Source organism: Xenopus tropicalis, chromosome 6 (genome assembly GCF_000004195.4).
Source record: "Xenopus tropicalis strain Nigerian chromosome 6, UCB_Xtro_10.0, whole genome shotgun sequence".
NCBI classification, from domain to species: Eukaryota; Metazoa; Chordata; class Amphibia; order Anura; family Pipidae; genus Xenopus; species Xenopus tropicalis.
The window spans coordinates 108,066,507-108,138,595 of record NC_030682.2 but is presented as its reverse complement, the minus strand read 5'-3'; the positions used below and the strand labels follow the sequence as shown (position 1 = coordinate 108,138,595).

The 72,089-nt window shown below is 40.7% G+C and overlaps 3 protein-coding genes across 7 annotated transcripts in view; 2 read left to right on the top strand and 1 right to left on the bottom strand.

Annotated features, from left to right (window-relative positions):
* The window catches only part of clul1 (clusterin like 1), a 20,112-nt gene extending 5,642 nt beyond the window's left edge, over nucleotides 1-14,470 (top strand). The window contains exons 3-7 of the mRNA XM_018095045.2: nucleotides 501-671; nucleotides 1,482-1,884; nucleotides 7,848-7,973; nucleotides 10,901-11,115; nucleotides 13,248-14,470. Coding sequence (XP_017950534.2) covers nucleotides 501-671; nucleotides 1,482-1,884; nucleotides 7,848-7,973; nucleotides 10,901-11,115; nucleotides 13,248-13,424 — 1,092 coding nt within the window. The 3' untranslated portion in view covers nucleotides 13,425-14,470. The remainder of the gene's footprint in view (nucleotides 1-500; nucleotides 672-1,481; nucleotides 1,885-7,847; nucleotides 7,974-10,900; nucleotides 11,116-13,247) is intronic.
* Nucleotides 14,471-18,495: 4,025 nt separating this feature from the next.
* Nucleotides 18,496-26,456, top strand: tyms (thymidylate synthetase). The gene is made up of 8 exons (NM_001079384.1): nucleotides 18,496-18,601; nucleotides 18,749-18,893; nucleotides 21,089-21,162; nucleotides 21,773-21,947; nucleotides 22,450-22,551; nucleotides 24,251-24,426; nucleotides 25,191-25,262; nucleotides 26,170-26,456. The coding sequence occupies exons 1-8, from the start codon at nucleotides 18,557-18,559 to the stop codon at nucleotides 26,305-26,307; spliced, it is 927 nt and encodes a 308-aa protein (NP_001072852.1). The 5' UTR covers nucleotides 18,496-18,556; the 3' UTR covers nucleotides 26,308-26,456.
* A 3,949-nt stretch (nucleotides 26,457-30,405) lies between these two features.
* enosf1 (enolase superfamily member 1) lies at nucleotides 30,406-57,146 on the bottom strand. 5 transcript variants are annotated; one of them, XM_031903190.1, is made up of 18 exons: nucleotides 56,808-57,146; nucleotides 56,551-56,718; nucleotides 54,428-54,536; nucleotides 52,356-52,471; nucleotides 48,446-48,532; nucleotides 47,872-47,898; nucleotides 45,704-45,776; nucleotides 45,569-45,607; nucleotides 44,200-44,282; nucleotides 39,009-39,043; nucleotides 37,057-37,144; nucleotides 36,312-36,446; nucleotides 35,863-35,904; nucleotides 35,055-35,087; nucleotides 34,407-34,536; nucleotides 31,594-31,693; nucleotides 31,062-31,143; nucleotides 30,406-30,738 (listed from the first exon to the last, which is right to left on the bottom strand). In XM_031903190.1, the coding sequence occupies exons 2-18, from the start codon at nucleotides 56,632-56,634 to the stop codon at nucleotides 30,631-30,633; spliced, it is 1,371 nt and encodes a 456-aa protein (XP_031759050.1). In that variant the 5' UTR covers nucleotides 56,635-56,718; nucleotides 56,808-57,146; the 3' UTR covers nucleotides 30,406-30,630.
* Between the last annotated feature and the right edge of the window lie 14,943 nt (nucleotides 57,147-72,089).

The following is a 72,089-nucleotide window of genomic DNA, read 5'->3' as shown; positions in this document are numbered from 1 at the left end:
TGAATGTCCTTTCTTTAGCACCTTTTTAATTGGTAATTTCTTATGCTTTTTGAAAAATATTTGCCGTCTTCTTTTGCCCCAGATGAGGTAAAGTACTAAAAGCTGCAAAGTTGCACCAGATTTAGTCATCAATATGTACTAATCAAAAGTTAGCTGTTAAACAGTGTCAGACTGGGCCAGTGGGACACCAGGAGAAAAACCCAGTGGGCCCCCCCGACCCAGACCCGATATCTGCCTGTCCTCCCCTTCTGCCCTCCCTCCCTCCCCCAATCTCAGCAGAAGAAAGGGGCTGGCCATGGGTGAGTGGGCGGGAATCAGGGGCCACAGAGGTGGCATGGGGGCCCCTGGTGTAGCAGCCCTAGTGGGCTTAGCACACCCCAGTCCAACCCTGTGGCCATTGCATGCTAAATGCTCACTGGTTCCCATAGATAAGCTGGCCTAGTACAAACTCACTCCTTGCTGGTTATCCTGGAATACCTGAATGTTTTCTTTGTTTACAGGAAGCCGTAAGGCTCTTCATGGAAATCAATGAAAGGATAAGTGAACGAGAAATGCCATGCAAGCAGCAGCTAACAGACAACTTGGAAGGATGTAAAACCTGCTTACAGCAGTCCTGCATTACTTTTTATATATCTAACTGTTCCCAAGAGATAAAGCCACTACCTGTAAAGGTGAGTAGGACTCCAGCAGATGTATCACTGTTTTCACTTAAGTCAGTATAAAGAAAGCAGCTTTTTGTAAAAGAGGAAAGCTCTGTGTAAAATCACAGGTATTTTGAAAGCTATGTAATAATGGTATACATTTCAGTGTTAATCTGGCATTACATTGCACAAGTTCTGCATGCTCTCATTTCACAGGCAGAGACTCCAACAGAGCTTATTGGTGAAAAAGTTCTACACTACTTTACAAAACAGAAATGTTGAATCTACATTACTGGCAGAAATCCTTACTCTATAGATCAGGACCCAAAATGGTGTCCCCATGTTGCTTTGTAGGAGCCCTCTTGACCCCATTAATACAATGCTATAATTAAAAAAGGTAGGGGTAAAACTATTGTTCAGACAAAACCCAAGAAACAAGGGTGAACCCGGATTAACATCAAATGTTGTTAAATGCTGTTAATATCTTAGAGCTGTGAAAGACGGGGAGATTAGTCACCACACAACAAATCTACCCGAAATGCCATCCCACCGGCTAGAATGTAAATAGACAATGCTAATCATTTCCTGATAATCGTGTGTTTTAGCAGAGGCAATTCTCAGTATTGTCTATGGCACAGTATGTTCTGGCATTTAGTAGCCATGACAAGTAGCCACAAGTAAGTAGCTCTGTGTGTCTTCACCCTAATTTGTGTACTGCCTAATAAATAATGATAAAATAGTCTTTTTCAGTGAATTTATTAAACAACTTTTTTATTGTTTCCTTTTTTCCATTAAACACCGGTGAAAAATCTCTTTAAAATGTGACTTCCATTAAGTCAGATGTTCCAAGACAGAGATGAAGAAGAAGATGACCTTTTGAAAAGCTATAATGAAGAAGAAGATCACCTTCCACAAGCAGAGAGTTCATTTCATCAGTTGCTGTCTGATATTAGGACTTTGTTCAATCAAGGTCTTGTGTTTTTCAGAAATATCCAACAGGAACTGGACCAGTCTTTTCAGAGGACTTTCATGTCCGGTGTAAATCTAGCAGATCCTGAAACTCACACTACTATGCCCAACAACCCTGTAATTATTGTTGATTCTGTACACTGGGATTTATCAACCTGGATTCAGTATTTGCTTGATTTTAGCAAGGCTATTATTCAAGGTATTGCCGATGCCTTCTACAGCATCTTCAATCACCTCCATCAAGACAGCAAACTGCTTGCATCACCAATGGAAGGTAAGGTATAGTTAACAGTGAAATCTGGGCATTCAAATGAGGGAGAAAGTGATCTAAAATACAAAATTGCAAAAGTATAATGCAATTCACACACACATGCGCACATACACACTAGTATGCTTGGTACCTGGGGTTTCCTGGATAAGGGGTCTTTCCATAATTTGGATATCCAAAAAAATATTTAAAAATTAAATAAACCCAATAGAGTTGTTTTATCTGTAATAAAGAGTAATTATATTTACATGTTTAAAAATGTTAATTATTTGATTAAAATGGAGTCTATGGGAGGTGGCCTTCCAGTAATTCAGAACTTTCTGGATAACGGATACCTATATATATTAATATGCATATAATACATGTTCCTCACTGGCCACTTCCTAGTGGTTGTAATAATGAACTCCACCATTAAGCAGCCCCAGTTTTCATTTTCATATAACTGCCCTTATTGGAAATCATGGGCACATTACAGAGGTCCGCATACAGTGTTTCAGGCTCCAGCTGGCCCTTTATCAAAACTTTGCTGATCAGACCACTGCGATGTGCCTTTAATTTCTAACAGGTAGTTTTAAGGAAAATAAAATTGGCGCTGTTCAACTGTGGAGCTAGTAAATATATTCCTAATTCTCTGTTCCACAAAGATCCATTCAGTTCAACACAGGAGAAAACAGTAACAACCAATCCCTCCCTTGGCAATCCATATAAAATATCAGGCCTGTTTGACTGCCCTATGAGTAAGGTGCATCATTTCAAACACAGTGGCTTGGTTGCCCATTGGGCTACTGCTACACTTCTCCACTCACAATTGTGATCAAAATCAGTTCATGACCATGCTTGTGCCAGTGCATAAAGTAAATACTAGAAGTATGCTTTAGGGCCGGGACAGACAGGGGAGAATAGTCACTCGTGACAAATCTCCCTTGTTGTGGGCGACTAATATGCCATCCCAGCGGCTAGAATGTAAATCGCCGGTGGGATGGCACGCGGCGACTAATCTCCCCATCTGCCATGGCCCTTAAGGCTAATGCCACACGAGGCGTAGGGTGGATATTTTCTAAAGTGGAAAAGCGCTTGCTGAAAATACCGCCCTATGCCTCCTACATGTGCCTGCACCAGAATGAATGGAATACGCTCGGGTGCAGGCACATGTAGCAGAAATACGCATAAAAACGTGAGACTTCCAAACTCTCGTGTTTTTATGCGTATTTTCGCTACATGTGCCTGCACCAAGCCTATACCATTCATTCGGGTGCAGGCACAAGTAGGAGGCGTAGGGCGGAGTTTTCGGCAATTGTTTTTCCGCTTGCCGAATGTTGTGTACCACTAGAGGGAGCTGCATGCCTAAATGTTAGCTCAGCTACAATGTGTTATCTAGCTTGGCTTCTGTTTGCTCTCTATGGTCAGATATACTTCCTACTTGAAATGTCTGTATATAGTTTGCCATGTTGGAGCTCTAATAAACAAGTTGTTTAAGCATTACCATTGAGTCCTGCACAACTCCACTGTGAACCCAACACTTTTTGTGGCGACGAGGATTAGAACTCTGCTGTCTGGACAGAGCAGCAGAATAGGAAAAGTGCAGAAAAGAGAACTCACAGGACAAACTTCAGATCCACTGCAGACATGGCCGCCCTAGGACACATGGAGGAATTTGATGTAAGTGACCCTTCTTCTTGGGACTCATATGCAGAGAGACTTTCTTACTTCCTAGAAGCAAACACTATAGCTAACCCTGAGCAAAAGAGGGCAGTGCTACTTACTGTCTGTGGGCCTAAAACATTTGCAGTCATCCGCTCACTCACTGCCCCGGCCTCTCCAAAAACAAAGTCTTATGAGGAGTTACTAGCAATGTTAAAGGCACATTTTTCTCCAACACCATCTGTCATTATACAGAGATTTCACTTCCACAAAAGAAACCAAAGAGCAGATGAAACAATTTCTACCTATATTGCAGAATTACGGCACATAGCAGAGCATTGCCAGTTTGGAGAGTTCCTAAATGATATGCTGAGAGATCAATTAGTCTGTGGTATTCAGAATGAGGCCTTGCAGCGCCGGCTTCTCGCTGAGCCTAACCTGACACTTGCAGCTGCGCAGGAGAAGGCCTTGGCTGCAGAAACTGCACTTCTACACACTAAGGCAATTCATCATACAGCAACCAGTGTGCATACCATATCCTCCAAACAGGGAGATGACAGTCAATTTCAAAACAACAAACCAAAAGACTATCTTGCAACAAATGCATCACCATTTACACCATGTATTGGATGTGGTGGTCAGCACAGACGCTCTGTATGCCCTTTTAAGAATGCTGTCTGTCATTACTGCAAAAAGAAAGGCCATGTAATACGTGTTTGCAAAGCAAGGGTTAATCAGGAAAAACAAAGCGATAATGCAAAGTTTTCACATAAAAATTTACCAACAAATAAAGGGGCAGCCACTGGAACAGAGGTCAACCAGCTGTATCATATTCAACATGTCAACAGTAAGAGCCCTGTAAACTCTGAAATTACTGCAAATGTTTTTATACATGGCTATCGGTGTGAAATGGAGATTGACTCAGGAGCCACATTTACCATAATAAGCTCTGAATTATTTGATAAACTGTTCCCTCACAATCCTCCCACATTATCAAAGCCAGGGTGCACACTCCGTGACTATAATGGACAGTCTGTTGAGCTTCTTGGAAGTTGTGATGTGAGTGTTCAGTACAACACATTCAGCGGAATGTTACCCCTGATTGTTGCCAAAGGTACTCAAAAAAGCCTTTTGGGAAGGAACTGGTTCTCTCCATTAAAAATCAGCATCCAAGGCATCCATGTTGTCACTGGGGTATCAGTAAAGAAAGTCATTGAGGAATTTCCACAAGTTTTTGCAAATGAACTAGGCACTTACAAGGGTCCACCTGTGTCACTTAGATTAGACCCTGCAATCTCACCCATACACATGAAAGCCAGATCTGTGCCATATGCTTTACGTCCAAAAATTGAAGCTGAACTTGAACGTCTCACAGCACAAGGGGTCTTTGAGCCAGTGACACACACACAATGGGCAACCCCAATTGTGCCAGTTCTTAAGCCTAATGGTGATGTGAGACTCTGTGGAGACTATAAATGCACAGTAAATAAAGCTCTTAATCAGCATCCATATCCTGTGCCTGCTGTGAATCAACTGTTATCCACACTAGCTGGTGGCAAGGTTTTTGCAAAACTTGATCTTGCCCAGGCATACCAACAGTTGTTGGTGGATGAAGCTTCTGCAGATGCCCAGACTATTATTACCCATCGGGGTGCATTCAGGGTAAAGCGCCTCCAGTTTGGAATTTCAACCGCACCAGGAATATTCCAGCACTTTATGGAAACCTTGCTATCCAGCATTCCTGGTGTTGTACCATATTTTGATGATGTTCTACTAATGGGGCCATCTGAAAGTATACTGGCTGACCGCCTTAGAGAAGTACTATCTCGTTTTGATTCATCAGGCATTCGTTTAAAAAAAGAAAAGTGTGAGATTGGAGCTACCAGTGTAAACTTCTTGGGGTACCGTATAGATGCTTCAGGCATTCGTCCTACAGAAAGTAAAGTGAAAGCTATCCATGATGCACCTGAACCAAAATCTAAACAAGAACTTCAAGCATTCCTTGGGTTGCTCAATTTCTATCACAGCTTCCTTGCTCACAAGGCAACAGTGGCAGAGCCTCTTCATCGCTTGCTTGACAAAGGGGTCCCATGGAATTGGACTCCTAAACATTCAGAGGCCTTCTGCAAAGTTAAACAGTTGCTGACATCTGATTCTCTTCTTGTCCATTATGATGAAGATCGGCCATTAATACTTACTACAGATGCATCTCCTTATGGTGTTGGCGCTGTTCTTAGCCACATTCTCCCAAATGGTAAAGAGGCACCAGTTGCTTATTACTCTAGGACAATGACATCAGCAGAGAGGAACTATGCACAAATTGATAAAGAAGCATTAGCTATCATAGCTGGTGTTAAGAAGTTTCATAATTACCTCTATGGACATACATTTGAAATCCACACTGATCATAAACCATTACTGGGTTTGCTCTCAAAAGATAGCCCTACTCCTAATGTTATGTCACCTCGAATGCTCAGATGGAGTATCATGCTAAGTGCTTATGATTACACTCTTCTTTATAAACCTGGAAAATCAATCTTAAATGCTGATGCTTTGAGTCGCTTGCCTTTACAGATCCCAGACTGCTCACTACCCCCTTTACTTGAAGTACTTATGCTTGAATCCCTCCCTGATTCTCCACTGGAAGCTACTGAGATTGCTCATATGACTGCAAAGGATCCAATCCTTTCTCGTGTTCTCAACTGGGTGTGGAGGGGATGGACAAATGAAAAGTTGTCTGAAGAGTTCAGACCATATTCAAACCGTCAACATGAACTATCTGCACATAAAGGGTGTTTATTATGGGGAAGCCGAGTAGTCATTCCTCAAAGAGGACGCAAATTTGTCCTAGATATGCTACATGCAGCCCACCCAGGAATCGTGCGCATGAAAGCTCTCGCAAGGAGTTATGTCTGGTGGCCCAGAATTGACACAGACATAGAGGAGACCGTACATCTGTGTGTCACTTGCCAGAACTCTCGTCACAGCCTCCCTGCAGCTCCAGTGTTTCCTTGGGAGATTACAAAAAAGCCTTGGTCTAGACTTCATATTGATTTTGCTGGACCATTCCAGGGGAAGAACTTTCTTGTAGTGGTAGACTCTTTCTCAAAATGGTTAGAGGTCATCCTAGTGTCATCTCAGACATCAGCTGTGACAATTTCAGCCCTGCGTCATCTGTTTGCAACACACGGAATACCAGATGTTATTGTATCAGACAATGGGACTGCTTTTACTTCTGAGGAGTTTAAGACCTTTACCAATAACAACTTAATAAGGGCAGTAACCATTGCTCCACGTCGACCTCAAGGAAATGGACAAGCTGAAAGAATGGTTCAAACTGCGAAGGATGCACTCAGAAGGATTACTAATGGGGACTGGTCAACAAGACTTGCACGATTCCTTATAGCTCAGCATGTTACCCCATGTCCTACCACAGGTGTCAGCCCTGCTGAGCTTCTGATGGGGCGGCGCCTTAAAACATGTCTTGATCGTCTTAATCCAGATCTAACTGATGATGTAGAAAGGAAACAGCAACAAAGCCTGGATTCAGCCCTATCCTCTAAGACTCTGCGTACATTTGCTTCTAATGATCCAGTGTATGCCAGGAATTATGGGGCTGGTCCAAAATGGGTCCCTGCAGTAATAACTGAAGTTACTGGACCTGTGTCATACAAGGTACATTGTGATGATGGGCAAGAGTGGCACCGTCATGTTGATCAGTTGCGGAGGCGTGTTCAGCCAAGTAACAGTACCTTAATGGAGAGCATGGGTTATCCCAAGGTGGTTCCTAGTGACTCTCTTCCAGATGAAGTGGCTACCTCATGCAGCCAAGGGACCAATGAAACCAGTATTCCACCAGAGAATGACTCTGCTCCTATAGAGAACTGTGATAACTCCTCCCAAGATGTCTCTTGTGGTCAGACTTCTGGTTATGAACGGCCACAACGCAACAGGGTGCCTCCAAAGTGGATGGACGATTACGTTAGCTAGGGGGGAGGAGTGTTGTGTACCACTAGAGGGAGCTGCATGCCTAAATGTTAGCTCAGCTACAATGTGTTATCTAGCTTGGCTTCTGTTTGCTCTCTATGGTCAGATATACTTCCTACTTGAAATGTCTGTATATAGTTTGCCATGTTGGAGCTCTAATAAACAAGTTGTTTAAGCATTACCATTGAGTCCTGCACAACTCCACTGTGAACCCAACACCGAAAAAATCAGCCCTACGCCGCGTCTGGCATTAGCCTTAGTTGGACCAAAAGCACTCTATATTATAGTGCAGTACTTTTATTCAGGCTTGGATTTATATTATGTAAGTATTTGTCTTACAGGGACTGCAAGTCATTTTCGAGACTCCTTGAAGCAAAACCAAATGGAATGCAGAGAACTCCACAACTCCTCAGGATGTTTGCAGTACCAAGGGAAATGTCAGCTGTGCTACGAGGCTTTTCTGAAAGGTACAGTGATGCGCAGAACACAGCTGTACAAGATGCACAAAGCCTATGTCAAAGGACTATTGTTCATTAGAGGATAAACTCACTTATTATGTAGTGATAACACAACTGAGAGTAATTTAAAATATAAGCAGGAATATGCACAGTCTGAAATAATGCTTTGCATAACCTTAAAGGGTTTCTGTCATGATTGTTATGGTGTACTTTTTTTTTCTAAATTACACTGTTTACATAGCAAATAATTGGGTTGGGTTGAAAACCCCAACATATGTTCTATGTTCTAAGTTTAGAAAAGTGGGTGGGGCCAACAGCCAATCAAATTTCACCTATAGACTTCATATGTTTAAATTTAAACTGCTGCCTTTCTTTAAATATTAAAACTAAGGTCCCCAAACTTTGCAAAGCTAGTCACCAGGTAACTCTCACACTATTTATGCCAGGGTTCCCAAACTTTGCACAGTCAGTCACTGGATGATTACATATTCAGGGTTAGAACAAGTGGGTGAAGCCACCAACAGCCAATCCATTTCCACCCATTAAATTTCATTGGTTTATATTTCATTATTTAAGTATTAATTCCAGGGTTGTTAAACTTTCCAGAGTTAGTCACTGGGTATTTGCTGTTCAAAGTTAGAAAAAAGTGGGCAGAGCCACCAACAGCCAATAACATTTCACCTATTAACTTTCAATGGTGAAGTGAAAAATGCTGTCAGTCTCACAATTTTTATGCCCCAAACTTTGCAAAGTTGGTCACTGGGGGACTGCAGTTAAAAAATAGGAAAAGTGGGTTGGGCCACCAACAGCCAATTAGATTTCATCCATTGAATTTTATTGGTTTAAATTTAAAATGCTGCCATTCTCACACTATTTATGCCAGGGTGCCCACTGTTTGGTACTGGGTGACTTCGACTCAAGGTTAGAAAAAGTGGGCACACCCACCAACCACAATTTACCTATTGACTTTTATTGGTTTAAATTTAAACTGCTGCCGTCCTTTAGCTATTAATCCTAAACTTTGCAGAGTTAGTCACTGGGTAACTGCAGTTCCAGGTTAGAAAAAGGGGGCGGAGCCCCAACCACCAATCAGATGTCACTCGTTGACTTTCAGTGGGGAAATTTAAATTGCTGCCATTCAGACACTATTAAAACCAGGGTCCCCAAACTTTGCACAGCGGTTTTTACTATATAACTGTGGTCCAATGTTAGAAAAAGGGGGCGGAGCCAACAACAGATCAGATTTCATTCAGTAACTTCACATTTTTCAACCCAACATGAAGTTTGTTCTCAAACTTCTCTTTCTAGTTCACTCTACCATGTAAAATTTTATTCTTGAACCAACAAATGTATTTTTTTTAGCTGTAATGTTGGTGTGTAAGCACCATCTCAGTGCATTGTGAGTCTGAGCTTTCAAAAGGAGCCAGCACTACACATTAGAATTGCTTTCAGGTAACCTATTGTTTCTCCTACTCCCATGTAACTGGAGGTGTCCCAAGCCAGTAGTGATGTGCGGGTCAAGCTCGACCAGAACCCACCCATGACCCGAAAATGTAGTGCGGAGGTCAGCCCGCCCCCCCCCCGCGTGTATAGGGCCGTCCCCCACATCTTTCTAAGTGCTATTCTGATATCTACTGGGAGCTGCTATCTTTCTACCTTCCCATTGGTCTGCTGATCGGCTGCTGGGAGGGGGTGGAAAGTTCTCCTAATCCTACAAACATGTGACCAGTAAATTCTACTTGCTGATTGGTTGCTATGGTTAAATGCTCCTGGGCAAATTTAGTGCCTTTTATTACATAACCCCCTATACAGTTTAAGGATAATTTGTGAAATCATAACATATAAATAACTTGTGGAGATTATTACAAACAAAAGGAAAAACAAAAGCAAAATCAGTACAGTCTAGAGGAATGGGCAGAGCCCAATCAACCAGCCACCGGCTTATTATACAATAGGACATTCTTTATTTGGGCAAAATGATCATCTATGTAGTCAGGGTTTTGTAGTCCTGGGATAAATGCAAGTCAGTAAAACCACTCCTGGGGAAATCCATCAGTTTGAGCTTAGTCATGGCGGTTTAGTTATGTAAATCGGTATATTTCCTGTCTTTTAAGTAGTCATTCTTTCATCGAAGGAGTGAGGCTAGATTTCCAGTATTGCCACTACAATGGTTGTTTGTATTGAGCTGTAGACATTAGTCAATTAGACAATAGTTGTATTATCTTGTCCCTGTATGACTTTATCTTGGGGCACTACCACCAGCATACCTATTGGGAGCTGTAGTCTAAATTTTCCATTTTAGGGTTGTATTTTTAAACCAATATTGGTCAGTAGAACCTTTTCCCAGGTCTCCATGATCAGCAACACTTTTAAAATGCACAAACTGCAACTGCACTGTTAAAATACATACCTTAACAGCAACATGTCCTTCCTCCTGCATTTGATTACGGTGTAATATCAAAAAATACCAAAAAGACTCAATAATGACCATTCTTATTTGTGAATTCTTTTGCATCTGTAATTAGGCTTTGGGTCATCATCTTTAGAGAAATAGGGGACACAGTGGGATAGTATTTTAATTCTTTTTTAAATTTCTGTTTTATTTGGTTACCTTTCAGTTGAACAGAACCATCACATCATGATGTGTGTCACACCGAGGGGCGAGAGTTTAGAGCTTAATACATAAAAACTTGTTGTATTAATTCCTATGGGATTTTTAGAAGCATATTTATCAAATGGTGAATGCTGACTCTCACTAATTGATAAATACGCTTCTAAAGATTCCATAGGAATTAATACAACATGGTGAGTTTATGTGTATTAAGCTCTAAACTCACATTCTGATAAATCTGCCCCAGTTACTTAGTAAAGTTTACAGATTTTTTTTTCCTTTTTACTGACTTTGTATTTATCCTTTTTATCTGTGACTAAACAAGACTGCCCTGATGTGCTACAGCTTTACTCTAAGTCTGAGGAAGTGTTTAAACTTGTGGGCATAGCAGAACAGCAATATCAGGACCTTACACACATTCTCCATCAGCATGCTGAAGACACCTCCACATTAATGAGTCTAATGAAAGAAAGCTTTGGATGGGTGGCTGAACACAACAATATGCCAATTGGAACACACAACATCTTCAGTATTGAGAAGGTAAAAACCACTATAATTACAGCTTTAACCTCTTTTGTGTGTGCAATGCTACTAGACTTTCAGCCTTGGTGGGATTGAGCAAATGTGTAAAAACCAACTGGGTATATAATGTATATTTTGCCCTCTCGGACCACATGCTTCACATTGCAAAATTAAAGGAACAGTAACACCAAAAAATGTATATATTTAAAAGAAATTAAACTATAATGTACTGCTGCCCTGCACTGGTAAAAGTTTTGTGTTTGCTTCAGAAACACTACTAGAGTTTATATAAACCCTGGTGTGTAGCCATGGGGGCAGCCATTCAAAAGAAGAAAAGGCACAGGTTATATAGCAGCTAACAGATAAACCCTGTAGAATACAATGGTGTCTTATCTGTTATCTGCTATGTAACCTGTTCCTTTTCTCCTTTTTTCCAGCTTGAATGGCTGCCCCCATGGATTCACAGCAGCTTATGTATATAAACTATAGTAGTGTTCCTGAAGCAAACACCCCAGTTTTACCAGTGCAGGGCCACAGTACATTATATTTCAATTACTTTAAAACACTTTCATTTTTTGGTGTTACTGTTCTTTTAAGAAGAAAATAAAGACAGCTCTCTCAGGATCTCTGTAAATTGCTTCTCTACAAATAATGTGCACTTTTTGCAGAGAGGCAATTTGATAAGATCCTGAGAGGTGTTTTTTATTTCTAAGAAAAGTAAATAAATAGAAGTTTATAGACCTTGATAGGGTTGTCTTTCTTTTCTCCTTTATTTTGTTATAGTTCACCTACATCCTCAAAATGTATTCTGGTTCTTGGAATCTCAATAGATAATTCTAAGTTGGTAAAAACTTTTCCCTTTTCCATGCTTCACATTGCTTCCTCCATTATATGCTCCTTTCCTTCCTCATTTTTCCCTTTTCCCTCCTATAGTGTCTTCATTTCTTCAGTTTCATTTCTCTTTTTTTTTTTTACTGATATTAACTTTTAACCTTTTATCATTCGTTCTCCCATCCTCCTATATAACCCAGATTTGTTTTTCCATTTGCCATATGCTGTCCCTGTTTTCTGACACTTCCATCTTGTTTCCTAATATTTACCCCCTACCAATTCTTCTCTCTGTCCATCACCCCAGATCACAACCTCTCCCTTGCTGTTTCTTTTACCGCCCCTTTGCTGCTTGAATTCCTCTCAGAGTCTTCCTGCTCCTTTTATCTGTCATCTGTTTCTTCTCACAGTCCTTCCAGCAGGTTGTAAGCCCTCATGGCCTTCAGCTTGTGATTATTCTTCTCCAGCCTGTCTTAAATTCCAAAGAACAGTTTTGTGTTACAGGTTTCCTCTACTTTGATTCACTTAAGTTGAGTTTGCCCAGCCCTGTGTTTATTTTTCTGTGTACCAGATGTTATGGATAGTATTCTGCTTGCAGGCTTCCACTAAAGTCGTGCAGTCAAAAGACATTCTGATATTATAGGACTCGGTAAAGTAGTATAGCCTGCATCTAAATCACAGGGAAAATAAATAATAATCACTGCCTCCAAGCTATCATATCCTGTTATCTTCACATTCTATTACAATGTTTACAAATGCATAAAACTTGCTTAATTGTGCCTGTGTAATGTGTATACACAGGCAATGTGTATACCTGTGTATACCATGTTTGGCGGGAACTCAATACAGTGATGTGATTACATGCGTGACCCATACACCACACTGTGACATTGTAACACCCACCAACATAATATAAGAAACAAATATTTTATGTATGTCGAAAAGGAAAAGAGGAATAAAAATGAAAAGAGGAATAAAAAAGAAAAGAGGAATAAAAAGGAAAAGAGAAAAAAAAATTAAATGAAGGAAAAAGAAAAAATAATAAATAGAAACTAAGAAATGATACCATAGAACATAATACAGAACGAGTGGTGATCAAGAATAACATCTATGCGGGTAAAAGGAATAAAGGAAACTTTTTAAGAGAGGTAGACCAAGAAACTCGACAGTACCTCTAAGTCAGTGTGTATATATATATATATATATATATATATATATATATATATATATATATATCTGTATATATACAATTTGCAGACTGTTTGTGATCTACATGAGAACTTTATGGGCTAATATGATACTATGTGACACTTATTTTCTAGGTGACTCCCAGTCCCAGCAATAATGAAGGTGCAGCAAATGAAACCATTGTAGAAGTGAGCATCCTGAAGACCACCACTTTAACAGTTAGAGTTCCTGCCAATATGGATTTAGAAAACCCTACAACGATACAGTACATAGCAGAGATAGCACTGCAACAATACAAAAACAATATTTGAATGTAAATATACTACAAATGTGCATTGCACCTGGGTTCAATATGGACACTGCATTAGCAACCTAAGCAATATACAGAATGAAAACTGGGAAATCATCTATGAACATCCTTACATTTGTCAACACCATATTTGATTATGCAGCGTTTAATACCTATATATGCAAAGCAGTAAAAACAGTAAAAAGAGGTAAAAACAACCCTTATGATTGAAATGTGATAATTAAAATCTGATTAGTGCACTTTTTATCAGCACATTGGTGCATTATTGGCAACAGATAAATTTGTAAACAAGGCTTTACATCATTTGAATGCTGAGAAAAATACAGCATGTTCAGTGCCCAGACTTAAAGGGGCAACATACCTCCTTGTTCAACATGAGTTAAATGAGTAGAGCTTGTGCTTTTTGCCTAATGTATTAATCATAAAAAATCTACGGGTTTTATTCTGCCTATCTGTGTCCTGGTAATGAAGAGGGAGAATTATTTTCCTGAAGACCCGATGAATATTCCCCGCAACCCTGTATCAAGCTTAAGAGACTTTGCAGAGAACAGCACTTACTTTATTGTTTTGCTTAATGTTTGTTGTAATTTATTAGGTGATTGAAATTGCTGTGTTTTATGCACATAAATATGATAAAATATTATGTCTTCCAATACTGTATATTGAAACGGAAACAAATACAAATATGACATCACTGTTAAGTGATTTCACAGTGGGGCTGTAGGACTGATTTATCACCACAAAACATTACATCGCCATATACAGCAGGCTATAGAGTTGTGATAATTTGTTGGTTGACACTGGTGCCTACTTTGGTATGAGGTACAAAATACTCTGATGCCTTCTGTATCTCCAGAGGTTAAGTACAAGACTCCCTTTATGTATGTGAACCCATATATAATTTTAATTGTGCATGTCATACACACTTGAATGGTGTAAATGCATGACTGTGTCATGCACATTATCTCTTTGCCTCCAATATCTGAAACACAATTTTGCTCCTGATTGCAGCAGTGCAATTAAACTAAAATTCTGGAAAAAAAAGTTTCATTCTGTGAATTGTCCTTTCTTTCATTTTCTAATATAAATAATCTTATCCGCGCTTATACTAATTAGTGCTCAATATAATATTTAACCAGTGACACCCCACCAATACAGTGAAAAAGTGACCTAACGTGAACAGCTGCCTTCCTCCAAACTAATCCTCTAGCAAGAAAAACTGTCTAAAAATAGAGTTGGCGCTCCCACAAAACAAATCACCGTGTTGTATAAATTAATTCAAATGATTTATTAGTGAATCATAATAAAAACAAATACACATGATTAATTCTAGCAATAAATAAAATACATCAATATACAGGGTGATCCACAACTCAGTAAAAGAGCTAAAATAAGTACATAGTAAAGAACCTAGTATTGCATAATATTTCACTTAGATTGATTTAAAGATTCAATATAAAGAGACATAGTAAATTCAACAATAGATTAAGTAGAGAAGGTGTATAAATACATAATAAAAGGATAAAAATTGCACAATGCCCTAACCAAAATACCTACAGCAGTATCTACTCAACAAATATTACACATATACTCAAACCTGTCCCTAAAGAAAACTAACTTCTCCAATAATACCCTAATCAAGGGAAGCTAATTAGGAAAAAAGGTTGGGCGTTTTAGTTCAGCACACAGCTTAAAACATGTGGAGTTACATTTAGCACAAGTGATTGTATAGCTGTGTATACTAATAGCACTTGAAATTTGGCGTGAGTAAGGTAAATGAAAAAAGTCCCCCAGTGCTGAGCGAACAAAAACCAGATCGTACCCCCTGTCCCGGCCGGGAACTTACTAATGGGTCACTGTTGTCGGAGAGACCCGCTCTCTCATGCGGCGCGACGGCGCTGAATGCCGAAAATGACGTCACCAATTGTGAGCCGAAGAGGGAGCTACGGATCCTCCTGAGTTACAAAATCCTCCGACGCGTTTCGCGCTCCTGCGCTTACTCATGGACTTCTTTCATTTTCCACTCTTTTCATTATGAGCCATTGTTTCTTTGTATAATATTTGCTTACACAGAAAGCAATTAAAATGCAACCCAGTAATGAGTAGGTTCTGATCTACCTCTTAATAACTAACATGGCCATTATAACATTCACAGTTAAAATGACTGAATAAGCAGTTATTAATTCCCTACCAGCATAATCCAGAAAAGCAAGAGTAATGCCCGTACAGCCTGCTCAAGTCATCTGTACCTGAGGGATATGATTCTGTCATTTGTGCTCTAGTGTGTGTGTCTGGTAAATTCTTAAATGACCCCGTCATACTCTGTACCACTAAGCCACTGAGCCTGGGATCAACAGGGCCCCAGTAATCCATCTATCCTAGAGAACCATCTAAACTCTAATTAGCATAGACTAATTAGGATTCGGATTCCATTTGGCCAGGACCGTGGATTTGGCCAAATCCAAACCCTGCCAAAAAAGGCCGAATCCTGGCCGAATACTGAACCGGTAGTTACACTACATCCCCTTGATATTTCCACATCCTATGTACCCCATGCTCTAAAGCCTATCTAGCTGGTATTGCCTGTTTCTACAGCCAAATAGGGGTTATATATATATATATATATATATAACCCCTAACTACTGTAGATGAATCTGACCCAGTGGCTGCAAGTACACACTGTAGGGGTCAGATTGGGGTTGATATTAATGAGAAATGTTCAAAATATATATACATAAAAAAATGTTTTCATGAGACACACCCTGTAAAAGTAATCACAACTTTATTGTGAACACATTGCACAAACTAGTCCGACATTTGGTCCTCAATAGGACCTGTCTCAAGGATAGCACAATGGTATCTTAACAAACTTAATAAACACACGAAAAAGAAGTGCTCATTTCTCAATAATACATCATTATGTGATTATCCAATCGTATATATGTGATTTTAAATGTGCTAGTACCCGACCTTTTTCACAAATCATTAGTGCATACACATAATCACTTTTTTCATAAAAGCCAATATTATATTCATAGATTTAAAATACGCGATTCAAATCCATTTGAATAAAATCTCTTACAAAAATAATTTAAAAACAATGCACTAAAACGATTATAAAAGTGTAATTTTTCAACTACTTCAGAATTCTTGAAATTCTTTTTAAAATTCTGAAGTACTGTCATAAATATATGTATCAAGATATGTATCGAGATATAGTTATAAATTATTATAGATTGGTTACATAATGCTTTTTCTTTTCTCTACAGGATGTTTAATGAATGGATATTTATAAGGACACTATATATAAGCTTTTATGGTACACAGGTGGCGCCTATTGGTGAGACTGAAAAATTACACTTTTATAATAGTTTTAGTGCATTGTTTTGTAAAAGATTTTATTTATTATTTATTGATTTGAATTGCATATTTTAAATTTACAGATACAATATTGGCTTTTATGAAAAAGTGATTATGTCTATGCACTAATAATTTGTGGAAAAGATCAGTTATTGGCACATTTAACATCACATACATCAGGACTGGATAATCACATAATGATTGAGGTATTATTGAGGATTGGGCACTTTTCTATTGTGTGTTTATTGTGTTTGTATTTAGGGCTCTGGCACACGGGGAGATTAGTCGCCTGCAACAAATCTCCCTTGTCACGGGCGACTAATCTCCCCGAGTTGCCATGACCCGCCATCCCACTGGCGAACATGTAAGTCGCCGGCGGGATGGCACACGCAGCGGCGCGATTTCGCGCAAATCGCCCCGCCGCGTCTGCCATCCCACCGGGGACTTACATTGTCGCCGATGGGATGGCAGGGGAAGGAGATTAGTCGCCCGCGAACAGGGAGTTTTGCCGCAGGCGACTAATCTCCCCTTGTGCCAGAGCCCTTAAAGTTTGTTAAGATACCATTGTGCTATCCTTGAGAAAGGTCCTATTGAGGACCAAACATCAGACAAGTTTGTGCAATGTGTCCACAATAAAGTTGTGATTACTTTTACCCTTGTTGCGGGCGACTAATCTCCCCGATATGCCATCCCACCGGCAAAAATGTAAATCACCGGTGGGATGGCATACACAGTGATGCAATCGCCAAAGCTGCCTCTCGAGGCAACCTCGGCGATTGTGGCAAGTCGCTGCGCCGCCTATGCCATCCCACCGGCAATTTACATTTTTGCAGGTGGGATGGCATTTGTCACGGGCGACTAATCTCCCTGTCTGTCACAGCCCTAAAATATTTTTTTTTCTTACAGTTTTTGGAGATTTAATTTGGCTGTGCACCCCGCTATCTATGAATATTTGCATCAGAGTGCGAGAGAGGTCTGAATGTGGACCGAAACGTTACGTTGGCTGTTCATGCTGTTTTAAACATACGTTTTGTTTTTTCACAAGAAATCTTGTGATGCTGGTCTTTTTTGTAGTATTGGGACCCCTTACTGGGCACCAGAGGCATGGTATGTAGCGGTGTGCCGCCTTTTGTGCATATATATGTATATATACAGTGTATATGGTTTGTTTTTCACTCCAGATGAAGGTTTCTGTGAGACCGAAACGTCGAGTAATAAACCTTTCTATTTTTGCATTTACATTTTGCTCAAATTCTGCATTTTTTTGTACTAGCACCCAGGTTTTGTTGCTGCAAATGGTGTGCACCCTATGGACTATTATGTATATATAAATATATATCTAATTTTGCAGGAATCGGCACTCACCAGTTCAAAGGGCAACGGCCGGGTGCTAACCCAAAAAAATGCATCCCCCTGTGGGGGACTGAAACGTTGAGGTCCATAATGTTCCTTTTTCATATTTTGTAATAAAATTTACCCTTTTTTCAAATAATTTAAATCCTGTGAGTGCTGACACTTCTTTGCTTTATTATGTATAGATATATATATAGTGCAGGGAAGGAGAAGAATATAATATGTATATATATGTGTGTGTGTATGTATTTAATTGAAGTGAACTCCCAAAAATACATTTTGATTGAAATGAAAAATTGCAGTCTAACATAGTTAAACGTCTCAGGTCATGTGACGTGCCCGTCCCTCTCAGAAAATCCCGCCAGAAAGCGCTAAGGACAGAGAGCTCCCAGGCTGCACCATTAGCACTCCCGAACTAACATGCCTGTCATTTCCGAGCCCGTCGCCTCCAGCTGCCCCGAGCAGGTACGTACAGTGCGCCCGGGAGCGAAATGCAGCGGGATAGGCCCATTTATATATATGCACTAGTGTTGCGCGGTATTTATATAGGTGCTACTAGTGTACTCAGCGGGAGAGGGCTGCTGCACTTGTGTAAATGTATTTACGGTTTAGGGGCCAGGGAAGGCGGAGAATCGGGACGAGCTGCAGTACTTGGATCAGATCAAGCATATCCTAGAGCGTGGGCACCGCAAGGAAGATCGCACTGGCACCGGGACCGTATCGGTATTCGGCATGCAAGCCCGCTACAGCCTGCGAGGTGAGACGCGTTCGCTATTTATTAGTTTCGGTACAGACAAATAGACATAACAGGAATTGTAGGAACAAAGGGGATAGCATTTCCTTGCTTACTTTACGCAGTCACAATAGATTATAATGTGCGCACTACTGCATTCGCTCTCCCTCTTTCTTCTAATTTCCCGCGCTTAGAGGAGCTGTGATTGGCTGGCCGGGGTCCCTTGTCATTGGTGCGCGCCAAATTGAGCCCTGCCCCCGGCACAGGATAGGCTAGTGGCGCAGGATAGGCTAGTGGCGCAGGATAGTGGCATAGCTGTCAGTGTTGTAGGCAGAGCGTTCGGATTCATAGGGATGCGGGTCATGTGACTGCATGCTCCTTACCTACTGCGACAGTTTTATAGGTATTCCCGGCAGCCCATTGTACTTAGTGGCCCTCCAACATGAGTGCGCTTCTTCTTCTCTGGATTGTGGCTGGGGCCCCTTGTGTACCTTGCTGATCTGTAGAGAACTCGCATAGCTGCTGTACATTTCATTGTTCTCGGCTGCTTAGTAACTTGCTGCATTTGAAATGCAGTTTTTTTTTAAGATCACAGAGGATCACATTTTGCCCGTTGAGGGGCCAGAAACACAGCTTGTATGGCACTTTATAATAAAGCTAGCTTTGTAGTGAATTAGCATTTTCAGCGCTTTCCTGTAGGGCTGTCATCAGAAATCATGCCCTGTACAACGCAATTATCAGGCCCTGTCGGAGCATAGTGGGAAAAACCAAAACACACGTTTGTGGCCAGGGGCCTTAATGGTCGCAGGTCCTCCATTAAAAAAGGAAACCAATTTAATATACATTTATTAAAAATCCATACTGTTTTTATAAAAAACAAAATCCTTTGCCTGTGATTGCCCCCTTCACTATGCTAGCTCTGATTACTGATCACACACATCTTTAGATAGCACTGTCTGCATTATTTGTAAACCATCATTGCTTCTCAAGCTCTGGAAAGCAGTCTGCAGGGTTGTTTCTAACCAAGGTTAGCCTTAGTGACGAGCAAAGGTACGAAACTACACCATGTGCTGGTGCCCTGCCATCCAGAAATCAGAGCAGCGCCATTTTTGTCATTAGCCAGCAGCTGCCTAAGGATTTGTGTGATGGATATGTTTTTTTTTTTTTATAACTGTATATAAGAAATAGTTTCCATTTTTAATGGAAAATTTGGGACACTTTGGTCTCTTCGTTTTGGACTTCAATACCCCTTTAAATAATGTGCTGCAATTTCCACTCTGTGATGGACAGAGTCTATTATAAATATCTGGCATAAAGCTCCCCTAAACTTTTTAAGCTCTATTGATATTAGAAACCATTGAATTTCCACTGAAAGGGAGGATTGAGTTTAACTATAACTCCCTTAATATCATTCAAAAGTCAGTGCTTTATCATATTTTTGTACAGGTTCATCCAAGAGAAGGGAAATATCTAAGGCTACATAGAGCATGTTTAGGGTGTATAGTGTAATAACAAACCCAAGTAATGTAACACTCATTACTTCAGGGGGGCCCTGCAGTGTTGCACTTACATGTTTAGCTGATCCCCCCTGCTGTCAGGGAGCTGCAGACATGGAAAAGGAGCTTGGGTGCCTAAATGTTCTGCCCCCTACACAGCTTTCCGCAGTGCTCATTTGTCACTGTAATCTAAGTCTCTGTAGAGCCGCACAGGGATTTGATGGGCAACGTTTGAACTTCCCCTCCTGGCAATCCACATGCAGGTTTACCTGGACTTCTGTGACAAATGGAAAGTTGTGTATGGGAAAGTCTATGCAGGCACCTGAACTCCCACATCCCCCTTAAAAGGCTGCAGCCCACAGACAGCGAGGGGACCCGTCTAATCAAGTAAGTGCAGCATGGCCAGGCCCTCCAAAGACCCAAAACCCTCTGGGCACAGTACAACTGGCCTCCTGTGACGCCCTAATGGCAGCCCTGACAGGAAGCACCTATGGCACGTAAGATCTTGCTCCTATTGCATGTAAGCTCTGTTAAACCTTAACTGGTGAGAGGAGAGCCACGTTGGATCCTTGCCCGTTTTGCCAAGCATTGTTATTTGTGGGGATCACTGATGGGAGGTGCAGTAGACACAGCAGCTAACTTTGCATAAGAATATAATAATAATAACTTTGCATATTGTTTAGTTGTGCTTATATATATCACCCCCCCCCCCCCCCCATCCAGATCAGTTTCCTTTGCTGACAACAAAACGTGTCTTCTGGAAAGGAGTGCTAGAAGAACTTTTGTGGTTTATTAAGGTATGTGGTTCAATGTTTCCTTTATAAATCATTAAAAAATGTCTAATCCAGCAGAACTGTAATCTTAGAACTATCTTATTGCTTTGGTTTTCGACACAAATGGCTGACTTTAAGGCCTAGTTTTGCTATCAGGAGCAAGTGGCACTGGGTCTTCAGCTGAGCCAGGAAGCACTGGGTTAGGGTTATGAAAGTCAAGTTGCCCCTTGGACATTACTATGTTACATTAATATGTGTTAAAATTAACTGCTTGGTTAGATATAAATGTTGATAAGTAATGGAACCAGTGTTTAAACTGCCGAATACTGCCCATTTAATAAAAAAATTCAACAGTCAGGGAAGAGCCTTAATATTGGAACATTTTATCAAATAAGAGACCTGTGTCTGTTCATCCGAATTTGAAACGCATTCTTCTCAGAAGTATCTAAATCTTTAATCCCTGATGCAGTGAGCATGGGGGGGGGGGGGTTATCAGTTTGATCAGATCTTTTCTAACCTTTTCAGAAAATGGAGTTTGATTTGATTTTGCTGAAATAGAAATATGCAAACTAGTTTTCTGCTTCAGTTCAATATTCTGGTTAGTGATTTAAATTTGAATGTATACTTCATGCAGGGATGTACCAACTCAAAAGAACTTTCTGCAAAAGGTGTAAAGATCTGGGATGCAAATGGCTCCCGGGAATTTTTGGACAAGCAAGGATTCTCAAACAGAGAGGAAGGAGATCTTGGACCAGTGTATGGCTTTCAGTGGAGGCACTTTGGTGCTGAATACAAAGACACTTATACAGGTGGGAGAAGAACTACTTTAAAATTGTTACTCTATCCCAGGGATCCCCCACCTTTTATACCCGTGAGCCACATTCAAATGCAAAAAGTGTTGGGAAACAACACAGGCATGGAAATATCTCCTGGGGGTGCAAATAAGAGCTATAATTGGCTATTTGTTAGCCCCCTCTGTGGACTGGCAGCCTATAGAAGGCTCTGTTTGGCTTTACACTGGTTTTTATGCAACCAAAACTTGCCTTCAAGCCAGAAATTAAAAAATGAGCACCTACATTGAGGCCACTGAATGTTGCTAATGAACCACTGGTTGGGGATCACTGCTTTATCCCTTATTCTTTAGCCTTGTGGGGAACAGAGTGACATTTTGTTTTGTTAAAGTACAGGAAAAGGTAAAGTCAGCGGGGGCAAGACATATGTTAGACATATGTTAAATTATTTTGAGACTTGCAATGATTTTTGATCTATCAAACAAAGATAAATTGAAATATTTTAACCCTCTGCCATCAGATTACTCAGGTCAAGGTGTTGACCAACTAAGGAATGTAATTGAAACAATCAAAAACAACCCAGATGACCGAAGAATTATAATGTGCAGCTGGAACCCTAAAGGTAGGAATATCCATTCCTGAATATGCAGGGTCATTGTAGAAGCTGCTGTGGTGACTGTCCTGGAAATGGGAGGGTTTGATTTATTTATTTAAAGAAAATAACTCGCATTTTAAGGGGCTTCAACATTTACCCAGCAAAAAGGCTTAATCATGAGGGGGGACTGCACAACCTTCATCCTGTCCCAGAGCCCTTGTGTCTACCCTAGTCTGGCTGATTTTTTTTCTCATTTAAAGAATATATACTATCTTATTATTTCCTAAAGGAGAAGGAAAGGCAAAGTCACTTGGGGGTGCCAATATGTTAGGCACCCCCAAGTGACTTGAATCGCATACCTTTTACCCCGGGCTGGTGCCCCTGTTAGGAGAGAACAGCACCAGCCCGGGGTACCTGGAGCTCTTCCTCCTTCCTGTATCGCTCGCTCGTGCGCATGCGCAGTAGAGTGAAAAGCCGAACTTTAACAGAGAAGTCGGCTTTTCACTCTACTGCGCATGCGCCTATTGTGTAGTCGCAGCGAAAGTAAGGAGGAAGTGCATCGCTCCAGGTACCCCAGGCTGGTGCTGTTTTCTCCTAACAGGGGTACCAGCCTGGGGTACGAGGTAAGCGATTAAAGTCACTTGGGGGTGCCTAACATTTTAGCACCCCCAAGTGACTTAGCCTTTCCTTCTCCTTTAAGGCCTACTAATGCACAGTTGTTCTAAACTATACTAAAGAGTTGCAGGGGAATGGTTTACCCAGTACTCTAAGGCTAGTACCATATGCGAGCAGTTTCACACTGAATTCTGCCTTGTGTTGCTGCACCCAGGCTGACGCATTGGCTCCGGGTGCAGCCACAACTATCAGATATTTCAAGCAGAGGGGCAGAATCCACCCCTTGTGCCTCTAGGCTGAAGAGAATTTGTTTGTTTTTTTTAACACTAATTCAGCTCTGTGCAGTTTTTAGAATTACAGAATTGTTTCTCATAGTCTGTCACATGAGCCTGGAGGGCATTCACTGGCCTAGTTGCTAAAATTCCAGCCAGGAATGGGGCCAGTATTACAAATTTATGAGCAAGTACATTCTTAGTTGTTCTGCCTCCAATCAATCACTATCCTGCCTCCCTGTTCCCCCTCATCACCCTGCCTTATTGCCAGTTCTTTATCCACTTCTACCAATGACATCACAGCCCTGCTCTTTTTATCACACGGCCCTGCTTCTTTTCATCATTGTTTTACCTTCGCTTATATCATCAGCGGGTAAGGACCTGACCAAAAAGTGTTAACCATAGTGGCAGTTTTTTTTTCTTGAGAGAGAGAAATTAAAAGAAAACCACTTATTAAAATACAAGTGACTTTAATTTTATATAACTGTTTTTATAATGCTGTCCCTTTAACTCCAATGTGCTGCAGATCATAACCGGTTACTGTTAAATGTCTAAATGACACAATATTCTATGTGATGTTGTGAAGAATTTGCAGCATGCAAAGGATAATATTTCTTGCAATGTTAGTTTTGGGTAAAGGTTAACGAGGCATTCCCAGTATAATGTAGAATGTTTTCCTTGCTTCTTACTGACTTCCATCTAAACCTTTTGACAATTTTATGTCATTGTGTGCATTATTTGGTAGGCTGTAGAGAACATATTTTTGTAGTTCAGGAATTTTGCAGCTGATCTAGCTTAGAGGACGGTTTTAGAAATGTATTCTTTTCTTTTGTTCAAAGATATTTCTCTTATGGCTCTGCCGCCTTGTCACACACTTTGCCAGTTCTACGTAATCGATAAAGAGTTATCCTGTCAGCTGTACCAGCGGTCTGGGGACATGGGCCTGGGAGTGCCCTTCAACATTGCCAGTTATGCCTTGCTCACTTATATGATTGCTCATGTCACTGGATTGAAGGTAAAATTACTGTTAAATACAAAGAACCAAAATAGAGTTTAATTAAAAATTCCAGTAGTATTTAAAGGTGACTTCACAGTCTCCAATATTTGTTTCTAACATTCTATACATTTCTTAAGTCCTTTGGTGATCATCTTTATTTTATTTTCATTTAACTTTATGATGCTGTCAACATTCTTGTTACCAGATTGTAAAAACAGTATGCTTTGTGCAGAGATCTGACACCAACTTTTAGAGTGCCAGGTGATGTAGGTGTGGTAGTCAAATTCCTTTAGTATAAACATAAACATTGAATCATGTAGGCCAGAGGAGAAAAGACTCCTGATCTGAGAATTTTCTGCATGTGTGACAAAATCCTGCCATAACTTATTGGCCCAGGTAGCCCTTTACTATGGTCCTCTTCCCCATGGACCTCCTATTGCTGGCCTGGAGCCAAATGATTGGATCAGCCTGATTACAGAGGGACAGAGGGAGACAGCTGTTAATGTAAAATAAAACATAGACAAAACATTAAAGGGCATTACTAAAACTATTTATTTAATTAATAAAGCAACTGTCCTATATATATACACATTCAATGCACATTTTTTGACAGATTTATAGTGATTTGTAAATGTAATTGCTGTAGTCCTTTCTGCTTCTGGCTCCTGAAACAATGTAGCAGAAGCCAGCTGATTAACAGACATGGAGAACCGACTTCTGCTACATTGTTTTAAATGGCAGAACCAGTGTCCTAATAATAATTTTTTATTTATGTTCTACAGCCAGGAGACTTTGTCCACACCTTGGGCGATGCTCATGTTTATCTTAACCACACTGAACCTTTAAAGCTTCAAGTAAGTGTAAACCATTGTTGACGTAAGCCCATGGTACATCTATTTTGGGGGCTGATATAATTACCCAGATTAGTCCTTATTTTCTGTCTAGTTTTTTGGGTTTATCCACTGTACAGCAACATATTAAGGGTCATGTCACACATGGCTTTTTTTTTTTTGTGACTAAAAAACATCTCAACATAAAACAAGCAACCAGCAATATGCAATATGTTTTATTAGCAGACAAATTGGCTTATTTACTAAAGTTTCAAATTTCAAATTGAATAAATTTTTGCCAATAACAAAAGTTTGCCAGAATGACAATTTACCAAAACATGAGTGTCCAATTTTGGCCAATACTGTGCTTGTTCAAGAACTCATCCAAGCCGATGTTGCCTTGAGAGCAAACCTCGGGCGACTTTGACAAATTGTAGCGACGCGTATGCCATCCCACCGGTGATTTACATTCTTGCCGGTGGGATGGCATTGCGGGGAGATTAGTTGTCTGCGACAACGAAAATTTGTCGTGGGGCGACTAATCTCGTCTGCCACTGCCCTTAAAGGCATTAACAGAATCTGCCATTACAACATCGTTAGGAAGGGCTTTTCCCAACCTCACTGCCCTCACCGTGAAAAACCACCTACGCTGCTTCAAATGGAAACTCTGTTCCTCTAATCTAAAGGGGTGACCTCTGGTGCGATGATAGTTTTTATGGGAAAATAGAACATCCCCTATCTGCCTATAATCCTCTCTAATGTACTTGTACAGAGTAATCATGTCCCCTCGCAAGCGCCTCTTTTACAGAGAAAACAATCCCAACCTCATAGTTTAAATCTTCCATCTCCAGTTTAGTTGCACGTCTCTGCACTCTCTCCAGCTCATTTATCAAGCAATGTTAATATGATTAATTTTTTTAATGTCTTTTAGCTTCAAAGAACACCTCGCCCATTCCCCAAGCTAAAAATCTTGCGCAAAGTGGAAAACATTGATGACTTCACTGCAGATGATTTTCTAATAGAAGGCTATAACCCCCACCCCTCTATTAAAATGGAAATGGCTGTGTGATGATTGGTTTCCCTCTACTGTAAACTATGGCTACATTTATAAGGCTGGAGTATAGAAATGTGTGTTTATATATAAATATATGACTTCTGCAACTACAATGCTATTAATGTAAATATTTGAAATAAAAGAGGATAAGTAAATTAAAGGAATTCTGTCATGAGCATTGTGCCTAAGTCTGAGCTTTCAGAAAGAGCCAGCACTACACATCAGAACTGCTTTCAGGTAACCCATTGCTTCTCCTACTCAGTGTATATGGAGGAGTCATGACTTGGCTGAGCCCGACCTGGATTTTTACTTTTGAGTGCTATTCTGATATCTACGGCTAGGTGGGGCATGGGAGCATTGTTAGCATACAGGTATCAGGGAGTTTCTATCTTACTACAGGTATAGGACCTGTTATCCAGAATGCTCGGGACCAAGGGAATTCCGGATAAGGGGTCTTTCCGTAATTTGGATCTCCATACCTTAAGTCTACTAAAAAAACAATAAAACATTAATTAAACCCAACAGGGTTGTTTAGCATTTAATAAAGATTATTTATATATTACTTGGGACCAATTACAAGGTACTGTTTTATTATTACAGAGAAAAAGGAAATCCGTTTTAAATTTCTAAATTATTTAATTAAAATGGAGTCTATGGGAGACGGGCTTTCCGTAATTCGGAGCTTTCTGGATAACGGGTTTCCGGATAAGGGGTCCGATACCTGTACCAGTTGTTCTGCTGATCGACCGTTGGGTGAGGGGGGTTATATCACTCCAACTTGCAGCACAGCTGTAAAAAGACACTGAAGTTAATCAAAGCACGGCAAACTAAGAATATATCTAACCCAATGTCAAATTTGCTCTTTTAAAAAAAGGATTTCAGTGCAGTGCAAACTGATGTATTTTGGAAAAAAAATATTTTCCTGTGACTAATCCTTTAAGGAGGGGGCCTTGATTTTTATCAAATGTCATTTAAGCAAAACTAAACCCCAAAAATTAACATGAAATGCTATATTTTATATAATGAACTTACTGCACCAGCTTAAAGGTTCAGCAACTCTATAATTATATAGGTTTTCAAAGTTGTCAGGAGCTCCCATCTTTGGTTTTCTTAGGAGTGTCCCTGCACATGCTCAGTGGGCTCTGAGCAGCTGTTGAGAAGCTACGCTTAGGGGTTGCTGCAAATTTTTAAGCAGAAAAAAAGGTTCCTTTGCCATATAAGCTAATGCTACAGGGCTTATAATTAAAGTCTGATGCTAATTGCACTGGTTTCTGATGCAGCTCTATGCTGTAATTGTCTCTATTACTTACTAATCCGCCTTATATTCTGTATTTACAGTATATTGTGAGTCGGTCTGTAAGCTCAGTAACTGACAGAAGCTCAGAGCTCTACTAGCATCAGTAGAACAGAAGATGGGGAGCTACTGGGGGCATCTTTGGGGGCACAGATCTTCCCTGCTAAAGGGCTGTGGTTGCCTTGGGCTGGTACAGAAGCTCAAAACATAATGTACAACATTTCTACCCTACTTCTTTAGACAAGTCTTTATTTCCCTCACTTGCTAAAAAGCCATCCAGCCCCTTATATAGCTTTAAGAAGGGGCTGGATGGCTTTTTAGCAAGTGAGGGAATACAGGGTTATGGGACATAGGGACAAGTTGATCCAGGGACTGGTCCGATTGCATCTTGAATTTTAAATAGAATAAGGGTTTGCACACAGAAAACACAAGCACAGTGGTAGTATTAAAAAAATAATACTCCTTTATATTATATACAGAAGGTTTAACAGCAATCAATTTTAATTACAGAAATTAACACATAAAATTGTAAGATAATACATACCACAAAAATGTGCATAGACAAAAAAGAGACACACAGGTTAGCAGATACACTTGCCAAAGATGAGAATTACCCCAACGTTTCGGCAAAGAGCTTTTCTCAAGGGGAATCCTCGGTAATTCTCATCTTTGGCAATCTTACAATTTTATGTGTTATTTTCTGTAATTTTGTAATTAAAATTGATTGCTGTTAAACCTTCTGTACATTATATAAAGGATTATTACATTTTTAATACTACCACTGTGTTGTGTTTTCTGTGTGCAAACCCTTATTCCATTTAAAATTATTGTCTTGGGTACCCTGTATGGGGGGGGGGGGGGTCTAATTCTTGGGTTTTTTGCACCAAACACCTATATTGCTTTTTTGAGTGTGAAGTGAGTGCCCTCCATTTATTTATACCAATTGCATACTTGGAGTCAGGAAGGAATTTTTTCCCCTCTGCAGCAAATTAGAGAAGCTTAAAATGAGGGTTTTTTTTTGCTGGATCAACTAGCGGTTAGGCAGGTTATATATAGGCATTATGGTTGATCTAAATATAAAGCCAACTTTGTCAAGTTCTTGCCCACTGTTTGTTTCAGTGTTGGTTTCAGATGGTGCCATCTAAAGTCTTTGGTTATTGGTTTTCATTCCTGCTCGCTGGGAGGATTACATGTGTACAGGCATTTTACAGTATTTGAAAGAGGACTTAACATTACTGTAGAGCAGGGGTCCCAAACCAGTGACTCAGGGGCAACATGTTGCTCACCAACCCCATGGATGTTGCTTTCAGTGCCCCCAAACCAGGTAGTTATTTTTGAATTCCTGACTTGGGGGCAAGTTTTGGTTGGATAAAATGAAGATTTACTACCAAATAAAGCCCCCTGTAAGCTGATAGTGTGCATAGAGGCTGCCTAATAGCCAATCTTAGCCCTTATTTGGCACCTTCATGAAATTTTATGATGCTTGTGTTGCTCTCCAAGTCTTTTTACATTTGACTGTGGCTCATGAGTAAGAATGGTTGGGGACCCCTGCTGTAGAGGTACTCTGATTCTTTGCTGGACCAAACACAAGCGTTAGGGGAGAACCTTTTGTCATTTTTTCCCCCCCAAATGTTGCCTTTTAGTTTTTACTCAGTATAGCCTGTACGATCTACCAAACGGCTAAAGACAGTCTATGCCAACAACGTAATAACTGGAATGAAACCCCTGGTATTGAACACAAAGCAATAAATAAGATGACAATTGGCTAAATGACAGGGACACTCAGTGGTGTGTAGCAAACGTTCCCTCTGCAGTTGTGTAAGGTGTAATCAGGTTGTGTCATTAGTCCCTGATGGTCAAAGATAGAGCAATGCACCTAAGCTAGGGCTCATCAGCTGAATAGAATCTCAAAACTTTTTGTAAAACATTCAATATACTTAAACCTGCAGCCAGTAGTGATGCTGCGCCCCCCCTTCACACCCGATTAAATAACAGTTCCCTCACCCACAGCAGCAGCAGAGCTGTCTGTCCTACTGGGCAAGGAGATGCCTAGCAACCGTTTGAGGCACTGGGAGCTCATTTCCATATCAGTTATGGTGGTAGAGTCCATTACAAAGAGAGAAATATGTTCATTTATGCTTTGATTAAGAAACCCGAGGAACACGCAGGGGTAATATTGATGACACAACACTGTGCACTAAAAATGGCAACCTTTTTGTTTACTCTCCTCAAGGCCAACAGGATGGACAATTCAAGGTCTCTCCCTTCAGACATGCCGGCGGCTCCCCCCAAACCCCCCCCCCCCCCACCGCCACAAATTAAGTGAACTCTTACTCTTTCAGCATTCTTGACTTTTTTCACAATCCTATTTAGCCTCTTATGAAAAATACAACCTGCTACAGCTGCCCCACAGACAGAAAGGTGCTGTGTTCTGGGCTGCAGGTAAGAGGCAACATCAGCAGGAGCTAAAGAACATGCGCAGGGTGAGCACAAGCGCTGCAGAGCCATGCTCGTGGCTTTATCTTTGGAATAAAATAGTTCCAAAGGTTGCAGACTGCCCTAAAAAAAACTTGCAGATCAATTAATAGGATTTTTTGGCTCTGACAGTAAAAAAGGAATACCTTCACCCAAAGGTTTTTGTTTCAAAATCCTTGCTTTCCAGTTGTAGGAAACTCACTCACGGTCAAGTTATACATCTTGCAGCAACCGAGGACCTGCAAGTCTGACATGTGTAATATAGTTCATTATAAATATTATTTTTTACGCCCATAAATATTCTTTACTTTAGTGAGCATGAGAAGATAGTCTATTATTCTCAATAACCAGTGAATCAATTTTTTTTTTTAATTATTTAAACTTTCAAAGATTTACAAAGCAGATTCCGATAAATTCATATAACAGTGTGACTTCATAAAGAGCATAATATGGTTAGTAGAGCAAGATATCTCTGCATTTGGATTAGGATGTTTTTTTTAAAGGAAATGCATTAGATTATGCATTTTGGAGAAATGCTATTGAACTTGAATGAAATGAAAACATTACTTTCAAGCCTCCACCTTCTTCTCTAAAATGAGTTTCTGCCAGATTTCTCCATCTGGGAACTGGTACTGCAGCACAGATTCGTCTTTCATTTCTGTTGAGTATCCAGGATCCTAGGGATGAAGACAACCAAAAATCAAGCCAGTAATGACAGACTATAGACGTTTATGGTTAATTTTCTTACACAATTTTTACCAGCCCCCAGTCCCATCTATCTATCTATAAACTTTCACTCTAGACATGTGTAAGGGAACAACAAGATGAGGGCTAACACTGGCATTTAACAGCTCAAGGTTTGGAACTTGTCCAGGGGCTCCTACAGGAAGCTTAAGGGCTGTCTCAGAACAAACCTAAATATGTACAAGCTACAGCAGTACGTTAGAGGCAGTTGATGGGTTTTTTTGTTTTACAATTTAAGCTGCTGTTTAACAATTACCTTTGGGGGCATGTAGGCAGCTCTGCTGATTATCACAGGATACATAAAGTGTTCGTGTAAGTGATCTACATACTCGCACATCCTAAAACCAAAACAGTAACATTAATTGTTTCATTCTTTCAACAAAATACTGCACAACTGCAATTAATATTCCTAATTCTATTTTAATTGTAGAGAACTGATTTGGCTCTGTTAGATTTTGTGATTCAATCTAATTTATCTTATTATGCTCCCAGATATGAGAAAAGTATCAGAACAGCGTAACAATATGTGGGAAAATAAGTTGTAAAAATGTAAAGATCCAGTAGAAAACATAATTTACAGTTTCACTGTGGCAACAGGGAGCAGTAATGTAAAGAATATAAGTAATACTAAATCATTTTAGACCCTAGGGCCTAGGATGGTCCTCTAACAGATGCCCAATGAGCATATTTCTGAGATACAAGGCTAAATAAATCCATTGTTGCCTTCTATGGTTGGCCAGGCACAACATTTGAGTGACTTCCTTACACTGTAAGTTAAAAGAACTAACCTGTTATCCAGGCTTCCTGACACAGAAATATAATCAAACAATATGAGATGTTGCACCAGTTCACAGAGACCAACACCCCCGGCGTGTGGGCAAACGGGAACTAAAAACAAGGGAAAATTTAATTGCCTCATTCCTTAAGTGCCATTTGCTACAAGTGTTTTTATATGTGTATGCTAAAATCAGGTGTGAAAATGGTGACAGCACCTTGCACGTGGAGACATAAGAGACATAAGTAAGCAAACTAAGTCTGAAAATCTGTTTCCCCATGAAAGCACATATACATGTATGTTTTATTACATGGGTTTGGCAATCTTGCATCCTACTTATTGTATCCGCTGATGGTCTTTGGTAAAAATATACAGTGACAAATGCCACTATGGCTGACTTCCAAGGGTCAATAAATACTGAGGTGAATCACCCAAATGAGCCTCTGCCCATAACACATTGGTGAAAACAGTTTGTAGTTTTCCTGCGGAACCATGCCTCCCATGCACAAAGTAAGATAACTAGTAAATGGGTTTGCAGAGTTGGGAGATGTTAGAACTGAACTAGCTTGCACAGAGCCCTGGCCTCAACTCAGCTAAACACATATTGGATGAGTATGAATGCCAAGCAAGCAAGGCCTGATACCCAACATCAGTGCCCTTCCTCTGCTCTTGAGTATAAAAGGAACAAATTCCACCAACAGTGTTCCAAAATCTAGTGGAAAGACTTCCAAAACGAGTAGAGGCTGTGGTTTCAGCAAAGGGAAGATCAACTTATTATTACTCTTGGTTTGGGAATGAGATGCAGAGGAAGGTGTTCACATACTTTTGCCATGTTTAGTATTGAGTCCTGTTTGTTTAGGCTTTGTATACAGGTATGGGATCCCTTATCCGGAAACCCATTATCCAGAAAGTTCCGAATTACACAATGGCCATCTCCCATAAACTCCATTATAAGCAAATAATTCTAAAACAGTACCTTGTACTTGATCCCAACTAAGATATAATTAATCCTTATTGGAGGCAGAACAGTCCTATTGGGTTTATTCAATATTTAAATTATTTTTAGCAGACTTAAGTTATGGAGATCCAAATTACGGAAAGATCCCTTATCCGGAAAAGCCCAGGTCCCGAGCATTCTGGATAATAGGTCCCATACCTGTATATTGTTATGTTTTATTCCTTGAAGCATATACTAAACTTTTTTGAGATAATTTTGTATTTTTTCCAACTTTTTTTAACTTATAGAACATTTCGGAATGTATGCAAAAAGTTTGTTAAAATTCCACGACTTTTTCGTGGTTTTTGTTAAAAAAAACACAAAAAAATCATATTTTGCGTAATAACTATGAACATTTTGGATGTTCGGATTGGTTAAACTTTTCTCAAGACTATCTTTCCGCCAGGTTTGATCTGTTGAGAACCATCGAGTCCTATGGAAGGCTTCCAAAGCTAGACATGGAAGGCATCAAAGCAAGAAAGGGTTTTGTGGCTTAAAGAACTTTTTGGCACGAAAATTTCATGACTTTCGGAGCGCAATTTCAATATTTTCATATGGCCGAGAAAATAATTTTCGTGACATTTTAGAACATCAGAAATTATCATGGTAACTATGATTTTTTACCATATAGTGATTTAAGCCCAGAAAACCATCGGATCTTAGTTAATGTGCCCCTAAGTGTTTAAAATTACAAGTTTATTTCGGGCAAACTCTTCCCAACCTAAATGTCACAGGAACTGAGAGCTGTAGCATTTCAACAAAACTTATTCAAGATGTTTCCATTTCTCTGGTACTCTTAGCATCCTGGGCAAATTTCACATTCTGAAACCTTTTGGGGTTTCTCACCATCCCCAGTGACCTTCACACATCCAAGGTGACTCACTCGTGAACACTGGGGTTTCTCAATCAGCCTTGCTGACTCTCTCCTCTAGGGATACTAGCTCACCAACCTCTGGCCAGGCTCACCATCTGGCAGCACCACACCCCTCCAACATCAGGGGGTGTCCTCAGAGCCATGATTTGTAATCCCACAGCTCTTTTATTTGCTGCTCACCTGCAGACTATTCATGCAGCTACCTACAGGGGAGTAGCAGAGTACGGAATGGAAGGCCAATGACACTCTCCTTCATCCACTCTAGGGACCCATTCATCTAGCTTTTTCCAAGCTGGCAAAAGAACACAGCCTAAAGGTGGCCATACACGAGCAGATCCGCTCGCTTGGCGATGTCGCCAAGCGAGCGGATCTTCCCCCGATATCCCCACCTACGGGTGGGCGATATCGGGGACCATTTAGGTAAAAAAAATAATAATGCGATCGTTTGGCCCTGGGGCCAGACGATCGGATTATGTGGGCGGCAATGGGGCAGTCGGATTGGGGACCGCATCAACGAGCCGATGCGGTCCCCGATCCGACCAGATTTTCTAACCTGGCCGATCGAGATCTGGCCAATTTCAGGCCAGATATCGGTCGGCCAGGCCGCTCTGCTCTCCCCATACACGGGCCGATTAGCTGCCGAATCGGTCCAAGGGACCGATATCGGCAGCTAAAGTCGGCCCGTGTATGGCCACCTTAACTTGCTGGCAGACCAGGCATTTTCAATGGAGCTAATTGTGTATCACCTTCAACACTGGTGAAAATACACCTAACAATGATCTTGTTCATTGCATCTCCTACAATACATGTAAACATACAGGGACACATCTAATCATGGGTTACAAACATCATTTTAGAAGATGTAATCATTTATTTTTCCATTATGGAAATGCAACAATTTCAAGTAAATATCTCCTCTGTTTGCATAAGAAAGGCATAAGAAAAATACCCTCACCGTTGAATTTCTTTGACATCAGCAGAACAGACAAATTTTCATTCACGCTCCCCAGTCTGCAGCTGTCAATCTGAAGATACTGTAGCGCGTTCGCTTGGAGAAACTGCTTAAACATTACTCTGTTGTGGCACTAAAGAGAAAAAGGAAAGGGATTCATTCATTCTTTATATGGTATGTGGGAAAATCAGAAATCCAGAAGATTGGCTGGACCTTGTTCCCTCACTATTGCTTAGTAAGCAGTCATACAGTATATATCAACCTGTGGGAAGAATGTGAATGTAGCAATAGAATTGTTATCACTGTAAGGTTTGCAAAACAGTGTCTGGACAAATCAGCAATCATTTAAGGATTGAAATTAGATTTTGATGAGAGTGACATGCTGCATGCATTTGATGTATCCATGAGATGTGATCAATCTGTATCCATAAGGTTTGCTCCACCTGCGTCCATGAGATATGCTTTGTCTGCAGCCATAATGTGTCCTCCATCTGCATCCATAAAGTGTGCTCCATCTGCATCCATGAGGTGTGCTCAGTCTGTATCTATAATATGTGTTCTCTCTGCATCTATAAGGTGTGCTCCATCTGTACAAGTTACGCCCAGTCTCAATTGCTAAATCAGTTTTTGGTTTTATTGGTGAATACCTACCCCTTCCTTGTGGGTTGAAGCTGAAATGCAGCTCTGAAACCCAAAAGAACAATATAACACATTCTGGTGATATTACACTTTGATCAATTATGTGCAATTTTTCACAATAATAAATCAAGAAAATGTAATTCAAAGTGACTAATTTTCATAAAACCTTTCTAATGGTATTAAAGTTACAGTATTTGTAAATGTAGCCAAAGGTTGGAAGGGAGGGCCCTGTTTCGTAGAGGAAGGGTTTCTTTCTATTTTTAAATAGATCACCACAGGGGATGGTATTGCCATATTTTTGGAGCATTCAACTAAACAATGCAGAAGAATGCAATTGAAGTAGGTTTATTTTGTATGTATTCCAAGACTGGTTCTTCAGCCAATGCTATTAAAGGGGAATATATTTAGCTATCCCCTCAGTTAAGCATTTCGTTAAAACACTCTTCTTATCTTTTCTGCCTGAGACATATGGGGTATATTTATCGTGCTGTGTAAAAAGTAGAGTGATGTTGCCCAGGGCAACCAATCAGCAATTAGATTTCAACAGAAAATCAAAGCAAAATATCTGATTGGCTGCTATGAGCAACATAACCAGTAATGTTTAACTCCATTTTTTACAAAGCATGATAAATATACCCCCTAGTAGTACTGAAGGGGAGGAGCTTAATATTATTGAAAAAGGCAGATGTTCCCAAGAACTGTCAGGTCCTGTGATCCTGTGACTTTCTCTGCAGAGATTTGCTTACTTGTTGGCCATGCTTACTTGTTGTCTATGCACATACTTAACTTAACATATTATATAACTGATGTAGGAACATACCTGCTCTCCTGTGGCAACACCAATGTTCAGTGGAGATAATGCCTGTAAAAAGACACATAAAACATACATTTTTCAGTTGCTGAATGTTATTTTTCTCATTCAGATGCACAAACCATGGAGTACCAGTGGGGTGCAGTACACAGGACTGCCCTGTTTTTTCTGCCTTTCCATAGAAGGTGTTAGGTACAGGGCCACCTTTACAAAAGTTTCCTGTACTGAACACATTGTATAAAAACTTAGTAAGAGTAGTGTCTGCTGAGCCTGCTGGGATTGTAAGGGACCTTAGAAATGAATCTAAATGATATACAATTCCCAAAGAACCTGCTCTTGAGCTCCCTTGCTAAATGATCATTTAGAAATAGAAGTAAATGCCCAGTAACTCAGCCACTGTGCCACAGAAGTATTACTTACAAAACTCTTAAGATTAAAATGGTTATTACAAACACTACCTTTGAAATAGTTGCATGTCCAAGGATGTCATCTGGTGATGTTGGCTCCTCAATCCATAATGGTTTATATTTAGCTAGGTCTTTCACCCAAGAGATAGCTTCTTGCACATCCCACCTCTGGTTTGCATCAAGCATCTGAACACAGTGGGACAAAACACAAGCACACAGAAGAATTATAGTCAGTATTACATTACCATTAGGTCATAAAGAACTAAAGGCAGGCAGGCAGTCTGCAAGTACTTAGTAGATTTATGGACAAGGAAACATTTGAGAAGGCATTTCATTTGAAGAAATTTTACCTATATATTTAGCATCTGAAAACAATGAAGGAGTGAGGGAAGATCTTAATGTGATATGTAACTTCTTGATGTCTGACCCAACAGCTGCTGTGTTAGTGGCCCTGTCAGTTTGGTCAGCACAGGACTATTAAAAAATCTTAAGTCTCATCATGGCTCTTTTTTTCAGGAACCAGTACAGAAGGGGCAGGCCACACTAGTTAATTAAGAAAATGCAGTCTAAATACAACTGCTTGTCCATGCAATGTTTTAGGGGTATGCTATTTTATGGATGGAAACATTACCCCAAAATGGTGCATTTGACATTCAACTTGCAAGGGTTTTTACTTGCACATATTTACCCTTTTCTTTACTGTGCCAATTATTGTCTTGTGGGATTCATTCTATAGGGTGCTAACACCTATATTCATTCACCCATTCATTACTTCCTAATCCGCAAGTAAACTTACCATTATGTTGTCAGGTCCAATCATGCCTCTAATAAGCTCACATCTCCGAATGTCATCTTTCAGATCTGCACCAACTTTTACCTTGAACCTTTATGTATGTTTTTCAAAACAAAAATGTACAAGCTTTATTATTTTTCAAAGCAAAAACAATGATACCATATATACTCGAGTATAAACTGATCCGAATATAAGCCAAGGTACCTAATTTTACCTAAGAAAACTGGAAAAACTTATTGACTCAAGTATAAGCCTAGGGTGGGAAAGGTATGTCCTCCCCATACTGCTCTCAGTACCGCTCCCCATACTGCTCCCCATACCGCTCCCCGTACCACTCCCAGTACCGCTCCCCATACTTCTCCCAGTACCGCTCCCCATACTTCTCCCAGTACCGCTCCCCATACTTCTCCCAGTACTGCTCCCAGTACCGCTCCCAGTACTGCTCCCCATATTGCTCCCATTACCGCTCCCCATACTTCTCCCAGTACCGCTCCCCATACTGCTCCCAGTACTGCTCCCATACTTCTCCCAGTACCGCTCCCCATACTTCTCCCAGTACTGCTCCCCATACTTCTCCCAGTACCTCTCCCAGTACCGCTCCCCATACTTCTCCCAGTACCGCTCCCCATACTTCTCCCAGTACCGCTCCCCATACTGCTCCCAGTACCACTAGTACCGCTCCCCACTGCGTCTTCTCTCTCCGCTGGCAGGTGTGACGGAGGACGCAGCGGGGGGCCGGGTCAATGCACGGCATTGACATACCAGGGAGTCCTAATAAAGCACTACTGACCCCATGTTTCCTGCACTATCCAAACTCACAGAACAAGATCTGAATCCAACTGCTACAATGTAAGCATTCATACACACTCACCATTCCAGCACCCGGCACCCACTAGAACTGATGACCGAGTTGCTCTGACATTCACGCACGGGGAGGCGGGGGGGGGGGTGCGCGAAATGTCAGAGCAGTGTCAGAGCACGCCGAATGGGCAGGGGCGCGTTAGTGCCAAAATGATTATTTACAATCAAAAATATAAAAAAAATATAAAAAAAATAATATAAGTAAGTTACAGGCATATATTGAATTTCAGTTTTTGCTTTTTGTAGTCTTTTTTTATTTTGGTTAGATGGAGCTTCCTGACCGATTAAAGGACAACAAACCAAAAACCAACTGTAGGGCTCTTTAGACATATTTACCGTCTACTGCACACCTGCCTGTGTCTATGATGCCTGATCTATACTGTTATCTATACTGGTATGTGTGAATATAAATTGAAAATGTGTCAGTAAGTGTTCTTGAAGCCTCAGGCACTACAAGTGAATACACTGTGGGCGACAGATGGAACACTTATAACTATGCCTAGAAGAAGTTGAGGAGATGTCCTTCTGTTCAGTTTACTGCCTGATATTATAACTTGTTGTAGAGGAGCAGCTACACAGGAGTCAAGTTTGCTCAAGGGGAAAGGATAAACTAGTAAGAGATTTTTTAATTTACTATAGGAGCCAGCTAAGAAATGTTCCCTTTAAAGAGACAGCATAAATCCCCTTTCAACATGAGTTCAATGAATAGGGCTTGTGCTGAACAAACTTTTTGCCTATTGTTTTAATTAAGAAATATCTAGAGTTTCTGTTATTTGTGGCAGTGGCACACGTGGAGATTAGTCACCCGTGAAATGCCATCCCACAGGCAAGAATGTAAATCGCCAGTGGGATGGCATACGAGCCACTTTGACGAAACATCAGAGGGGCAGATAAAATGAATTACCAGTCCATAAAGAAACATCTAATAATGACCTGCTCAAAGGCTGCTGCTGAGATAAGGGAAGGGTTTGTTTGTTCATGCATTGCTAGTGCAAACATCTACCAGTGCTTCCACACTGCTCCTTTCCCCCACTAAAAAACAACCCACCCACCAGCACAATATTTTGGCCACAAGCAAGCAATATTATACTTACCTTGTCCAGCCTTCTTTAAGTGCATCCGAGCACAGCTACAATGTAACAATGATATCATATTACATGTTTATTCAGATTTAATTTATTGTGCAATATTTTGAAAAAAAACCATATAATTGCCTGTATCTGGGTTGTCCAACTTGAAACTTATTTTTTTTGTAAAATAAAATCATATTATCATAATCTAGTTTAATATATAATCCATATATTATTATAGTTTACATTTGCATACAATAAATGTAGTATTCATAATAATCCACATCTACATGAAACAAGACATAGCTAAAAAGATATGTTATATTATGAATAATGAACCCCTGTTGTAAATTATAAGCAAATTATAAGTCACCAAGGAGTTCCATTGCTATATAAAAGGCATGTTGAATCTTTATTACAGATCTGTTAGTTAGTTATGTTATACAGAATACTACATTTCCCAGAATGCACATGCCAGATGTTACAATGCAATTTCCTGTGTGTGATGTAAGCGATTGTTATTGGTTCTGGGGGTGGTGTGATCTTGATCTGTGTGAGAGCTCTCTCTGTAGCTGCATGTTCCTGTGTTTTACTGATTAACATTGCTGATATGCATCTATCCTAAATAAAAGTTATTAACAGCAAAGGATTGTGTGGAACTACACCACTCTGTGTGAGAATCTGATACCAAGGAACTCTGGTAGGTTATCAACCCTGAATATTAGAGTGTTGTACAGAATAGTTGCAACAAGGCACAAGGCCAAAGGTGGAGTGTTTTTATAAAGGGCATTGAACTGCAAGGTGACTTATAATATCCTTATATTTTACTAGAGAGGGTACATAGTTTATTATAATACACAAGTTTCAGTACATCATGTGACAGAAATTTCATAACGAAGCACTGATTATAACTGATGATATCAGTAAGCACTGTTTAGAAGGATATAATTGACAGAATATTTATGGCCCTTGTGTATATACAGTGAGGAACATACAGTGGTGTGAAAAACTATTTGCCCCCTTCCTGATTTCTTATTCTTTTGCATGTTTGTCACACTTAAATGTTTCTGCTCATCAAAAACCGTTAACTATTAATCAAAGATAACATAATTGAACACAAAATGCAGTTTTTAAATGAAGGTTTACGTTATTAAGGGAGAAAAAAAACTCCAAATCTACATGGCCCTGTGTGAAAAAGTGATTGCCCCCCTTGTTAAAAAATAACTTAACTGTGGTTTATCAATTTCAATTTTCAATTTCAATATCAATTTGTGTAGTCACCCCCAGGCCTGATTACTGCCACACCTGTTTCAATCAAGAAATCACTTAAATAGGAGCTACCTGACACAGAGAAGTAGACCAAAAAGCACCTCAAAAGCTAGACATCATGCCAAGATCCAAAGAAATTCAGGAACAAATGAGAACAAAAGTAATTGAGTAATCTATCAGTCTGGTAAAGGTTATAAAGCCATTTCTAAAGCTTTGGGACTCCAGCAAACCACAGTGAGAGCCATTATCCACAAATGGCAAAAACATGGAACAGTGGTGAACCTTCCCAGGAGTGGCCGGCCGACCAAAATTACCCCAAGAGCGCAGAGACAACTCATCCGAGGGGCCACAAAAGACCCCAGGACAACATCTAAAGAACTGCAGGCCTCACTTGCCTCAATTAAGGTCAGTGTTCACGACTCCACCATAAGAAAGAGACTGGGCAAAAATGTCCTGCATGGCAGATTTCCAAGGCGCAAACCACTTTTAAGCAAAAAGAACATTATGGCTCATCTCAATTTCGCTAAAAAACATCTCAATGATTGCCAAGACTTTTGAGAAAATACCTTGTGGACCGACGAGACAAAAGTTGAAGTTTTTGGAAGGTGCGTGTCCCGTTACATCTGGCGTAATTGTAACACAGCATTTCAGAAAAAGAACATCATACCAACAGTAAAATATGGTGGTGGTAGTGTGATGGTCTGGGGTTGTTTTGCTGCTTCAGGACCTGGAAGGCTTGCTGTGATAGATGGAACCATGAATTCTACTGTTCTACCAAAAAATCCTGAAGGAGAATGTCCGGCCATCTGTTCGTCAACTCAAGCTGAAGCGACCTTGGGTGCTGCAGCAGGACAATGACCCAAAACACACCAGCAAATCCACCTCTGAATGGCTGAAGAAAAACAAAATGAAGACTTTGGAGTGGCCTAGTCAAAGTCCTGACCTGAATCCTATTGAGATGTTGTGGCATGACCTTAAAAAGGCGGTTCATGCTAGAAAACCCTCAAATAAAGCTGAATTACAACAATTCTGCAAAGATGAGTGGGCCAAAATTCCTCCAGAGCGCTGTAAAAGACTCGTTGCAAGTTATTGCAAACGCTTGATTGCAGTTATTGCTGCTAAGGGTGGCCCAACCAGTTATTAGGTTCAGGGGGCAATTACTTTTTCACACAGGGCCATGTAGGTTTGGATTTTTTTTCTCCCTAAATAATAAAAACCCTCATTTAAAAACTGCATTTTGTGTTTACTTGTGTTATCTTCGACTAATAGTTAAATGTGTTTGATGATCAGAAACATTTTGTGTGACAAACATGCAAAAGAATAAGAAATCAGGAAGGGGGCAAATAGTTTTTCACACCACTGTAGGTATTTGAACACCCTGCAATTTTGCAAGTTCTCCCACTTAGAAATCATGGAGGGGTCTGAAATTCACATTGTGGGTGCATTCCCACTGTGAGAGACAGCATTTAAAAAAAAAATTCAGGAAATCACATTGTATGATTTTTAAAGAATGCATTTGTATTGCACTGCTGCACATAAGTATTTGAGCACCTGAGAAAATCAGTGTTAATATTTGGTACAGAAGCCTTTGTTTGCAATTACAGAGGTCAAACGTTTCCTGCAGTTCTTGACCAGGTTTGCACACACCACAACAGGGATTTTAGCCCACTCCTCCACACAGATCTCCTCTAGATCTGTCAGGTTTCAGGGCTGTCGCTGAGCAACACGGAGTTTCAGCTCCCTCCAAAGATTTTCTATTGGATTTAGGTCTGGTGACTGGCTAGGCCACTCCAGAACCTTGATATGCCTCTAACGGAGCCACTCCTTGGTTATCCTGGCTGTGTGCTTCGGGTCATTGTCATGTTGGAAGGCCCAGCCACGACCCATCTTCAATGCTCTGACTGAGGGAAGGAGGTTGTTGCTCAAAATCTCATTCATCCTCTCAGTACAGTACAGTACAGTCGTCCTGTCCATGCTTCACAGTAGGGATGGTGTTCTTGGGATGCAACTCATCCTAATTTTTCCTCCAAACACGGCGAGTGAAGTTTAGACCAAAAAGTTCTATTTTGGTCTCATTTGACCACATGACTTTCTCCCATGCCTCCTCTGGATCATCCAGATCAGTGATCCCCAACCAGTAGCTCGTGAGCAACATGTTGCTCACCAACCCCTTGGATGTTGCTCCCAGTGGCCTCAAAGCAGGGGCTAATTTTTTGAATACTTGGCTTGGAGGCAAGTTTTGGTTGCATAAAACCCAAAGTAAAGCCAAACAGAGCCTTCTGTAGGCTGCCAGCTTACATAGGGGCTACCAAATAGCCAATTATAGCCCATATTTGGCACCTCCAGGTACCTTTTTCATGCTTGTGTTGCTCCCCAACTCTTCTTACATTTGAATGTTGCTCACGGGTAAAAAAGGTTGGGGATCCCTGATCCAGATGGACATTGGCACACTTCAGACGGGCCTGGACATGGGATGGCTTGAGCAGGAGAACCTTCCGTTTGTCTCTGGTGTCTTTTGACAGCTCGTTGGTCTTGCCCATGGTAGTAGTTGGAGTCTGACTGACTGTGGGGTGGACAGATGTCTTTAAAGAGCTTAGGCAGGTGAGTGGAGTAGAGGTGGACTATTTAAAGGCAGAGTAACAGGTCTTTGAGAGCCAGAATTCTTGTTGATTGCCAGGTGTTCAAATACTTATGTGCAGCAGTGCAATACAAATAAATTCTTTAAAAATCATACAATGTGATTTCCTGATTTTTTTTCTCTGTCTCTCACAGTGGGAATGCACCTACAATGTGAATTTCAGACCCCTCCATGATTTCTAAGTAGGAGAACTTGCAAAATCAAAATCGCAGGGTGTTCAAATACTTATGTTCCTCACTGTATGTATGTGTATATATATATATTTTTTTTTTTGCTCAATGCGTTATTTTTATTAAATAATTTTGCAAGGTACATACATGCAGTAAATACTGTACATTAGAGTGAATAAGCTTATAGTATTCCAGGTTTACATCAATTTGTTCTGTTCCCGTGTGGGGATTTACCCTCTAGCAAAACTCCCTTTTAAGGTTCCACATTAGCCTGTTTTGGGTTAGGGTTTGTGGGGTAGAGTTTGTGGTGGGTTAGTTACTGTTAAGTATTATCTGCCCAGTGACGCCAGATTTGAATGTATTTCAGCATCTGTCCTTTTTTATCCAGTATGGTTCTTTCAAGTGAAGGAAAACAAAAAGCAAAATGGCACTCAGGGCTAACGGGAAATAATTCCTTGTTAGAAAGTCTTTATTTGCGAAGAAGATGCAACGTTTCGAGGCCAATCAGCCTCTTTATCAAGCAGGCTGATTGGCCTCGAAACGTTGCATCTTCTTCGCAAATAAAGACTTTCTAACAAGGAATTATTTCCCGTTAGCCCTGAGTGCCATTTTGCTTTTTGTTTTCCTGCTGGTTTTTGTGAGGGTGCCGATCCCTCTGGCAATGTGCACCGGGCGGTCAAACTTGGAGAACTAGGGTGTGCGGTAAGGCCTCTGTTGAATCTTTCAAGTGAAGCCAAGTCCTCCATTGCTTTTTTCCATTCTTGAATAGAGGGAGGCTCAGTGTCTTTCCAGTGAAGGGTTAAAATCCTTTTAGCCTGGAACAGTGCCTTTGTGATGAAGATTTTTGTATGTAGGTCCAAGGAGGTATTGAGGTCAAGTACCAGGAGACATTTTCTGGCGTCACTGGGGCCCCACTCTGGAATTTTACCCGTTAACCATTCACAAACCCCTTCCCAGTAGGTTTTAAGTTGTGCACATCCCCATAGTGTGTGTATGTATATATATATATATATATATACAGTATATATGCACATAGGTAGTGCCTATCTATCTATTGCAAATGTCACAGTTTTGCTAATTGGCCCCTAGTTGCACATCATAGGTGCACCATCAAGACAATATAAACAAAAGTACAAACCTTTTTTAACTGTTCATCTGAATAACCTAACCAGGCACATGATGTAGTATAGGCAGGGTATCCACTTCTCAACATATGTTCTTCTACAAGAAGACAACAAAAGAACAATTACTTGGACCTCTGTAAAAGCCTCCCTGCATCAGCCTTACACAAGATTCTTTCTATATATATTCTGATAATCAAAGTGACGCCTGTGCCTGATTCTTTAGGCACAAGTTTGACACAGACTGCTGTGGAAATGCTGAAGTGATACTGAGCCACCTTCAAGGGTGGTGAGAGTTTCAGAACTTTCCTGCATTATTAGCTGCACTGTGATTGATGATTTGCTGATGAGTGGACTGTAACTATGAATTGTAATAATACTTCATAGTTAAGATACAATATCAGCTTTCCTCCTTAGATTGGGGTTCCTACTTGAGCCATGGGCTGAATTAAATTTGATAAGAATATTATACACCTACAAAATGAAATGTAGATATCCCCTATAGACTACAAAGATTCCATGCCATGTTTTCCCAACAAAATAGATTATTGGAATGTATGTATTTCCATTTTGTATTAGAAGCATAGTTGTAGCTTATGCATTTTTATACTTCATTTCATAACCTTATGAATTGCTTGCTGGTTATTGAATGCCTGATCTATATAATTAACACTGATGAGCTGTTCTTGATATTTCGGTATATGTTGTATGAGTACATTCATGCACTATATATATATATATATAGTTTTAAAAGATGTAATTTAATTTTATTCTGATTACATGCTGAGCAGCACATTCATTGTACTTGGAGAGGAGAGAGGAAATAACTAAGGAAGGCACAGATGGAATGCTCAGAAGAAAGCTGTTTATATAAGTATTAACGTAGCTCTGATGAAATGAATATATACAGAACTGGAAAATATTCCCTTGGAATATTAACCAAGAAGATTGTGAGACATATGTAAAACATCTGAAAATACACATTTTCCACACTGTTGTGCTATCCATTATTCATACAGCACATACTGTAAGGCGGCTTTGACAGAGCAGTTGGCACAGGGGGCGATGGTGACAAGTGCAGGTTGTACTGACCTTTAAGGGTGAATACATCAAAACAAAGAAATCAAAACTCACTGTGCTGAGATACTGAACTGTAAAGATTGCCTAAGAAAACACAATTGTGCTGAATTCTTGCTGAGCTACAAGGCTAATGCTATTACTGGTGGATACACAAGGAAAGGAAATTGCAATGTGCTAAGCTATTACAGAGGCTCAAACACAGCAAACACTGGGCTATTGAGGAATAAATAATGCATTTAGATAATATTACAAAGCACATCCCGCTTTTAGGTTTGATGTATCAGCCATAAATATAAACAAAATTACCTCTATCTCTTTGTCCTTGTTTTCCATTTTGAAGAATTTCTATGAAAAAAGCCAAAGTCAGTAAGAACTGAATCTATTTCTTATTTAAGGTTAGCATGCTGAAAATACTTAGGAGTCATATATAATGTGTCTTACCAAGTGCTTCTTCCTCAGTCAGTGCATCTGTGATGTACCTGAAGTCAATGCAAGATACCAACTGATGTGGGTCCTGCCAGCATTAAGGTCACAATTAGAGGAATGAAGATTCAGGCACAGAATAATACATGCATATGCTCAAATAATCATTTTAAAGGACAAAATGAACAAGCCTATGAGACACAACTACCCTACATACAGTAGCTTGCAGTCCAACAAAACAAGTAGTACAATATATAGAACTTCTAGAAATTCGAGAACCATACTTGAGGCATTTAAAGGGTAGTTTTTCTGTTTTTACTTAAAATTCACTTTTGTTAGGCATAAACATGTAGGGAGTAAACATATGTTTAAATAAATATATGATATGGATTTATGGTGTTTTTCAGAGACACACACATACAGGTAATGCTTGGCTGGATAAACAAGTTATATGCAACAGATACGGAACAGCACAAGGCATCTTGATTTCTATTATCTGCTGCAGCAGGTATTCATTATGCTGTATTCTAGATAAATTGTGTTTTATCTTAGACCACCAGATCATTCCTTTCCATGACCTTCTATTGTATATCACAACCTGTAGTACTAAATACATTCAGCTTTCTGTTATGCCAAAAGGTTGATTGCCCAGACAGATGAAAAAAAACAAATATACACAGCACTGTTGTTTTAAAAATCATATTTTTTAATTTAGACATATGGGTATATTAATTTCAACAATAAAAGTTTTAACTTATTATATAAATAGGTCTGATTATAAGTAGTGAGGGTGGTGCAACTGACATATTACATTGATGCTTTACATTTTTTCATTATATTATTTGATCCTACACACCTCCTGAATACTGCTCATTTATGAGTGGTCACGGAGCTCCCCACTGTTTATTTTTTCAGTTGTGATCTTAGTTTGTAAGCTTGCTGGTGCAAAGACTGATGTGTATAATTTCTGTAAAGTGCTAAATACATAATAGATAATAATACTCTGCCTATGCAATCTGAAATGCACATTACAAGTACATGTATGGGACCTGTTATCCAGAATGCTCAGGACCTGGGGTTTTCTGGATAAGGGGTCTTTCCGTAATTCGGATCTCCTAAATTAAGTCTACTGAAAACATTATTTAAACAGTAATTAAACCAATCGGATTGTTTTGGCTCCAATAAGGATTAATTATATCTTAGTTGGGATCAAGTACAAGGTACTGTTTTACTATTACAGAGAAAAAGGAAATAATTTTTAAAAATGTGAATTATTTGATTAAAATGTAGTCTATGGGAGATAACCTTTCCATAATTCGGAACTTTCTGGATAATAATAATGGGTTTCCGAAAAAGGATGTACACATAGGCCTAGAATACTGTCAAACTGACTACATACAGAAAAGGTCAAAATAGCTTTGTTTATGTGCTCAGGTCTAAAAGGAAGCCATGTAAGATGTTCAGAGTACTTATTAATAAAGTAAAGACAGGTAAGCAGAAGGCAGACAGAATTTGCATTGCATAATCTTGTTTGCATCTGAAATTCTACAATAGAACATGCATCCAGAAGAACCAGGGGCAAAGAAATGCTTTGGAACACATTAATGAATTTTTATAGGCAATAATGTTATTGCTACATTCAAGTAAAAACAATATGCTTAAATTCAGTATCCTAACATTTGCTGTAAAAGTCGTATTTACCATTTTAACCAGCCTCTTTTTTTCAAGTATTTAAGCTGCACCTATAAAACACATCTTCTGATTCCTAAAGAATGTAGGGTGTCACTTCTGCATAATATAAGTTTTAAAGGCCACTGCTATCATTTGGCCCACAATTAACTGAAAACTGTTCTCCACACCATCAATGCAAGGCACAAAAGCACAGATAGGAGATGCTTGCAAAGACAATGATGTTGATGGAACAAATATGGCAACCATAATTGTGAAGGAATAAGAGATCTTTAAAAAAGTAACATTTCTGAGTGGAAGGGCTTTCCTTGTCCTTTGAGAGGCATATTTATTAAAATGTATGCAATTGTGAAAAAAACCCAAGGTCTAAAAAAGACTGTGCCTAAATTTATTTGTGCACATATTTATGAAAGATCTCATATGAGATAATTATGATTGCATTATGTTGTGGAAAGAAAACACTAATATACAAACAAATAAGCTAAATACTGACTTACCATGTCGACTAACAGCTTCCACAAAGGCTGCAGAAAAAGAGAAACATAAATAATTTCATTAAAACTGTAACCATTTGTGACCAGAACCGCCATCAAGAATTGTGCTGTTCTACAGTGTTAGCAGGGCCGTCTACCCCCAGGCGGTCTATTTATGCATCAATTGGTCACCTGGCTCTTTGGGTGGAGGGTCATGCCAACAACACAATCACAACAGCAAACCTAAAGTAAGTATAGAAATGAAAAAGCTAGTTTACACTAGGGCAGTCAATTACAGACCAAAAATTCATGCTACAACACACAGAAAATATCAGAACAGCTCACAAATAAAAATACAGTGCAAGGTGCAGGGCATACCTTGGTGGGTTCACACCCTATTCCTACAGCCAATAAGTATACCATCTTGCCCCCCCAAAGTGATTAAAACATGCTAGATTGTATCTATTTTTGGATACTTTCTATTTTTGCACTTTGTACACTGCCCTGCAGGGAGTATTTTACCCTTTTGGTATCTGCTACTAGATATTCATCAAAATTGTTTTGGGACATTAGTTCCTTATAAAGAAAGGCTTCCTACCTTCTTTTCTTTCTTAGCCCATAAATCCCACACAGCATTCAAGACAGCAGCAGTAGCCAGCTGAACAGCTCCTTTTTCGGGCCCAATCTACAGTAATAAATAAAAATAAAATATCAAAACCATATAAAGTTCAGAAATTTAAATATCGTACCACTGCGTGCATACTAGAAATCATTTACTTTGAAAAAAGAGAGAAAAAGAGAACATTGCAATAAATAAATATATAGAGATTAAGTGCTATATGATGACGAATCTAAGGTGGCCATACACATTCAGATTTTAGTCTTCCTCCAAGGAACGTTTGGATATTGGTCATACATTTAAATGCAAGGATCTGAAACTAACATTCAGACTGAAATTGTAGGATAAAGCCCTTAAAATACAAACGGGAGGATGTTCTGAACATGAAATAGTTGGCAGATACCAATCGTACGAAAGTGACTTCCATTGTGGTCCCCATAGTATGTTGTCCAATACACAATATATATCACAGGTTTTTTCTTTAGCCGACTGAAATTTTTGAACCTGGCCGATTGACTAAATGACAGATCGCCATGGTATGGAATTTATCAGAACGATAATTCAGAACCCACACACAGTCCAATAATCATACAAAACTAGGTTTCATATGATTTTATTGGTACGTATATGGCCAGCTATAGGGGAAGGATGTTCCTGCCCCACAGAGCTTACAGTTTAAAGGGGTGGTTAACCTTTAAATTAACTTTTAGCATGTTATAGAATGAGTAATTCTAAGCAACTTTTCAGTTGGGCTTCATTTTTTCGAATTTATATTTTACCTTCTTCTTCTGACTCTATCCAGCTTTATAATGGGGGTCACTGCCCCCGACATCCTAACAAACAAATGCTCTGTAAGGCTACAATTGTATTGTTATTGCTACTTTGTATTACTCATCTCCCTGTTGTGGCCATCTCCTATTCATATTCCAGTCTCTCATTCAAATCAGTGACTGGTTGCTAAGATAATTTGGACCCTAGCAACCAAATAGCTGCTGAAATTCTGAATTGGACAACTGCTGAATAAAAACCTACACACATATAATAAAAATGTTAAAAAAAATTGTAAATTGTTTCAGAATATCACTCTCTGCATCATACTAATTTAAAGGTGAACAACCCCTTTAAGTTACAATTTACAGTTTATGACTAAATTTCTATTTTTCAGTGTTGACAAATGCAATCGTGGTGCTGGGAATTGGGGATTAAAAAATCCAGGCTTCCAGACAGATTACATATTTCATTTCATTTGTCTTACTATGAAAATGTTATTAAATATTTTCATTACTCCATGTAAGTTACAATTATATTATAATTATATGGCCTAAAAAATGATAGAAGCCTTCACATCTATAAGTGTTTTTGTCATTGCTAGGCCCAAGGGGCGGTGGACAGCCATTTCATCCCATTCCATCACAACACTTAAAATCTCCCCCCTCTCATAACTATTCCCCGCTGGTAGCTGGCTGGTTCGCATCCCCACTCCAAGTTGCTCCCCTTACCCTGTTGTGCCCTAAGCAGTTTTTATTGCATTACAATAGATCTCCTTAAATTCCCTGTTTAGGGAAAAATTACATTGCCTTTGTTCACCAAAAGCTGTAGAGCCATAGGTTAAATCAGTTACAGGAGAATTCATTTTTTAAAACAATGCAGTTCAATTACTGTTATTGTGAAACAAATTCAGAATAACATGACCTTATAACTACTGCAATTATAGAAACTGACTCTGGGAGTTTTAATCCCAGAAACCTCATTGATTTAATAAGAGGAATCAGCGTTCTTTTAAAAGAATATTCTTGCAATTCCATGCAATGCAATTCTGCTGTAAAGGTTACAAGTTGCCATTATTTGTAGAATACAAATGCGATGTTTAGATCTCAATAAACTGAATTTTCCCTTTGGGCTACAACCTTTGAATGAGAAAAAAAACACGGCCATGGGAGGGGATGGGGATATTTAGTTTCTTTCATAATAATCAGATTTCAGTAAAGTCTGTATTCTGTGGGCAATTTTTGAGGCCTAGACATCACACAAATTAGCTTTTTTTTTAATAATCTAGTCTATTCTACATGTACTAGCTGTTCTTACTGCTTCAGATTTCAGACACCCAGAGCACTGCACTTGCACAGCTAAGCCAGTCAAGTTTCACTGTACAAATTTGCCAGTTAAACGTTATTGTGCAATGTGTATGAAGAAATGTGTTATATACAAACTGCACAGGCATCTACATCAGCTGTTATTAAGAAAACATATGTAACACAAATGATATATACATGAGTGCAATATACAGGGCTACACAGGACACACCAGTTTTATAGGCATTAGTAGTTAAAGGGACAACCTGGAAACTGGCCCTATTGCACTGATTCAAGCACAACTCTGCAGGGTATAAATATTACTATTTAAAGGAGAATGTGGAAAACACTGTAAACTAACATGGAAGTTTGCTACTTTATTCCTTTAAAGGAAATGCAGACCCCCCCCCCACTAAAAAATCAATAATTAGCCCCTTTAAAATCTTAACTGCATCATCCCCTTACAGGAGAAGGAAAGTCATTTTGCCATTTTACTGCCAATAGATTCACCACATTAGTGCCACCTATAACAATATATTTATTCTGCAGAAAGCATTACTATACCTGAGTTAACAGACCTAGAAGCTTTCTCTGTTTGCTTAAGATTGCATCTGCCATTTTAGCTTGGTCTTCCTAGTTTCCTGCTTTAGCTCTAGAGCTTGGTCGCTCAGATCATACATTCCTAAGGGAGGGGGAGTGAGTTTTATTAATTCTTATGGGAGGGGGAGCAGGAGAAAGCTGTGCAGACTCTGGCCCTAGGAATAAGGGATTTTTCTGAGAGAGGAAGTCAGATACCCAAGAACATGTTTACAAAAAAGGAGACAAGAAATCCTGTGTTTCTTTTGATAAAGCGTTTCTGTGACTTCTTATGGCTGCATTTACATAAACATTTCTGATAAAACTTTCTTCCTACTCCTTCAATAACTTAGGACTCCTTCTCCTCCTCTAACCCACCCAACCCCCTCCCTTGGAAATTTACTTTGGCAGTTGGCTACTGAGCATGCTCAGTTCTTCTCAACTCAGATTACAAAACATGCCCTCCAGTCTAGCATGACAATATGGCATTACTGGTTTTCATAGAAAGCTCTTCTCTTGAGCTCAGATTAACCATTACAGTTCTCAATCAAAGCAGATCTTTGATTATAAGTTCTGCCTTTATAAGCCTGCATTCTTAATGAAATTTGTGCTGTGCTGTTTGCAGATGCAAATGTCACTAATAAAGTGTCTGAGGGAAAATGGCAGTCTGTGAAAGCTGCTGTTTGTTTTGGGTAAATGTGATGGTTGTGGAAAACAAAGGGGATAGATATATGCAGTACAAATGGTGTAGTTTGGGTGGGGAAGATATGCCCAACATATATACATGGTAGGAAATTTAAGGGTTTATATGTCCTTTAAGGAAAAATGTATGGGAGATAATCTACTTATGATTAGGTATAGTTTCCCTCTATGAAATGCCCAAAGGCATATGTTTAACCCTTTAGATGGTATCCACCATAGAATCTATGGCACCAACATGCTAATGCCATAATGCCCATAGTGTTTATGGGCAGTGTTGCAAGATTAAAAACCCTGGCACTTAAGGGTTGAACACTGTAATCTTATGAGAAATGTAAATATACCAGAAGGGGTAGTTAATCTCACATTTATAAAACAGTATGGCCACAAGTATTAGAATTAAATTGGAATTATTGGAACTCTATGTACAGATTAAATGTCTGAATGAATGCACTGGCTTCGTTTTACAATATACAACAATCTTGCATTACCTACTGATGGTCATTTGTATATGTGTATGCTGTTAGCCGTATAAACTATACCCATCTAAGTTGCCCATCACTTGTAAGTTGGCGGTAAAAGTCCCTGAAATTGTTAACAATGTCTCCAAGTGCTTTTCCAATAACGTGCCTGGAAAGGGCTCTCACAGCACACACCACTGAAAAAAGAAAACACAAAATTTAGTTAGAGACTGAAGGGCAGTCAGGAAACCAAATAGCAATCATCTACTTCCATTTTCATTTTTAACTAGATGCAAATTGGTTCTCTAGGGAATACTGTGCAATTTGTGACTGCGGGAATTTTAGTGTGACTGCAACTGTAGTTGGGTCTTGTAAAAAAGCTCATAGACTCCGAATCCCGAATGGGAAAAAAACGGATTGGAAACGAAAAAATTTTCAGCCCCGTCGCTTTTTTTTCGTATTTTGCATGTTTTTTCATCGCTGTCACGACTTTATCATATTTTGCGTGACTTTTTCGGCACCGTCGAAATTTTTTCGGATTGAGCAATTGTAAACGGCTGAAAAACCAATCCAATTTTTTCGTGACGGCGATGAAAAAGTCACGGAAATATACGATAAACTCGTAACGGCGACGAAAAAATCGTGGGACATACGAAAAAGTTGCGACAGCGACGAAAATGTCACAAAAATACCCACATTAAGAAAAAATGTGTTCAGACGCTTTCGGTCCGTTCGTGGATTAGTAAATCTGCCCCTCAGTGTTGATAGTTCTCTGTTTGAAATCAAACCCAGTACCCCAGTGCTGCAAGGCTCTGAGCTACTGTGTCTGTATAACAAATCCAATGCTGACACAAGTAACAAGGCTACAAACAAGATAGGAACTGTATGAGGCTACTTAGTTCGTAACACAGAGCTGCTTTTCAAGTTGTTTTACGCAGCATATGGTTATGTATCACCTAGCATTGTCATGTATTGTCCTAGGCTCACACTCCTTTTGTTACCACTTATTTTGATCTATAATATCTGTGCATGAATGAAATGTGACTAACTCTGACATGCTTTTTTTCATTGCATAGTAACAGACTACATTTGAAAACAAATAATTCAAAATGTAAAAACATATTTTCTTTTTCTCTGTAATAATAAACCAGTATCTTGTACTTAATTCCAACTAAGATAGAATTAATCCTTATATAAGGCAAACAATCCCACTGGGTTTATTTAATATTTAAATGATTTTTAATAGACTTAAGACCCCTTATCCGGAAAACCAGAGCATTCTGAATAATAGATCCCATACCTATATATGTTAATGCAGTGCAGTACTGACTACTTTGTAATGAGGTAAGATTGGATCCATATATTACAGCCAAAACAGACATTTTGGAACACTCAATACCGATAGTACCGTAGGGATTATCATGGGTAGCCACTGAAGCATTAAAGGACTGCTGCCTGCATCTTTTGCTGGATTTCAGTTCTGGACTGGAATTTAGAATAGGCCTTGGAATTTCAAGTACACAGAGGTTTAAACAGCAATTTGCCAGCCCAATATTTAGTGACTGTCTATGGTGTCTTACTGCAGCCCCTCTGGCATTTGCCAGAATCCACAGATTGCCAGTCAGGGACTGCTAGTTTTTTTAATTTAGCACAAGGCACAGAGTGCAAGCAGAGGAAGAGGGAGGCTACCAATAGAAGTATTTTCAATGGAGATTCATTATTTCTTTATGGGGAGGCTAAGCTCCTAACTAGAGGTGCAGAGAGTTGTGCCAGGTAATATTAGATTCTATGAAGAATATACATTATCTCCTGTGGTATAAAACAAGATTTCTGTGGTTGAAGTATTAGGCTAAAGGTGACTGATAAGATGAAGTTGCGGTTATAGCTTAAGAAAGATGTTTCATATGGAAGCACAATTGTGGCTAGTCAGCATGCACGTGTGCAACACCACAACTTCTCTTTGAAAGCTGACTGATACACACATTACTGGTGTGCAGGAAATAACATGGACTTGAAATGTATTCAGCTGCATGAGCATATTTATATATTTTCATATGGAGGAGTTTGAATGTGAACATGTATAAAACACCCCAACATTTCAGTTGACTGCATTGAGAGAATCACAGGGGCTTGAAGAGTGACAGAGTACTTACCAATTTCTGTGCCTTTTCCTAAAGTGAAAGTTAATCCATGTCCTTTTAAACCATCAGCAGCATCAGTTTCTATCACAATGTAGGCAGCAGAGTAATCGGGATCTGTGTGCTAGGGTACAGAGTGCAACAGTCATACTTAGAATGCATCAAACAACACTGCAACAATGACTGTGCAATACATACAACTTTATAGTTTTTTCACCACATTAAAATGTTATACGAAAACACTCAATGAACCTAGTCATTTCTTGTTCTGTTATCTATTTACATCTGGAGATTCAATCAGTGAAGGATTTGGATCCAAATAATACACACAGTGACATCAGATAAATACATTACATCTAATCTGATTTGTGACAAAATATATTTTTGTTGTTTTGTAAACCCTTTCATTTAATTATTAACAAAGAAATAAGGTTTTCAATAGATATCTTTTTACCTTTCTGCCAGCTAGTCCACCTAGATATCGATTGTGAGGTTGTTGTTTTGGCCTCAAATCTGAGCTCAGCCTACCTTTCAGCATACTTCTATGCCTCACCTAACTAAAAAAGTGGCTCCTATTCTACTACAAAACCCTAGAAGGACGAGGTGGTCTGAAAAGCATAACCAAACTCTCTTTTAGCTTAGGGTCCAGCAAATATGGGACAACTTGGTTCCAGTGCCTGCTGGTAAATAGATTAGACAGGGTATCCATAACCCATGGCCTCTCCAGTTGTCTGGTTTAGGCCATTTTCTCTGTGCTTCCATGTTCTGCAAATTCACTATATTTTAAAAGTTTTCAGGTTCCTTCCATAATGCCTCTGGTTACAGTAATGGATGATACAAAGTTCAATGTCAGTGAAATAAATCATTAGTGAAGCCCTACATTAGTCACCTAAAATATTTGAAATTATTGAACAGTGCACACACTGAGCAGCAGCAAATGAATTAACATTTAAGCTGGCCATACACATTCAGATTTTAGTCTTCTTCTGACGAACATTCGGATTTTGATCATACGTTTAAATGCAATGATCTAAAACTAACATTCAGACTGAAATTTTAAGATAAACCAATAACAAAGTGGAGTATGTTATAAAAATGAAATAGTTGGCAGACACCAGTTGTACAAAAATGAATTCCAGAAAAAGTATTGTAGGTTTCCCAAGGATCAGCGCCAGATTTCTCTTTAGATTGGATTGGAGCACTGGAGATGGGACGCACTGAAGTTTTCTGCACGTCCTGTCCCCAGGGCTCCATATGTGACCACATTTTACACATGGCTGGGTAGCATGTCGCCCCTAAATTTATGCCGCCCTTAGCCGGGCCTGCCAAGAATATCGTCAGATACACAATACATGTGCAGATTTTATTGTTATCCGACCTAAATTTTCTAACCTGTCCAATTAACTAAACAACCAATCACATGGTACAAATTTATCAGGACAATAATTCAGAGCCCACACACGGTCCCAAAATCATGCAAAACTATGTTTGGTACGATTATATTGGTGCGTCTATGGCTAGCTTTAGTAAATAAAGGGAGGGACCACAGGGGCTACTCAAGGGCAGCCTTATCTTTTAAATTCTGGACCTACTGTCTTCCAGAATATTTGTGTCCTTCTATTGTTCTTTGAATTTGCATTATATTTCCTTCAGCTTTACTGTATCTTCATCTTATTTCATCGAGCTGTTAGCTGGGGTGCAATCTGGTGAAACCGATGGGTGCCAAAGTTCTGTTATGTAAAAGGGCTCTACTAAATGTATTGTGTTGCCATTGAATAAACAGACATGCAGCCTTTGCATTCTTATTTGCAGAGTTGCCTTTTTTGCCTTGTTCTAAAGGTGGGACCCTGCTGACTTTCATGTAGTGTATCACACATTAGAACCATTATTAACATCAAGTGCATAGCGCAGCAGTATCGACACTATTGGTGCAGACATTGGGTAAGAAAAATCACTGCCGTCACTTGTGCTTGATTTACTAACATGGGTATTTTTTGCTTTGCATTGCCTTAATAAACAAATGCTACATAAAATGATTAGAAAGTTACACATACTGTACTGCAACACACACACAGGTAAACAGGAAAGAGCTTGGAAGTCACTGCAAGTAATGGCCAGCAGCCTATTGTGAATTTTACCATAGCATCGGAGCCATGCTGATCCAGGGAGGTTGGGAAGCGGACATCAGTAACATGCAGGCTAGTGATCGTCCCGGTGATCATGGTTAGCCGTCCTACAGTAGGTCAGTACCTTGCTCTGGCAGCTTCCTTCCCATAAGCAGATTTGGCTAGCTGTGGCCAGTAGTCCTGGTTATAGGGTATATAAAACTAAATCGGAATGAAAACACATGAGACACAGAGCCCGGTCTGTAATACGATTTTAACTCCCACTTTACCTGTAACCATATATAGTCACAAGGGACTGCTGTTAGAGAAGCAGTCAAACTGATCTCTGTCTCACACCTGGGGTAATAAATACCTGAGAGATATTTACTGTGTATTTACATAAGAGAAGTCATAAAAAGGGTGTAAAACAACTCCCAAAGCAGAATGGTGCAGCGCATTAAGTACAACAGGAATCCCGGGTCCCTTCGGTCTGTGTCTTCCCTCTGCGCTGCTCTGTCACAGGACAGAATGAGCTCACACGCTCAGCTGGGATGTGTTTCACTTCAGGAAGTCTGGCAGGGAGTTCACAAACCAAGTGGGAGGAGCCAAAGCTCCAAGTCACACATTGACAGATAAACATAAGAGCCACTGAAAACACAGCCCAACTTGTTCTGTGCAAGCAGAGTGGCTCCTCAGTGGGATGCAAGTTCACTTCCTCTTCCTCTCATATCAGTTAACCCCTACTTTGTTAACCCATTTTTGGCACAGCATTCTTAAACAGGATCACACTCTGGGAGAGACTGGGAAACCTGGAACTTAAAGAAACACTTAAATGTAAAAATAAAACTCGGAAATAGATAAGCTGTGTGAACTAAAACATGTATATAGTTTGTTATCCATATAATGTGGATCTATATATTGGATTGAGCAGATGTCTAACATAATAGCTAAAACACTAATTCCTCCTTTGCAGCTTTCTAACCAATCAGTTAGCAAATTGAGGGGAGGCCACATGAGACCTAACTGTTCACTTAGAGGCATATTTATTATAGTGTGTAAGCCAACATTAACCACTGATGTTGCTCATATCAAGTCTTTGCTTTTGTTTTCTAACTTGTAGGCGGCCATTGCTGATTGGTTGCTATAAAAAATTGCCCATTAGTTTGCTTTTGATCCTGAGCACCAAGGTCACATTCAAAAGCAACAAGGGGTTATTAAAATAGAAAAATACAAAGTATAACAATGAATACAAATAAATACAAGGTACAAGAATCAAAGAGACAAGAGGATGGGGGTCCCTGCCCTGTATGGTAGCTGGATGTGGGACAAATGGACACGATTGGATTAGCGTGAAGGTTTTTGCCTTACATTTTTCTAAATGTGAGGCATAAAGCAGCACCCACACATTGCACCCTTTGCTTCCATGTTTAGTTTTTCTCAATTTTATTTCTCTTGAATTTAAACGAACAGTAACACCAAAAAAGTGTATAAAAATAATTACAATATTTTGTACTGTTGTCCTGTGCTGTACAACTGGTGTCTATGCCTCAGAAAGAATAACATTTATATAAACAAAGCTGCTGTGTAGCCATGGAGGCAGCCATTCAAAGGAGAAAAGGCACAGGTTACATAGCAGATAACAGATAAAACACTATTGTAGTCTATAGGGCTTATCAGTTTTCTACCTTTTCTCCTTTCTTGCAGCTTGAATAGTTGCCCACATGGCTACACAGCAGCTTATTTATATAAACTATAGTAGGGTTTCTAAAGCAAACATAAAGCTTTTACCAGTGCAGAGCAATAGTACATTATATTTTAAATTAAGTTTCATTTTTTGGCATTATTGTTCCTTTAATAAATATGAATAAAAGTTATGTTTTACTATTGTATATTATTTCCACATTCCAGTAAATTATCTCCTAACTCTAATCTTTTGGTTGACTTGACTGTTCTCCTACAGCTTGGGGTCCCCTATAAAAAGCTTGGCTCTAGACAACAGTAGCCTAGTGGATCTGGCCCTGATAACATAATGGGGGCCCCTGATTGCTGTACAATAACAGATATAAAAATATATAAAAAGATACTGTTGCCATCTTGCACTGCTGTCTCTTTTTACCCTACTGCACAACTGCTGCTCTGCAAGGGATTTCTGTTTGGACTGCTCTGAAATGAACGGCTCAATAATGTTATCTTCAATGCTTGCCAGGTGTTTTATCAAGAGGGCAATGTTTAATTATGGCATTGTACACAATTTTATACATTTTATATCCATACAATCATGGGTTAGCCGCTTCTAATACATGAAGCCATAACACAAACCACGGCCACTTCCTTAAGGAAGCCTGTATACTGTAGTAAACAAATTTTCCTTTGCACAAATTTTATAGTTGTGAAGCCAGGAACTGTTTAGTGAGCACATCCATCAGTACAAAATTAATTTTCTAGTTTTCTGCCTCACCAGAGGTGACAGTCAGTTGCCATTCAGGTCAGTGGCAGACAGTGTGGGTGGTTTTCTCCATCAGCAGAAATATCCCAGTTGAGAAAATGCCTGGTATGAGATGAATCCTAAAGGTGCTAATTTGAGTTGTTTAAATTAAGAGGTAACCATTGCAAAATCATAATTTGCTATCAGACACAAAGTATTTTAAACTTTTTGCGTCTTCCGTCCCTTTATTTGCCTTTGTCCCTTTGCCCTGCAAAAGCTGTTCACCTGCATAATGTTTGGTAGGCAGATCATTTTTAAGCAACTTGATTCTCTTACTGACTTTTCCCACTAGAGTGTGCTGTAGTACTCCTTTCATTCACCATGCAACAGCTTCTTTGTGAAATATAATAAACCATAAAATCATTACTTACATTTCATGAGGATATTTACTGCCCACTGTTTTGCAAAATAATTATTGATTCATATCACATGCATGTCATATCTTTATTACAGTTACATATTTTTGAAAATGATAGAGTAGTTATAAATGGAGCCACTGCTAATTATTCAGAATATTTAACGATAAAGAACAGCATATAATTATATTTTTTAAAGGACAAGGCCATAATTATTTTTTTGACAAAAATAGACAGGAAAAGACACTTTCTACTTGTTGCTCTGTGTGTTTGGGTAGAGAGAGTGGTTGCCAGTGTCGGACTGGCCCACCTGGAAACCAGGAAAACTCCCATTGCTTTTAACTATTTCGCCTATTTGATGGTCATTCCCTATTTCTATATGGGAACAAGGAAGTGTGATAGATGGAAGAATAGAGTATAGTATATAGAGAAAAGAGACTAGAATAATAGGGAGTTGAGGGAGGAGAGGAGGAATTAAAGTTTTGAGAGTGGGCCCATGGTCCAGGGTTTTGTGGTGGGCCCTTGCCATCTCAGTCCTACACTGCCATCTTGGATCCTCAGCAAAACACCTTTTCCTCCTCTTCTTTGTGTAAAAAAGCTGAGCAGCCCAACCTGCTAACCTCTGTTCCTCCTGGAAAACATTCATGTCTAAACCAACAACATGGAGCAGTGTGCATGAACCAAAGGACCAGATAGAAGTCCAGTCTGAGATTTAAAATAGCCCAGATGTTTCAAGTGCTTGTCTATGGTATATTACAGCAGCCCCTCTGGCATTTGCCAGAATCTATAGATTATCAGCCCGGGGAGATTTCATACTTGCTCTGACACTCATAATGCACCTGATAGCAAAGAGCCATTCTTACGCTCTGTAGGGGATCAGAGAACCCTGTGCCCTATTTTTAAAGGGAGCCCCTGCTGTTGTTTGCCAGTGCAGAGAGAGAGAGAGATCTAGAGTGAGCAGCAAGTACAAATTGTTGTGAGTTCAACCTGAAAGGAATAAAAGTCTGCTGGGCTGCCAGGGTGTATAAAGTCCTCTGTGGAACTCTCTGAGTGTGTCCCCTGGAGTAAACAGGTATTGTCCGTTTGCCTGCTACGTGGGAGCAGCCACCTTTTCAATGGGGAAGGTACTCTGGGGCAGGTAGCGCTACCTGGGGGGACTTAAGAGCTCTTGGGGAAGGGACTGAACTGAATTAAGGGTTGGGGTCTATCCGGATTCAAGTTGGGGCTGGGAAAGTACAGAGACTGTGCCAGCAGTGGATAGACTGCACAAGTTTCTCAGGACAGGATTATCAGTCATTCCTAAAGCTGTTCTACTTTCTATTTCAAAAGTTATATAAAGTTTAATATTGCTGCAAACCGTGTGTGATTATTTCCTATTGGAAATCCCCTAGAGGTGTGCTCCTCGGTGTCCACTAGGTGGAGGCACTGCGCTGTTCCCAGTATCAATATTACTCTGAGAACACACATCTCCTGTAAATACAGCCCAATATTAAGTGAATGTGCCAAGAAAGGGTTACAGCTCCAATAAAATGCAGACAGGTAAACTCCTGATAAAACTGACCATAGTGTTTGTGTGACAGGGTCATTAGATTGTAAGCTCCACTGGGGCAGGCACTGAGGTGAATAATATCTCTATAACTCTTAGAATATGTCAGTACTATGTAAATAAAGATTAATAAAAATAATAACAATTATACAGTAAACTATTAGCAGAAAATGAAAACTTTAAAACCAAAGTTTTTTTTAAATATTGCATGAAGTCTTTTGTAGGAAATGTTCTTCCTTTACCAATACATATAATTTTAAATTTATATTAAAAATGTAAAAATATATATTAAAGGAAAATAAAAGTTAAAAAAAAATACCTGATACTCCAGACTGGTACTCCTGTTAGGTGAAAACTGCACCAGCCCGGGGGATCTGTGACCTAGCAATCCTCGTGTGTCTTTCTTCATTATTCCAAATCCCGAGGCCGGCATAGGGTGAGAATGTGACTTTCTTGTTAAAATTCAGCTTTTATCTTAAATGCGCATGTGCAATCGGCGACAAGAAAAAAGACAGAATAGGATTGCTCAGTAACAGATACCCCGGGCTGGTGAAGTTTTCTACTAACCTGGGATATCAGCTAAGTGATTACAGTTCTATAAAATATTTTATTACAGGTTCTCAAGATATCAGAACAAGGGTTGACAAAATAATTAACTGAAGGTAAAGTTCCTCTACAAATATTAGCTGGTTTTTCTATCTTGTAGTTTCCTTGTCCTTGCAGAATAATTGGGAGTAACCCTGGCCAATTTTCTTAAAGGAGAAAGAAAGGTTGAACTAAGTAAGCTTTATCAGAAAGGTCTATGTAAATACAGCCATAAGTACTCACAGTAATGCTGCACTGACTTCTCTGAAAAAAGATTAGTTGTGTCTGTAATTCCGGTGCCACACACACGCAGCTTTCTGTTCTCTGCTCTTTCCTGCTCCCCCCTCCCTCAAGAATGCTAAGAACTGACTCCCCCCCTAAGGAATGTGGATCTGAGCCAATCAGCAGGAAGCTTCCTCATAGTCTTACTAACTGAGCATGTACACTTTGGTCTGCATGTCTGTGCAGGAGTGAGGCATTATGGGAACTCTCTTTACTCAGCTCAGTGGTTTTTCTCCCTGTTTGGCTTCAGATCTTCTGAACAGATGAAATATGGGCAGAATAAAGGGCACTATTGAGACAACTGAAGGTAAGCCTGCAGCTTGAGATTAACTCTTTATTAGCCTTTCCTTCTGCTTTAAGCTTATTCTTGGTACAGGTATGGGGTCCCTTATCTGGAAACCCATAATCCAGAAAGTTCTGAATTACAGAAAGGCCATCTCCCATAGACTCCATTATAAGCAAATAATTCTACTTTTTAAAAATGATTTCCTTTTTCCCTATAATAATAAAACAATACCATGTACTTGATCCCAATTAAGATATAATTAATCCTTATTGGAGGCAGAACAGTCCTATTGGGTTTATTCAATATTTAAATGATTTTTAGCAGACTTAAGTTATGGAGATCCAAATTATAGAAAGATCCCAGGTCCCGAGCATTCTGGATAATAGGTCCCATACCTGTATAACCATACAATTTTTTTATGGGCTGTTTATTTATCCATGCTTTAAAAGTAATTCATGTTTTATTTATTCATTTTTTTACAGTATTTTTTTTAATGAAAGCAAGAATGTGTCCCTGATTTTACAAAAGGTTCTACGTAATGTTGGATTGTCCATACTTGCACTCATGGAGCAGTGCAAAAATGGTAGCTCCCCACTACTGTTGGAGATTTGCACCAAAATCTGGCAGCAGAGGTAAGGAATGTGTGTGTAGAGCATTTCTGCTACTTACCTGGCACCTGAACTATACAATCTCTGTAATGTGCACATTTTTATGTAAAGGAAATTGTGCTCACAAAAAAAATGCCAGGTACCCTTAGTGGTCTGCCTAAAGAGTCAATGACTTGGACCTTCTATGGGTTTTTAAATAAATCTTGACAAAGTGTAGCAAAAAGGCTAATAAATCTGCATTTGCATTTGTTTTTACAATGCAGCATTTTTACAATAATTCCATCGTAATTGCAGTTACCAGGGTGCGATGCACTTGATACTTGCAAGTCCAGTTGCTATAGTTTCCAGCATTCAGCTAGAAAGTGACATGTGCATTGTATTCTTTTGGCACTGCCATTGACGTCGAACACTGTTGGGACCCCAGAGCTACTGCCTGGTTGTGAGTTAGTGGTAGTTACCACACCAGCCTGTCTTAATAGGTGCAACAGTGCTCAATTTGTAACAGGAAAAAGGCAGCAGTGCTGAGCACACAAATATACAGAAGGGTCTGTGGTGTAGTAAATGACCCCTATAATTACCTGTTATGTGTAAGGGGTTAATGGAGTGTTTTTGTATTTATTGTTATTATAACTTTCAGTTACGAGATGGCAATGGGAGGCAGACAAGAATCTACAGCAGGTCTTTCTCAGTGTTACCCAGAGGAAGGGGGTTGCCCTAGGCAGGTTTCCTCTTTGATGCAGAGCTGTTAAAGTGGACCTGTCACCCAGACATAAAAAGCTGTATAATAAAAGCCCTTTTCAAATTAAACATGAAACCCAAAATAATTTTTTTATTACCACATCCATTCCAATTATAAAAGCATTTTAAAATCCCAGCTGTCAATCATATAATGCCTGCCCCGCCTCTATGCCTTAACTTCTTAGATGTCACTGCACTCCTGACATTCCCCCTCCCTCCTCACCATCTAATTGTGTAACCAGTGCATGGACATGGGTATCAGGTCCCCCCCATACTGGCACAGAAACAAGATATTGGCAGGATGCAATGCCTGCTTTGATAACAGTGTCCACAAAATGGCCCCTGCCTGCTTGCTGCAATTGTGAATTCAAAGGCTGAAGAAAATAAGATTAAATAATGTATATAGTGTAAGTAAAGTTTATTTTGCTTGCCAAACACAATAGAAAACAATTTGAAATTATTTCTTAATGTGACAGGTCCGCTTTAACCTGACAGCACTGGTATTTGGGGGAGAATGCAGAAATTTCTTTGCGATACCTGGAAGTGATATCACACATTGGGTTGCAATGGTATCTTCCAGCCTTTACCCAGGCTGAGCTGTGTAACTGTCCTTAGGCTGCAATGGTATCTACCAGCCTTTGCCCAGGCTGAGGTATGTAACTGTCCCTAGGCTGCAATGGTATCAACTAGCCTTTTCCCATGCTGAGCTATGTAACTGTCCCTATGCTGCAGTGGTATCTTCCAGCCTTATCCCAGGCTGAGCTATGTAACTGTCCCTAGGCTGCAATGGTATCTTCCAGCCTTTACCCAGGCTGGGCTATGTAACTGTCCCTAGGCTGCAATGGTATCTACCAGCCTTTGTCCAGGCTGAACTATGTAACTGTCCCTAGGTTGCAATGGTATCTTCCAGCCTTTGCCCATTCTGAGCTATGTAACTGTGCCTAGGCTGCAATGGTATCTTCCAGCCTTTCTCCTGGCTGAGCTATGTAACTGTCCCTAGGCTGCAATGGTATCTTCTGGCCTTTATCCAGGCTGGGCTATGTAACTGTCCCTAGGCTGCAATGGTTTCTACCAGCCTTTGCCTATCCTGTGCTATGTAACTGTCCCTAAGCTGCAATGGTATCCTCCAGCCTTTACCCAGGCTTAGCTATGTAACTGTGCCTAGGCTGCAATGGTATCTACCAGCCTTTGTCCAGGCTGAACTATGTAACTGTCCCTAGGCTGCAATGGTATCTTCCAGCCTTTACCCAGGCTGAGCTATGTAACTGTCCCTAGGCTGCAATGGTATCTTCCAGCCTTTCTCCAGGCTTAGCTATGTAACTGTCCCTAGGCTGCAATGGTATCTTCCAGCCATTGCCCAGTCTGAGCTACGTAACTGTCCCTAGGCTGCAATGGTATCTTCCAGCCATTGCCCAGTCTTAGCTATGTAACTGTCCCTAGGCTGCAATGGTATCTTCCAGCCTTTACCCAGGCTGAGCTATGTAACTGTCCCTAGGCTGCAATGGTATCTACCAGCCTTTGTCCAGGCTGAACTATGTAACTGTCCCTAGGCTAAAATGGTATCTTCCAGCCTTTACCCAGTCTGAGCTATGTAACTGTCCCTAGGCTGCAATGGTATCTTCCAGCCTTTCTCCAGGCTGAGCTATGTAACTGTCCCTAGGCTGCAATGGTATCTTCCAGTCTTTGCCCATTCTAAGCTATGTAACTGTCCCTAGGCTGCAATGGTATCTTCCAGCCTTTCTCCTGGCTTAGCTATATAACTGTCCCTAGGCTGCAATGGTATCTTCTGGCCTTTATCCAGGCTGGGCTATGTAACTGTCCCTAGGCTGCAATGGTTTCTACCAGCCTTTGCCTATTCTGTGCTATGTAACTGTCCCTAGGCTGCAATGGTATCCTCCAGCCTTTACCCAGGCTTAGCTATGTAACTGTCCCTAGGCTGCAATGGTATCTACCAGCCTTTGTCCAGGCTGAGCTATGTAACTGTCCCTAGGCTGCAATGGTATCTTCCAGCCTTTACCCAGGCTGAGCTATGTAACTGTCCCTAGGCTGCAATGGTATCTACCAGCCTTTGTCCAGGCTGAACTATGTAACTGTCCCTAGGTTGCAATGGTATCAACCAGCCTTTGCCCATTCTGAGCTATGTAACTGTCCCTAGGCTGCAATGGTATCTTCCAGCCTTTTCCCAGGCTGAGCTATGTAACTGTCCCTAGGCTGCAGTGGTATCGTCCTGCCTTATCCCAGGCTGAGCAATGTTACTGTCCCTAGGCTGCAATGGTATCTTCTAGCCATTGCCCAGTCTGAGCTATGTAACTGTCCCTAAGCTGCAATGGCATCTTCCAGCCTTTACCCAGGCTGAGCTATGTAACTGTCCCTAGGCTGCAATGGTATCTACCAGCCTTTGTCCAGGCTGAACTATGTAACTGTCCCTAGGTTGCAATGGTATCTTCCAGGCTTAGCTATGTAACTGTCCCTAGGCTGCAATGGTATCTTCCAGCCTTTCTCCAGGCTGAGCTATGTAACTGTCCCTAGGCTGGAATGGTATCTTCCAGCCTTTGCCCATTCTGAGCTATGTAACTGTGCCTAGGCTGCAATGGTATCTTCCAGCCTTTCTCCTGGCTGAGCTATGTAACTGTCCCTAGGCTGCAATGGTATCTTCTGGCCTTTAAACAGGCTGGGCTATGTAACTGTCCCTAGGCTGCAGTGGTTTCTACCAGGCTTTGCCTATTCTGTGCTATGTAACTGTCCCTAGGCTGCAATGGTATCCTCCAGCCTTTACCCAGGCTTAGCTATGTAACTGTCCCTAGGCTGCAATGGTATCTACCAGCCTTTGTCCAGGTTGAGCTATGTAACTGTCCCTAGGCTGCTATGGTATCTTCCAGCCTTTCTCCAGGCTTAGCTATGTAACTGTCCCTAGGCTGCAATGGTATCTTCCAGCCATTGCCCTGTCTGAGCTATGTAACTGTCCCTAGGCTGCAATGGTATCTTCCAGCCATTGCCCAGTCTTAGCTATGTAACTGTCCCTAGGCTGCAATGGCATCTTCCAGCCTTTACCCAGGCTGAGCTATGTAACTGTCCCTAGGCTGCAATGGTATCTACCAGCCTTTGTCCAGGCTGAACTATGTAACTGTCCCTAGGTTGCAATGGAATCTTCCAGCCTTTGCCCATTCTGAGCTATGTAACTGTCCCTAGGCTGCAATGGTATCTTCCAGCCTTTACCCAGGCTGAGCTATGTAACTGTCCCTAGGCTGCAGTGGTATCTTCCTGCCTTATCCCAGGCTGAGCTATGTAACTGTCCCTAGGTTGCAATGGTATCTACCAGCCTTTGCCCAGGCTGAGCTATGTAACTGTCCCTAGGCTGCAATGGTATAAACTAGCCTTTTCCCATGCTGAGCTATGTAACTGTCCCTATGCTGCAGTGGTATCTTCCAGCCTTATCCCAGGCTGAGCTATGTAACTGTCCCTAGGCTAAAATGGTATCTTCCAGCCTTTACCCAGGCTGGGCTATGTAACTGTCCCTAAACTGCAATGATATCTACCAGCCTTTGTCCAGGCTTAACTATGTAACTGTCCCTAGGTTGCAATGGTATCTTCCAGCCTTTGCCCATTCTGAGCTATGTAACTGTCCCTAGGCTGCAATGGTATCTTCTGGCCTTTTTCTAGGCTGGGCTATGTAACTGTCCTTAGGCTTCAATGGTTTCTACCAGCCTTTGCCTATTCTGTTCTATGTAACTGTCCCTAGGCTGCAATGGTATCCTCCAGCCTTAACCCAGGCTTAGCTATGTAACTGTCCCTAGGCTGCAATGGTATCTTCCAGCCTTTACCCAGGCTGAGATATGTAACTGTCCCTAGGCTGCAATGGTATCTACCAGCCGTTGTCCAGGCTGAACTATGTAACTGTCCCTAGGTTGCAATGGTATCTTCCAGCCTTTGCCCATTCGGAGCTATGTAACTGTCCCTAGGCTGCAATGGTATCTTCCGGCCTTTACCCAGGTTGAGCTATGTAACTGTCCCTAGGCTGTAATGGTTTCTACCAGCCTTTGCCTATTCTGTGTTATGTAACTGTCCCTAGGCTGCAATGGTATCTACCAGCCCTTACCCAGGCTGAGCTATGTAACTGTCCCTAGGCTGCAATGGTATCTACCAGCCTTTTCCCATGCTGAGCTATGTAACTGTCCCTAGGCTGCAGTGGTATCTTCCAGCCTTATCCCAGGCTGAGCTATGTAACTGTCCCTAGGCTGCAATGGTATCTTCCAGCCTTTACCCAGGCTGAGATATGTAACTGTCCCTAGGCTGCAATGGTATCTACCAGCCTTTGCCCATGCTGAACTATGTAACTGTCCGTAGGCTGCAATGGTATCTACCAGCCTTTGCCCAGGCTGAGCTATGTAACTGTCCCTAGGCTGCTATGGTATCAACCAGCCTTTTCCCATGTTGAGCTATGTAACTGTCCCTATGCTGCAGTGGTATCCTCCAGCCTTATCCCAGGCTGAGCTATGTAACTGTCCCTATGCTGCAATGGTATCTTCCAGCCTTCACCAGGCTGGGCTATGTAACTGTCCCTAGGCTGCAATGGTATCTTCCAGCCTTTCTCCAGGCTTAGCTATGTAACTGTCCCTAGGCTGCAATGGTATCTTCCAGCCATTGCCCAGTCTGAGCTATGTAACTGTCCCTAGGCTGCAATGGTATCTTCCAGCCATTGCCCAGTCTTAGCTATGTAACTGTCCCTAGGCTGCAATGCTATCTTCCAGCCTTTACCCAGGCTGAGCTATGTGACTGTCCCTAGGCTGCAATGGTATCTACCAGCCTTTGTCCAGGATGAACTATGTAACTGTCCCAAGGCTAAAATGGTATCTTCCAGCCTTTACCCAGTCTGAGCTATGTAACTGTCCCTAGGCTGCAATGGTATCTTCCAGCCTTTCTCCAGGATGAGCTATGTAACTGTCCCTAGGCTGCAATGGTATCTTCCAGCCTTTGCCCATTCTGAGCTATGTAACTGTCCCTAGGCTGCAATGGTATCTTCCAGCCTTTCTCCTGGCTGAGCTATGTAACTGTCCCTAGGCTGCAATGGTATCTTCTGGCCTTTATCCAGGCTGGGCTATGTAACTGTCCCTAGGCTGCAATGGTTTGTACAAGCCTTTGTCCAGGCTGAACTATGTAACTGTCCCTAGGTTGCAATGGTATCTTCCAGCCTTTGCCCATTCTGAGCTATGTAACTGTCCCTAGGCTGCAATGGTATCTTCCGGCCTTTACCCAGGTTGAGCTATGTAACTGTCCCTAGGCTGTAATGGTTTCTACCAGCCGTTGCCTATTCTGTGCTATGTAACTGTCATGGGCTGCAATGGTATCTACCAGCCTTTGCCCAGGCTGAACTATGTAACTGTCCCTAGGCTGCAATGGTATCTTCCAGCCTTTGCCCATTCTGAGCTATGTAACTGTCCCAAGGCTCCAATGGTATCTTCCAGCCTTTTCCCAGGCTGAGCTATGTAACTGTCCCTAGGCTGCAGTGGTATCTTCCTGCCTTATCCAGGCTGAGCTATGTAAATGTCCCTAGGTTTGCAATGGTATCTTCCAGCCTTTGCCCATTCTGAGCTATGTAACTGTCCCTAGGCTGCAATGGTATCTTCCAGCCTTTCCAGGCTGAGCTATGTAACTGTCCTAGGCTGCAGTGGTATCTTCCCTGCTTATCCCAGGCTGAGCTATGTAACTGTCCCTAGGTTGCAATGGTATCTTCCAGCCTTTGCCCATTCTGAGCTATGTAACTGTCCCTAGGCTGCAATGGTATCTTCCAGCCTTCTCCAGGCTGAGCTGTGTAACTGTCCCTAGGCTGCAATGGTATCTTCCGGCCTTTACCCAGGCTGAGCTATGTAACTGTCCCTAGGCTGCAATGGTTTCTACCAGCCTTTGCCTATTCTGTGTTATGTAACTGTCCCTAGGCTGCAAAGGTATCCTCCAGCCTTTTCCCAGGCTGAGCTATGTAACTGTCCCTAGGCTGCAGTGGTATCTTCTTGCCTTATCCCAGGCTGAGCTATGTAACTGTCCCTAGGCTGCAATGGTATCTTCCAGCCTTTCTCCAGGCTTAGCTATGTAACTGTCCCTAGGCTGCAATGGTATCTTCCAGCCATTGCCCAGTCTTAGCTATGTAACTGTCCCTAGGCTGCAATGGTATCTTCCAGCCTTTACCCAGGCTGAGCTATGTAACTGTCCCTAGGCTGCAATGGTATCTACCAGCCTTTGTCCAGGCTGAACTATGTAACTGTCCCTAGGTTGCAATGGTATCTTCCAGCCTTTGCCCATTCTGAGCTATGTAACTGTCCCTAGGCTGCAGTGGTATCTTCCAGCCTTATCCCAGGCTGAGCTATGTAACTGTCCCTAGGCTGCAATGGTATCTTCCAGCCTTTACCCAGGCTGGGCTATGTAACTGTCCCTAGGCTGTAATGGTTTCTACCAGCCTTTGCCTATTCTGTGCTATGTAACTGTCCCTAGGCTGCAATGGTATCAACCAGCCTTTACCCAGGCTGAGCTATGTAACTGTCCCTAGGCTGCAATGGTATCTACCAGCCTTTGTCCAGGCTGAACTATGTAACTGTCCCTAGGCTGCAATGGTATCTTCCAGCCTTTACTAGCGGAGCTGTAAAACTGTCCCTAGGCGCCAATGGGTCTTCCACCTTGCTCCATGCTGAGCTATGTAACTGTCCCTAGCTGCAGTGGATATCTTCCAGCCTTATCCCAGGCTGGAGCTATGACTGTCCCTAGGCTGCAATGGTATCTTCCAGCCTTGTCCACTGAACTATTAACTGTCCCTAGGGTGCAATGGTATCTTCCAGCCTGCATATCTGGCTATGTAACTGTCCCTAGGCTGCAATGGTTTTCTTCCAGCCCTTTACCCAGGCTGCAGATGTACATGTCCTAGGCGCAATGGTATCTACCAGGCCTTTGTCCAGGCGAACTATGTAACTGTCCCTAGGTTGCAATGGTATTTCCAGCCTTTGACCTCTGAGCTATGTAACTGTCCCTAGGCGCAATGGTTTCTTCCAGCCTTTCGTCCTGCTGAGCTATGTAACGTCCCTAGGCTGCAAGTGGTATCTTCTGGCCTTTATCCAGCTGGGCTATGTAACTGTCCCTAGGCTGCAATGGTTTCTCCAGCCTTGCCTATGTCGTGCTATGTAACTGTCCCTAGGTTGCAATGGTATCTCAGCCTTACCCAGGCCTGAGCTATGTAACTGTCCCTAGGCTGCAATGGTATCTACCAGCCTTGTCCAGCTGAACTATGTAACTGTCCCTATAGCTAAGAATGGATATTTCTCCCAGCCTTTCCAGCTGACTATGTAACTGTCCCTAGGCTGCAATGGTATCTTCCAGCCTTTACCCAGTCTGAGCTATGTAACTGTCCTAGGGTCGCAATGGTATCTTCCAGCCTTTCTCCAGGCTGAGCTATGAACTGTCCCTAGGCTGCAATGGTATCTTCAGGCCTTTTACTCAGGCTGAGCTATGTAACTGTCCCTAGGCTGAAATGGTTCTACCAGCCTTTCTCTTTCTGTGCTGGTATATAACTGTCCCTAGGCTGCAATGGTATCTACCAGCCTATCCCAGGCTGACTATGTAACTGTCCCTAGGCTGCAATGGTATCTACCAACTTTGTCCAGGCTAGAACTGATGTAAACTGTCCCTAGGCTGCAATGTATCTCCAGCCTTTCCCAGGCTGAAGCTATGTAACTGTCCCTAGGTGCAATGGGTATCACCAGCCTTTTCCATGCTGAGCTATGTAACTGTCCCTAGGCTGCAGGTGGATCTCCAGCTTCCCAGGCTGGCCTATTAACTGTCCTGGCTCTACAATCAGGTACTTGTACGGCCTATTGCTCTCAGAGGAAGAACTGACTATGGTAATAACCTGTGCCACATCAGCAGTAGTGTCCATAGCTCGTTAGTGTCAATGCTTCCTAGGTAGCCTGTTACAGGTTAGCATAGTGTGCTGCCAGTTTCTCCTAGCTGACGTAATAATGTATAGGCCAGGATGCCTCAGGCTACAAGTGCTGAGTAATATCTTCTTAGCCGTCTTCCTGCCTTTAGTCTGTGCAAGCCCTGGATGTCAAACGTTACATGTCAGGCTTTATTTAGCTGGCAAAGCTAGGTGCAATGGTATTACCACTCTTTCTTTGCAGGTAACCGTTTCCTAGGTTCGCATGGACGTTTCATGCTCCTGGGAGCTATGTAACTGGCTCTAGGCTGCAATGTGGTTATTTTTCCTACAGGCTGCCACTGTGCGTAGGCTGCAATGGTTTCCTGCTTCTAGCTGGAGTATAACTTGTCCCTAGGCTTGCAATGGAGTCATCTACCAGCCTTTCTCCTGGCCTGGCTAGAAGTTCTTAACTGTCCAGGTAGCCTGCAATGGCTCATTGCTGCTGGGCACTGTTTATCCAGAGCTTGCCATACTAGCTATGTAACTGTCCCTAGGCTGCAATGGTTCACAGGTCTCTTCCAGCGTCTGTAGTGACTCACAGCATTAAGCCCAGGCCAGTTACTACGCTCCCAGCTCTCTAGGTGTAACGTGATTAAGCCGTCATGGGTTGCAATGTGCAGGTTTACGCATATTCTGCTCCGCATCCTTTGCCCAGCTTGTAGCTATGTAACATGTCCCTAGTTGCTGTACAATAGCGTCGCATGGGCAAAGGCTGGAAGATACCATTGC

Excerpts from the sequence above, each read along its gene's own strand:
- tyms (NM_001079384.1), top strand. The coding sequence starts at position 18,557 with ATGCCTGTCATTTCCGAGCCCGTCGCCTCCAGCTGCCCCGAGCAG. Across the intron at positions 21,163-21,772 it reads AACTTTTGTGGTTTATTAAG|GGATGTACCAACTCAAAAGA; the intron begins GTATGTGGTTCA and ends TACTTCATGCAG. Across the intron at positions 25,263-26,169 it reads CTGAACCTTTAAAGCTTCAA|CTTCAAAGAACACCTCGCCC; the intron begins GTAAGTGTAAAC and ends AATGTCTTTTAG.
- enosf1 (XM_031903190.1), bottom strand. The coding sequence starts at position 56,634 with ATGATCACCGGGACGATCACTAGCCTGCATGTTACTGATGTCCGCTTC. Across the intron at positions 37,145-39,008 it reads CTTAAAGAAGGCTGGACAAG|GTTCAAGGTAAAAGTTGGTG; the intron begins GTAAGTATAATA and ends ACATACATAAAG. Across the intron at positions 31,694-34,406 it reads GATGTCAAAGAAATTCAACG|TTCCCGTTTGCCCACACGCC; the intron begins GTGAGGGTATTT and ends CCTTGTTTTTAG.